The sequence below is a fragment of the Dipodomys merriami genome, unplaced genomic scaffold, assembly GCF_024711535.1.
Source record: "Dipodomys merriami isolate MVZ:Mamm:240054 unplaced genomic scaffold, mDipMer1.0.p SCAF_42, whole genome shotgun sequence".
NCBI lineage: Eukaryota > Metazoa > Chordata > Mammalia > Rodentia > Heteromyidae > Dipodomys > Dipodomys merriami.
The window spans coordinates 10672051-10743014 of record NW_027205826.1 but is presented as its reverse complement, the minus strand read 5'-3'; the positions used below and the strand labels follow the sequence as shown (position 1 = coordinate 10743014).

At 45.3% G+C, this 70964-nt stretch overlaps 1 protein-coding gene and 1 long non-coding RNA gene across 5 annotated transcripts; one reads left to right on the top strand and one right to left on the bottom strand.

Annotated features, from left to right (window-relative positions):
- Window positions 1-37627: 37627 nt before the first annotated feature.
- Window positions 37628-54236, bottom strand: LOC138807443 (uncharacterized). 2 transcript variants are annotated; one of them, XR_011366150.1, is made up of 3 exons: window positions 54036-54236; window positions 39573-39653; window positions 37628-38103 (listed from the first exon to the last, which is right to left on the bottom strand). It is a non-coding gene; the product is annotated as an uncharacterized lncRNA (long non-coding RNA). The 2 variants fall into 2 exon arrangements; XR_011366151.1 differs by having other exon boundaries at window positions 39573-39650.
- Dynll2 (dynein light chain LC8-type 2) lies at window positions 45404-65745 on the top strand. Of its 3 annotated transcripts, none has more exons than XM_069993220.1 (3): window positions 45404-45504; window positions 60382-60520; window positions 63686-65745. In XM_069993220.1, exons 2-3 carry the CDS (start codon window positions 60389-60391, stop codon window positions 63821-63823), a joined length of 270 nt encoding a protein of 89 aa, XP_069849321.1. In that variant the 5' UTR covers window positions 45404-45504; window positions 60382-60388; the 3' UTR covers window positions 63824-65745. The 3 variants fall into 3 exon arrangements, with proteins under 3 accessions (XP_069849321.1, XP_069849320.1, XP_069849319.1); XM_069993219.1 differs by lacking the exon at window positions 45404-45504 and adding an exon at window positions 54392-54477; XM_069993218.1 differs by lacking the exon at window positions 45404-45504 and adding an exon at window positions 56054-56308.
- Window positions 65746-70964: the final 5219 nt, after the last annotated feature.

Genomic DNA, 70964 nt, shown 5'->3' with positions numbered 1-70964 from the left:
CACTTGTATATCTGGTACTTTTATTTATTTATTTTTATTTTTTTGCCAGTCCTGGGGCTTAAACTCTGAACCTGGCTCTGTCCCTGAGCTTCTTTATGCTCAAGGCTAGTGCTCTACCACTTGAGCAACACAGCACCCTTCATCTCACGACTTTCCTGCCTGGGCTGGCTTTGACCTACAATCTTCAGATCTCAGCCTCCTGAGTAGCTAGGATTCCAGGTGTAAGCCACTGGTGCCTGGCACCTATCTGGTACTTTCAATCTACTATTCAGTGCCCTACTCATCTTTATGAGTGAAGCTAATGGCAATTAGACATTTAAGAAAAATGTCCAACAAGAGAGATACTGGAACAGGCCAAAAAACATATAATGGGGGAAGAGGTGAAAACTTCAAAGAAACTGTGACATTTTCAGAGAGAGAAAAGAATATGCATGCAGGAGTGTGTGTGTGTGTAAAATGAATAGGAAAGAACTATTTTTTTTCCTTTTTTTCCTAATGGTACTGGATTTCAACTCAGGGCCTTGTACTTGCTAGACAAATACTCTTCAGCGTGGGCCTCACCCCTAGCCTTTTGCTTCTTTAATTTATTTTTTTCAGCTATCACATGCACTTAGTTAAAAAAAAAAAAAAAGAAATCTCTTCCACTCTACATTCTATACTTAACACGAAGGCAGCATGACACTATCCTAAATATCTGTGCTCACCATGGAATGTTCTTCATCCTTGGCAAGGCTTCTCTGCAGCTTGTCTGTGCCCAGTGTCTGTGAAACAAAATGAATTGTGTTGCTGCCTGTATGGAGACAGAATGCTTTTGGATTTGAGTGACGGGGCTTAGGTAAGAGAAAAGGCAAATTAACTTGTCAAATCCTTCTCAGATAACACTAACACAATAGATTATTGCATAATGAAGGGTGTTTCCCAAGAGTGCTGCACATCCATTTTCTTGCTACTTGTAGCTCATACTAATTAGGGTGGTATTTGTAAAAGTTTTATCTTGGCAATTGAGGTATGGTTTGCAATATGAGGTATTTCCTATTGCTTTTAAATATATGTGTAGGTACCATGCCAGGTAAAGCATGATAAAGATTCTTTTGGGTTTTTTTCCCCTTTTTTTCCTTTTGTCAGTCATGGGGCTTGAACGCTGGGCCTGGGTGCTGTTTCTGAACTCTTCAGCTCAAGGTGAGCTCTCTACCACTTGAGCCACAGTGCCACTTCTGGTTTTCTGGTGGTTAATTGGAGATAAGAATCTCACACTTGGGGCTGGGAAGGTGGCTCAGTGGTAGAGCGCTTGCCCTGCAAGCCTGAGGCCCTGGGTTCAATTCCTCAGCACCATATAAGCAAGAAGAAAAAAGCCGGAAGTGGCGCTGTGGCTCAAGTGGTAGAGCACCAGCCTTGAGCTGAAGAGCTGAGGGACAGCGCCCAGGCCCAGAGTTCAGGCCCCACAACTGGACCCAAAAAAAAAAAAAAAAAAAAAGAATCTCACACTTTTCTGCCCAGGCTTGCTTCAAACCTGGATCCTAGATCTCAGCCTCTTGAGTAGCTAGGATTACAAGCACGAGCCACCAACACCCAGCTTTATCTTTTATCCAGTATTTTGTTATGACACCTCTAGTGGACTAAGACAAATTGTAAGTAACTTTTAAAAATAAAAATATTACCCAGGCACCAGTGGCTCACACCTAGCTACTCAGGTAGCTGAGTTCTGAGGATTTTAGTTCAAAGCCAGACCAAACATGAGTTCATGAGATTCTTACCTCCAATTAACCACCAGAAAACCGAAATGGAGCTGTAGCTCAAAGTGGTAGAGTGCTAACCTTGAGTGGAAAGGCTCAGGGACACAGCGTCAGGCCCTGAGTTTAAGGCCCATGATCAAGAAAAATAAATAAAATGCGATTTAATGATTTTATAATTTAATAATGATTTAATTACATATGAAAACAAAATTTTAATATTCTTTATTTTTATTTAAGATATATTTGTCAATTGTTAAATTTTATAAAATTAATTTTTAAACTAAAATTTGTAAAACATGAATATATATATTTTTTTTTTTTTTTTTTTTTTTTTTTTGTCGGTCGTGGGGCTTGAACTCTGGGCCTGGGCGCTGTCCCTCAGCTCTTCAGCTCAAGGCGAGCGCTCTACCACTTGAGCTACAGCGCCACTTCCGGTTTTCTGGTGGTTTATTGGAGATAGGAGTCTCACGGTCTCTCCTGCCCGGGCTGGCTTTGAACCGCGATCCTCAGATCTCAGCCTCCTGAGTAGCTAGGATTACAGGCGTGAGCCACCAGCGCCCGGCTATGAATATATTTTAATTTTCTCCTACTTGACATTTATTTTTTAATGCAGTTTTTTTAATATATAATTTTAGCAGGGCACTGGTGGCTCATGCCTGTCATCCTAGCTACTCAGGAGACTGAGATCTGAGGATCGCAGTTTGAAGCCAACCAGAGCAAGAAAGTCTGTAAGAATCTTATCTTCAATTAACCACCCAAATATTGGAAGTGGCTCAAAATGGTAGAGCATTAACCTTGAGTAGACAAGCTCAGGGACAGTACCCAGGCCCTGAATTCAAGCCTTATACCCCCCAAAATTTAAAACTAAAATCAAAATCTCTCTTTTTTTTCCCTCTCAACTTTAGGGAGGGAAAACTAGAAAAGAGCAAGGGAAGGGGTAATTGTCCAAAAAGAAATGTACTCTTTTTTTTTTTTTAGGTTGTGGGGCTTGAACTTTGGGCCTGGGCGCTGTCCCTGAGCTCTTCAGCTCAAGACTAGCGCTCTACTCCTTGAGCCACAAGTGTCACTTCCAGTTTTTTCTGTTTATGTGGTACTGAGGAATCGAACCCAGGGCCTCATGCATGCAAGGCAAGCACTCTACCATTGAGCCACCTTCCCAGCCCCCAGAAATGTACTCTTGACTTATGTACTGTAACCCCTCTGTATATCACCTTTATGATAACAATAAATTTAAATAAATATATATATATACACACACACACACACACACACACACACACACAATTTTATTTCTTTTGTGGTGCCAGGGATGGAACCCAGAGCCTTGTGTAAGGAGGTCATTGGGAGCATATCTTTGAAGGATATGTTTTGGCCATGGAAACAACATCATTCCTGATGTTGTCCTCTGCTTCCTGGGCCATGATTTGAATGGCTCTGATTTATCACACCCTTCTGCCATGATGTACCCTTACCCATTGACCCATAAATGTGGAACCAAGCCTATCATGGATGGAAGCTTCTGTGAGCCAAAATAAATCCTTCCTCTCTTAGGTAACTGTTTTCTCAAGTGTGTAATCACAGTGACAATAAGTTTGACTAAAACAATACCACCCTTAAAAGATACTGCAGTTTTTTTACCTCTGGTAGGACTGAACTTCCAGTCATTCTACGGATCAGAGTTTCCTCTCTCCACACAATGCCATGCACTTCAGACTTCCTCTTTCCCCTCATACTGCCTGCTGCTCACCCTTAATGTAACTTTCTAGATAGACAGACAGCCCTTGCTGATGTGCATTGACTGCTCTGAGAGCAGCTCCTAGGCTAGCTAGAAGCAGCTTTAGCCTGCCACCAGGGCTCTGCAAAGGTGGTTTCTGTGGGCCCTCCTCAAAGTCACTGCACAGCTTGAGCAAAAGCCTTGAGTGTTTGGCTGGCCCCACTCTCCCCTTTCTTCCTTTTTCTTATAAACCAGACCATTTCTCCCCTAGTTCTCTAAATGATTGACCTAAAGCTCTTTTGTCTTAATTTCAGATTCACACTTCAGTAAAATCTCAGCTTAACAAATGAAACGGTAAATATTAGTTCCTTCACAACTTTTTTTTTTTTTTTTTTTGGTCCAAGACAAGACTCCAACTCAGTATTCGTTGCTTTTGCTCATTGGCTAGAGCTCTACCATCTGATCCATGCCTCCAACCCATCTTCACAACTTTCTAAAACTTGACTGAGCAATATTTCCTTGGGCCTCCCATTCATCAAGATCTCTATTATTTTATCCTACTACTAGCTTAATGTTATTCCTTCACATTTCCTTTTTCTATAAAGAAGGTCCAAAAGTGAATGGAGCCTAGATCCTCTAAGGCCCTTCCAGTCCTTACATTTTACTTTCATTTGCTTTTAAGCCTTTCCTAAAGGCTACATAACAGATCACACCATACCCATATGATGCTTGCTTTTTTTTTTTTTTTTTTTTTTTTTTTTTTATAGCAATGGTACTGTGGGTGGAAGGTGCCTTGGAACTCTTTGAAAGCAAGATTAAGTAGAATGAGAATTAGAACCTGGGCCCCTAGATTCACTCTGTGCTTCCCCATTACCCATTCTCCCTGTGCCCCTCCAGTGCACAAAGCCATTGGTGTAGCTATTCACATCTTACTGTCAAGATGAATCACAGTGCCAACCATTGTACTCAGGATTTCATACAAATTATTTTGTTTAATTCTCATGATAACTCTGTCATCACTTCCATTTTATAGGTAATAAGCTGAGATGTAGAGAGGTTAAGTCTGTAGCCCAACATCATTCAGCTAGCATAACAGCTGTCTAGGGTTAGTAGCCAGGGTTGTTTAGTCCTTAATGCAGATGTTTTTGTTTCTGGAGCTGGAGGTATAGTTCAAGTAATTAGAGTGCCAGCTTTGCCAGATCAGGTCCCTGGCGTTCAAACCCCAGTATTCCCCAAAAACATTTGCATTTATGAGGATTCGTATCTATTCTTATAATCCATCTGAATGGGATTCCTAAATAAGCTTTTATGGAAGAGGAGAGTAGACACGTGATCTCCAGAGGGAGACTAAAACAGTACCAACAGTAGGTAAGCAAGCAGGCAATTTCAACATCATTTGAAGAGGTTCTTGGAATGTGGGAGTCCCCATGTAGCTTTTCCTGAGTGATGAAGTCTAGTTTGAGTTTTGAAACTATTGCAGTGAACCTGCTATTAATCTTCTCATCTAGCCCCAGATGAACCCAGACCTTTTGTGGCCAGTTAAAGCTCAGACAGAAGACTTTTTAAAAATTCTTTCAGCCATTTGAAACAGAACTTCAAGTTGTTGCCATAAAAACACAAATACTAAGACCCAGAAGATAAAGTGGGGGTGGGAGGAAAGACCAAGTGGTGAGATGTTCAGGAAAGAAAATATGCTTAAGGGGTAGAAGAAATGTGAGATTCTCTTGGGAATAGGAATTATCTGAAATAAAGATTTTCTTAAAAGTAAAGTTAATGGAGCTGGGTGCTGGTGGTTCACATCTGTAATCCTAACTCCTCTGGAGGCTGAGATCTGGAGGATCATGATTCAAAGCCACTCCATGGCAGAAAAGTCTATGAGACTCCATCTGTCAGGCTGGAGGCATTGATCAAGTGGTAGAGGGCCAGCCATGGGCAAGAAAGCTTTATGACCACAAGGCTCTGAATCGAAGTCTCAGTACTGTCCAAAACAAAAGAAAACCAAAAACAGGATTTATGGAAGAACCATAGAACTTTTGAGTTACAGGAAAACAAAACAAAAAACAGACTTGATAATCATCCATCTTAATAATTTTATGATGGAAAAAAGGAGAGCTAGAGTAGAGATCGAGGCTGTCCTGTGAAGGACACAGGTCAGAAGAGTGGCAGAGCCAAGCAGTTCCGGGTTTGGTTCACTACTGGCCTCTCTGACCCATGTGGCTGAGACTTCTGGAATTCTGTGTGCTGAGGGAGGGCAGAGGATAGGTAAGGAGGGAAGTCAGAAGCATCTTCATGGCCACCAAATAAGGAGAGTTATGAGGAAGAGAAGCAGAGGGAAGGTGGAACAGGTAGGTGGTGCGAGGCTTTCCCAGGGCTGGGTAGAGCTTGTAGGTAACAGGAAGAAGGTGAATTCAGAAATATTTATCAAATGATATTATGCAGGCTGTATTTGGGGGGACTTGTTTTGTGTGTATGCCAGTCCTGGGCTTGAACTTGGAGACTGGGCGCTGTCCTTGAGCTTTTGTGCTCAAGGCTAATGCCCTATTGCTTGAGTCACAGCTCCACTTCCATTTTTGGGGATAGTTAATTGGGAATGAGTCTCAAGGACATTGCTTCCAGGCTGGCTTCAAACCATGATCCTTAGAGCTCAGCCTCCAGAGTAGCTGGGATTACAGGCATGAGCCAGTAGCACCTGGCTTTCTTTAGTGCTTCATGAGTAATCAATGTTGCACAGCTGGGGAGGGATATTTTGAGTTAGGGAGGCCAGTGAGAACACTGTCGTGGTTGGAAAGAATATGCCTGAAATGCCTGACGTTTGTAGAATTTACTTCCTAATGCTGTATGCATGAGTTTGTGTAAATGGGGCAGGAGAAGTGGAGGGTAGGTCTCAGCCTGATGCTCAGCTTGAATTCAGACTTGCTGGGATATCTCATGAATACATTTGGGCTGCATTCCAAAAGCGTGACCTCTAAACTACCTTGAATAATTTCCACACTCTATTTCCATCCTCCTTTGCCCACCTGCATGCTTCAGTTGAAATGAGTTCACTGAGACTGAGCAGTCATATGTACAAAGAGGCCTGTTGATAGTCCTTTGTGAGCAAAGAAACAATTGATGCCAACTGCTCAGCCTAGGGTAGAATTGCTCCCATTTGGACAAATAGAGCAGAGTCTGGGCTCAGGGCTACTCTTACACCAAAGCTCAGCTGCATAATTCTCCATTTCTCCTGTGCAAAACAGCCTGGCAGCTTCAAATCTCAAGGGACAGTGTCCAAGCCTTAAATTCAAGCCCTGGTGGTATTGGGGATTGAACTTTTATTCTTGTTCTCACTAGGCATGCACTATTCCACTAAACGATACCTCCAGCCCTTTTTTTTCCTTTTTTTTTTTTTTTTTTTTTTTTGTCAGTTGTGGGGCTTGAACTCTGGGCCTGGGCGCTGTCCCTCAGCTCTTCAGCTCAAGGCAAGTACTCTACCACTTGAGCCACAATGCCACTTCCGGTTTTCTGAGTGGTTTATTGGAGATAAAATCTCACAGAAGCTGGGAGCTGGTGGCTTACACCTGTAATCCTAGCTACTCAGGAGGCTAAGATCTAAGGATCTCGGTTCAAAGTCAGCCCTGGCAGCAAAGGCTGTGAGACTCTTATCTCCAGTAAACCACTAGAAAAAAACTGGAAGTGGCGCTGTGGCTCAAGTGGTAGAGTGCTCGCCTTGAGCTGAAGAGTGCAGGGACAGTGCCCAAGCCCAGAGTTCAAGCCCCACAACCAACCAAAAAAAAAAAAAAGTCTCACAGACTTTTCTACTCGGGCTGGCTTTGAACTGTGAGCCTCAGATCTCAGCCTCCTGAGTAGCTAGGATTACACAGGTGAGCCACCAGTGCCTGGCTGTCCAGCCCTTTTATTACACATCTTTTTTGAGATAGGATCTTGCTTCATTGCCCCATTGCCTGGACCACAATCCTTTTGTGTGGGGGGGAGGGGGTAGGATTACTGGGGCTTGAACTCAGGACCTTGTGTTCTCACTTGACTTTTTCTCTCAAGGCTGGCACTTTACCACTTGAGCTACACCTCCATTTCTGACTTTTTGCTGGTTAACTGGAAGTGTCAGATTTTTCTGCTTGGGTCATCTTCAATCCTTGATCCTCAAAACAGCCTCCTGAGTTGCTAGGATTACAAACATGAGCCACTGTCTTGCAGATTTCTGGTCCTTACAAGGTTGGAGTTGGAAGAAGCAGGTAAATTTCCACTTGCTTTGTCATGGCAGTGGATCTGGCATTAAGGTCCCTGCATTTGGCAGGGGTTTATTGCTGACACTTTGGTGGATGTTTTATGTCTTCCCCCATCCCCCCACCCCCATCCCCACCCTCGCCTCCCACCAACCTCCCATGTTGGGATCTCTCAGCCCAGGTGAACCACTTTCTTCAGGCTCATTCTTTACCCCTTTCTCATCCCTAAGAATCTGGCCATACATTTAACTACTCTTAACTGAGAGCTCTTTGTCCCTCCAGGTTGTCCTTTTTGGATGAGACCTTTGGCTAGATATTTTGGTTTGAATATGAAATGTCTTCTACAGGTTAAATATATTAGAAGTTGGTTGCCAGCTTTTGGGAAGCAATTGGATCCTGAGGGATCTGATCTAATGAGCCTGATAGATTTATAATATGATGGCATTATTGAGAGGTGGTCCAAAACAGGAAGTGAGGCCTAGTTGGAAGAAGTAGGTCAATGGACTTATACCCTGGAAAAATAAATCTTATCCCCTGTTCCTTCCTCTCTCTCTGCTTCCTGCCATAAGGTGAGCTGGTTTGCTTTACCATATGATGTCACCATGATGCTCAGCCTCGCCTCAGGCTCAGAGCAATGGAGCTAGCCAAACATGCACTAAAACCTCTGAAATGACTCAATCTTGCCTCCCTTAGGTTGTTTTGCTCACATATGTTGTCACAGTGACAAAAAATTTACACACGTGGTTCTACCTTCTCTGTTACCCACAGCTCACACTTTTACCCCCAAAATTCTGTGAGAATAATTCCCACATGTAACCCTCTATTCTCTCTCGTGCCATTTTGGCTTTTCATGCTTCACTTCTCTCATTAAACCAGGACTGGGATTCAGAATTCTCTCTACAGAAGTTCTTTTTTCTTCTTTGCCAGTCCTGGAGCTTGAACTCAGGGCTTGGGTGCTGCCCCTAAGCTTCTTTTGCTCAAGGCTAGCACTCTACCACTTGAACCACAGCACCACTTTCGACTTTTTCTGAGTAGTTTATTGGAAATAAGAGTCTCATGGACTTTCCTGCCCTGGCTGGCTTTGAATGGCAAGGCTCAGATCTTAGCCTCACTTTCCTGCCTGGACTGGTTTTGAACTGTGATCCTCAGATCTTAACCTTCTGAGCAGAAAGAATTACAGGCATGAACCACCAATGTCCAGCTTTCCAATAAAATTCTTTTTTTAAATTTAATTTTATTGTAAAGATACTGTACAGAGAGGTTACAGTTTCCAAAGAAATCCTTATCTAAAATCTTCCCTGAATTCTTTTGTACCTTAATTATTCTTAGCTGTTTTGTAAATCCTGGGCTAGCACTTCATTTTGGTATCTATTTGTGATTCAGTTCAAAAAAAATTTTTTTTGGGTCCGGTCGTGGGGCCTGAACTCTGGGCTTGGGCACTGTCCCTCAGCTCTTCAGCTCAAGGCTAGTGCTCTACCACTTGAGCCACAGCACCACTTCTGGCTTTTTTCTTTTTTCTTATGTGGTGCTGAGGAATTGAACCCAGGGCCTCAGGCATGCAAGGCAAGCGCTCTACCACTGAGCCAACTTCCCAGCCCCTCAGTTAAAATTTCTATTTTAACAGCTGATTACATTTGATTTATGACACATAGTGAACTAAGACACTCCTATTATCTAAATCCTGAGTATTTACATAACATTTGCTTCTATTTTTCAAGTATAAGATACCATCTACCACTTGGATTTATTTCCTAGGCCAGGCATTTGTGAATCTAAACCTAGTTTCAAGAGAGAGAGGTTGTAAATAGGAGACAGAGCCTTGGATCCCTGAATGTTACTCTAACTTTGGCACTGGGGGGAAAGATGTTCTTCCTGTTTCCTAGCATCTCTAGGACCCTGTGAGATGGTGGAAGAATAACAAAGGATATCTTCCTCAAGAGCAGATTAGGATATTGTTGGGAGAGCTGAGAATGTGGCTCAAGTGGTAGAGCACCTGCTTGAGTTCAAACCTCAAAATTGCAAAAAAAAAATTTTTTTAAAGATATTTCTGGGGACTCCCTGAAGGAAGAAAAAGAAATAACGAAAGTATTTAAGGCTAGGTATCACCTTGAGAATATCACTTAACCCCTCCGATCTTAGGTTTCCACCAGTGCAGAATGAGAATAACAATCCCCATGTTCCTCATAGATGACATCTTGTAAAAATGTCTCTTTAGCTGAGAAGTAAATAAAAGTGTCAGGCTAAGGGCCTTGTGTAGATTTTTCTTAGCCTCTCAGACTGTGGACAACTTGAAGTCAGGATCCCACACTGGTTTTCTTCTTTCCCAGTAAGCACAGTGTTTTGGATGGAGTTGTGGCAATGTTGGCACATATCTGTTCCTCATGTGGATTATGGTGTGGATCTGCTCTGCAGAACTGCATGTTTACCCCAACTGTCCCTCTATCAGGCTGAATCTGGACAAAGTGAGTGAATGACTGGTACTACCTCAGCCCATTATGTTCCCTCCCCACCTGGAAATCAAGCTCAAACTCTTTTGATCATGTATATGAGTACTTAGCTTCATTTTGCAAAATATTTTTGAAATATTAAATCTAATTCTCTGCCTGGAAGTGGTAGTGGCTCAAATGATAGCATGCCAACCCTGAGCAAAAAAAAAAAAAAAATTGAAAAAAAAAATCTAAGCAAGAGTATGAGGCCTTGCCGGGTGCTGGTGGCTCACGCCTGTAATCCTAGCTACTCAGGAGGCTGAGATCGAGCATCCTGGTTCAAAACCAGCCCGGGCAGGAAAGCCCTTGAAACTCTAATCTCCAGTAAACCACCAGAAAACTGGAAGTAGTGCTGTAGCTCAAGTGGTAGAGCACTAGCCTTGAGCTGAAGAGCTGAGGGACAGTGCTCAGGCCCAGAGTTCAAGCCCCATGATCGACAAAAAAAAAAAAGACTATGAGGCCCTGAATTCAAGCCTTGTGTGAGGTAACAGAGATTAGAGCCAGGCACCAATAGCTCAAGTTGTAATCCTAGCTACTCAGGGCCTGGCTGAGATCTGAGGATTGAGGTTTGAAGCCAATCTGCACAGGAAAGTGAATAAGAATCACCTTCAATTAACCATCAAAAAGCCAGAAGTAAAGCTGTAGATTAAGTGGTTGAGGGTCAGCCTTGAGTGAAAAAACTAAGGGACAATACCCAGGTCCTGACTTCAAGCCCCAATACTGTCACACACACACACACACACACACACACACACACACACACACGCACACACACACACGCACACACACACACGCACACACACACACACACACGCACACAACACACACACACACAACACACACATGCTCCTCTTTGCTTTTCCTTTTGTTTTTGCTGTGACTCAAATTATTATATCTGAGTTTCTTGCTTTCCCCTGTGTTCTTTCAATCATGTATGTCATTTTCATCATTTGCCTCTGGTTTGTCCTATGAACATTCAGTTGCTAAATAGGGGTGTGAAGAAAGCAAATCATAGGCCAGGAAACCCCAGCAACCTCTAGCTAATGCACGGGAGCCTTAGCTTGGTGATTACTACAATTGTTGCTTAGTGGAACAGGGAGCCATTAGCTGAGTTCTCACCCCTCTATTAGTATTACCCTGTAATTTCATGACAATTAGATTCCCAGAAACATAGACATAGGAAACAAGTGGGCAAAGGAGGCAGATGGCAGAAGCAATAGCAGTCGGGGTATTTAATTCAAGGCACTGTTTCTAGAAGATACAAAGCTAAGAAAAAGCAGGGTTAGAGTTGGGAGCAAAGTAATCATGCAAATGATTAAGGGGATTTTGAGTTCATTTATTAGCATGGAGGTTAAGGTCTGCTGGATATTGGTCTCATGAGCTGAGCTGGGTTTGCTTGATAGCATTTAGGATGGATTGAAAGAAATATTGGGAAAGCCTCCATCTGCCCTTCCTTCACTTCTTCTCCTTGCAATCTGTGGGGAAGAGGCTCTCAGAAAGGGTTTTCAAAGGAGGTTCTTTGTATACATGATTTTCTTCTCTGGGTCCCAAAGAAGGCTATAGAGTATATATTGGAACCAATATCCTTCCTAAGGTTTACTCTAAGGAGCTCATGGGAGGATCAGAGGTAGTAAAGATGACATTTCAATTGAATGTTGTTGGAATGTTATACTGAATGTTCCCAACAAGCCAACAATTCATTGACCAAAGACTCAGATGTTGACAAATGAGTCCCAGTTAATAGTAGGACCTTGCCAGGCACCAGTGGCACATGCCTGTAATCCTAGCTACTCAGGCGGCTGAGAGTTGAGGATCACAGTTCAAAATCAGCCCAAGCAGGAAAATCTGTGAGACTCATATCTACAATAAACTACTCAGAAAAAGCCCAAAGTGGCGCTGTGGCTCAAGTGGTAGATCGCCAGCCTTGAGCACAGAGAAGCTCAGCCCAGCCCAGCCCAACTCAGTCTTTGGCCATAGTAAAACTGTTGAGGGCAACATTGGCTGTGAGCACTGTGGGGATGGGATGGAGAGGGGAGAGTTGGATGGAGAGAGGTTGCATCCAGGTCAGAGAAGCAAAAAGCGGGAGCCCAAGCAGCTGTAAGCAAAATTTGGAAACACTTTGGAGGCTTCTCATTTCCCCTTCCTCTCTACTTCTCTGCTTACCAATCAGGCTCCAGTCCTCCTAAGTATTAGCAGAGTTTGGTATCCCAAAAGGTTCTGGAAACTCAAGCCTCTTTCACTCAAATCAGAGGGCAAAAATGGCAGAGAAGTGAGGGCTTCTCCCTCCTTCAGATTCTCTTGGCATCAAATTCTCCACTTCTTGTGGTAACCGTGTGATCACAATTTGGGGACTTTCCAGGAGAGTTCCAGTTTAAAATATTTCATCCTATTGTCTTCACAAGAATTTGTGAGGCCATGTGCCCTGATTTTGTTGTGGAAAAAAACTGTACAATCCTAGCTCAGAGTACTTCCTGTCTGGCTGAGTCTACATAAATCTTGCTCTTCCTTGGCACCTAGGCAAAGTGGCATTTGGAAGATTTGCAGAAACCCTAGCTACAGAGAAATTGGTTTGCAGGTCAGCATCAGAGCAAAGGATGGTGACCTCCTCAATTTTCTGGGAATACCTTGATTCTAAAGCTCCCCCCCACCAAATATGCAAACACTGATACTTATCATGGAGCCACTCAAACTTATCTCCACCCTTAAACCTCTGGGTAGGTTTAGGAAAAATAAAAGCTTCCATCCAACTTTTCAGAATTCTCTCTTCTATGAATTACTTAATATAAAAATCTCTCCCATAGAAAACAGAAATCTTTTAGCTAGGCACTGATAGCTCACACCTATAATCCTAGCTATCAGGAGGCTGAGATCTGAAGATTGTGGTTCAAAGCTAGCCTGGGCAAGAAAGGCCATAAGACTTCTTTTTTTTTTTTTTTCCATCAGTTGTGGGGGCCTGAACTCTGGGCCTGGGTGCTGAACCTGAGCTCTTCAGCTCAAGGCTAGTGCTCTACCACTTGAGCCACAGCGCTACTTCTGGCTTTTTCTGTTTATGTGGTGCTGAGGAATCAAACCCAGGGCCTCATGCATGCAAGGCAAGCACTCTACCACTGAGCCACCTTCCCAGCCCCCATAAGACTTTTTTTTTTGGGGGGGGGGTCCGGTCGTGGGGCCTGAACTCTGGGCCTGGGCGCTGTCCCTCAATTCTTCAGCTCAAGGCTAGCGCTCTACCACTTGAGCCACAGCGCCACTTCTGGCTTTTTTCTTTTTTTGCTTATGTGATGCTAAGGAATAGAACCCAGGGCCTCAGGCATGCAAGGCAAGTGCTCTACCACTGAGCCACCTTCCCAGCCCCTGTAAGACTCTTATCTCCAATTAACCATTCAAAAAAATCTGGAGCTCTGGCTGCAAGTGGTAGAGTGCAGAAAAGCTCAGGGACAATGCCCAGGCCCTGAGTTCAAGCCCCAAGATTGACATGAGAGAAAGAAAAAGAGAAGGAAGGAAGGGAGCGAAGGAGGGATGGAAGGAAAGAAACGAAAGGGAGAGAGAGAGAGAGAGAGAGAGAGAGAGAGAGAGAGAGAGAGAGAGAGAAAGAGAGAAAGAAGAGAGATGAAAGCTAATTGGCCTCTTCTTCCTGGGGCACTTTTATTCAGGCTGACTTCAACTCACTGTTGGGTCATGAGTTCATTTTAGAGGGTTCTGAATCTTTGGCAAAATATTGACTGTTTTATATAAAGTATACTATAAACAGAATATCAAAATATGTCATATAAAAACTAGAATAGCTGGGCGTTGGTGGCTCATGCCTGTAATCCTAGCTACTCTGGAGGCTGAGATCTGAGGATCATAGTTCAAAGGCAGCCAAGCAGGAAAGTCCGTGAGACTCTCATCTTCAATAAACCACTAGAAAACCGGAAGTGGTGCCATGGCTCAAGTGGTAGAGCCCTAGCCTTGAGCTGAAGATCTGAGGGACAGTGCCCAAGCCCAGAGTTCAAGCCCCACAACTGACAAAAAAAACACCCCCAAACTAGTATATAAACTAGTAATTTAAGTAGAATGTTATGTATGTGATAGGAGAGAAAAGGAAAGAGAGAAGTGAGCATGACAACACACATTGCTCCTGGTTTGAATAGGCTCTGTTCCATGGAATTTGTTTCTGTTATATCTACAGATGCACATGGATAGGCTTTGTTCCATGGAATTTGTTTCTGTTTTATCTACAGATGTGCATGTTGTCAGTCACCATGTACAATGTTTTTTGTCTTGAGGGTCACAGTTTGAAAAGTTTGAGACTATTCTGCCAGGAAAGGTCACACAGTCAGATGTGGACCAGATGATTCCACAGGGAAAGGAGAAAAGAGAAGGCTGCAGAGCCCTTATATGAGTGAGAGAAATGGGGCCAATGGGGTGACAGTGCAGAAAGGGACTGCATGGAGCCAGAGTGGAAGCTGTGTTCCATCTTCTCCACCTAGTAGCCTCAGGGTCAAGAGTAAAGCCAGCACCCTGCCAAGTGTCCTAATGAGCTACCCTTTCAAGCCCCAGCACATCCATAAGGAAAATGAGTACTATTATTACTGCCCCCATTTCATAGACAAGGAAACTGAGGGTCACTTGCCTGAGGTCACATTGCTTGTAGTTGCAATCAAAACTTGGTCTCCAACCCAGGAGTGCCCATTTTCAGTCCATACACATCGTTCAAGCAATCACAGTAGACAGCTGTTCTTGACCTGTTAAAGGAACTTGGGGTTAGCCCAGGATCGGTGATCAAGGTCAGCTAGCCCTGGGTTCTTGCCTGTGGATACAAGGCAGGCAGGGGCCAGGAAATGGAGGAGCCCAGGTTTTGCAGCACTGGGACTTGGGGCTGGTGGCTGCGAGGGTGGCAGCCCTTCCCCAGCCCTGCTGCTGCTTGCAGCCTGCTTTGCCATCGCAGAATATGCTGCTAATTATAACCAAACACAATGAGCAATCACAGCCTGCTGGCGGAGGAGCTCTCCATAGAGGTCTGGCAGGCTTTTCTTTAGAACTTCCCAGCAGCCTGAAGGCAGTAGCAGAACTGTGAGCTCCAGCTCCTTCCTCCCCTTCTTGCTTCTTCTCCATGCCAGTTCTACTCAATGCAGTCAGTACAGTAACTCACTTAGCTCCTATGGTGCATGGGCTCAGTGTTCAGTGCCGCAGGATGAAGGAGAGCCAGGACTTTGTTCTTGCCTTCAATGAGCTAATCATCTTCCCAGCACTCTTTTGATTAGAATTAAAAAGCCTGGCTCAAACGAACTAGTGGTCAGGAGAGTTTTCACCAGCTCTGTATCCCTAACTGCTTTGTTCTCAGGTCCGTTCTTTGTTTTTTGGGGGTAGAGGGAGATTGGGAAAATTTATTTTCTGCCCACAAAAGTCTAACAATCTCTGATGGTGCTAGTGGTACTCAATTCTCAGATGTCCCAGGGAAAAAGAATTCTTTTCAAATCTTGGGCCAATACAAGATATGCATGAAGTCAGGGAATCCAGAGAAGGCATTTCTCAAAAGTCTGTTTTGAGGGTGCCAAGAACTAGATGGGTGAAGGGGAATGGAATAAACAGCCTTAGATGGGGTGATAGATGCACAGTTATTCATTCCTGGGATGAACCATGGACAGGCTCCATCTTTAGCCAAACTTCAAAGTGTATCAAATTTCTCTTCGGGGCCCCCTCATCCTTCTCTCCCCCTTTTCTGTCATCTAAATTCTTTCAGGGGACCATTCTGGCTGCCCATTAAACATTTTTTTGTTTGTTTTTAACCTAATGTCAACCAGTCACATTGTCTTGAATTGAGGGCCTTCTTTCTCGGCTTTTTTCTTTCAAGGTTAGTGTTCTACCCCTTGAGCCATAGCTGTACTTCTGGCTTTTTTTGCTGGGTAAGTGGAGATAAGAATCTTATGGACTTTTCTGCCCAGAACCGCCGCCATTCTCAAATCTCAGCCTTTAGTGTAGCAATATCTTTTTTTTTTTTTTTTTGGTCGGCCGTGGGGCTTCAACTCTGGGCCTGGGCGCTGCCCCTCAGCTCTTCAGCTCAAGGCGAGCGCTCTACCACTTGAGCTACAGCGCCACTTCCGGTTTTCTGGTGGTTTATTGGAGATGGGAGTCTCACGGTCTCTCCTGCCCGGGCTGGCTTTGAACCTCGATCCTCAGATCTCAGCCTCCTGAGTAGCTAGGATTACAGGCGTGAGCCACCAGCGCCCGGCTTAGCAATAACTTGTGACCAAATAATTCCATTTCTTGGAATATGATCTTAGGGAAACAGTCAGAGATGTGACTGAAGTCTGGGGTACTCAGGTGCTTTTTGCCCATAGCAATCTCATAATAAAGCCAAATTAGAGGCAACCTAAAATTTCTTCTTAAGAGGCCAGATATAAAAATTTAATTTCTCTCAACTTTTTTTTTCTCTTGACTTTTTAAGTGAAACAATTCTACTCTTCTTTTGGTTTTGCACTCCATGTCCAATTTATACCTTACAGCCTATGTTTTAGATTCAGATCATTCTTTCTCAAAGAGGAATTTTGCATTAGCTCTTTTTTTTGGGGGGGGGAGTGTCACTCTTAGCTTGCACAACTCACATAGTACACTGGCTATTCTGTGCTTTGGCATAACTTGGTCAGAGCAGTTTTGGTTTTCAATAACAGCAACTAACTCAAGTTATCTGATGGAGGAGGAGGTGCAAGTGAAGGAGGAGGAAAGAATGGCAGTAGACACTCTTAAATGTGGGGGCCTGAGGATTAAGCCTCAGAAAGGGTTTACCTAAAATAGTCCACTTTCTTTTTTCTTTTTGGTCAGTCATGGGGGCTGAACTCTGGGCCTAGGTGCTGTCCCTCAGCTCTTCAGGTCAAGGCTAGCACTCTACCACTTGAGCCACAGCGCCACTTCTGGCTTTTTTCTGCTTATGTGGTACTGAGGAATCCAACCCAGGGCCTCATGCATGGGAGGCAAGCTCTCTACCACTGAGCCAACTTCCCAGCCCCAGTCCAGTTTCTTTCTTTCATTGAACACAATTCTGAGCACATCTCTTAACTCTGGCACTTATTGGCTTTGTACCCTTAAGCAAATTACTTAACCTCTCTGTACCTTGGAGGCTCCATCTGTAACAACAGGACATTAATATTTTGTATACTATCGCACTTAGGCAAAGGGTGGTACAACAAAAAATATATTATTTCGATTTTGTCTCCAAAAGAACATAGAGCTCCTAGAACCCATGGGATTTTCAGAGTTATTACTAAAAAACCTTGAGTTTATGTTAATGAGTTTATATTAATGAGGTGACTACCAGTGCCCCTAGCCCTCCCTCTCCTGCATTCCTACACTTGCAGAAACTTTTCTTCTAGACACTGATCCTCCATGCTGTCACCTCCTTTCCTTCTCAGAGGCCATTTTCTATCGCTGTAAATGAGGTGTGCTAGCAAGACATGTACCTGAAATCTCAGCACTAGGTATGTTGGGGCAGGGAAGATTGAGTGTTTGAGACCAGCCTGGGCAACTTGCCAAGATACAAAACAAAAATAAAACCCAATACTAACTATGCCATTGGCCCTGTGGTAATATTAAAATAAGGCCAACAAGCCGGGCGCCGGTGGCTCACGCCTGTAATCCTAGCTACTCAGGAGGCTGAGATCTGAGGATCGAGGTTCAAAGCCAGCCCGGGCAGGAGAGACCGTGAGACTCCTATCTCCAATAAACCACTAGAAAACCAGAAGTGGCGCTGTAGCTCAAGTGGTAGAGCGCTCGCCTTGAGCTGAAGAGCTGAGGGACAAGCGCCCAGGCCCAGAGTTCAAGCCCCACAACCACCAAAAAAAAAAAAAAAAAAAAAAAGGCCAACAAGTTCTTTGAAATGTGTGTTAGTTGGTTTAGTTCACCATAAGAAAATGCCACAGATGGATGATTTAAACAACAAAAATTTGTTTTCTTACTGTTTTGAAGGAAATCCAAGACCAGAATTCTGGCTAGTTTAGTTTCTGGAAAGTACTCTCTGCTTGGCTTTTAGATGGCTACCTTCTTACTGTCTCTCTGTAGTCTCTCTGTATTCGTTCCTCAGCACCTGCCCATTGAGAACTATTAAGCTCTCTAGCATCTCATCCCGAAAGGACATGAACCCAAGAATACTGATAGCTCATGGTTGTAATACTAACTACTCAGGAGGCTGAGATCTAAGGATCACAGTTCAAAGCCAGCCTAAGCAGGAAAGTCTGTGAGACTCTTATCTCCAATTAACCACCAGAAAACTGAAAGTAGAGCTGTGGCTCAAGTAATAGAATACTAACCTTGAGCAAAAATAACTCAAGGACAGTGGCCAGGCCCTGAGTTCAAGCCCCACAACTGATTAAAAAAAAAAAAAGAATATCCTATCGCCTATACATCATAGCCATCTTAGTTTGTATGAACCCTGTCTCCACATAGAGCCTTTCAACAAATAAATCTGAGAGGGGGAAGACTGAATAGTCCATATTAACACTTCTTCCTTCAAAGGGTATGGACTGGATTTGGTAATTTGCTCGTAACAAATAAGATGTAGCAACAGCAACATAATGTGTCTTTGAGTCTAGGTCAAAAAAAGGGTATGATGTTCTTGAATTTTGGGTTACCAGCTCTGGGAGATGGCAGTGGTCAGGTTGTAAAGACACCCAAGCAGCCTGTGAAAAAGAACTGGAGAGGAAGTGACTCTTATCTAATCACCACCACCACCACCAAAACCAGCAACTACCTACCTGTCACCACTGCACCATCCTGCAGATCTAGCTCCAGACAAGCTTTCAGGTAACTGCAGGCCCAGCTAACATCTCCATCCTGTCCCCGCCCAGTCCAAAGGCTTCAACTCAGGGCCTGGGCACTGTCTTTGAGTTTCTTTTGCTCACGGCTAGCACTCTACCACTTGAGCCACAGTGCAATTTCTGTTTCTGTGGTACTGAGAAGTTGAACCCAAGGCTTCATGCGTGCTACGCAAACAGTCTACCACTAAGCCACATTCCCAGCCCAGGGCTGGGTTTGGTTCCTCAGTACCACATACACAGAAAAAGCTGGAAGTGGCACTATGGCTCAAGTGGTAGAGTGATAGCCTTGAGCAAAAGAAGTTCAGGGACAGTATCCAGGCCCTGAATTCAAGCCCCAGGACTGGCAAACAAACTAACACATTTCCAGCCCAGCCCCAGCTCACATGTTGACTGCAGTTTCTAGATACCAGGGTGCACGTACCCAGGCAAGCTGCTTCCAAATTCCAAACTCTGATTCACAGCATCTATGAGGTAATTCATGTTTATTGTTTGAAGACACTAAGTGTTTCAGCCATTTGTTTCACAGCCATAAGAGATAACTGATACAGCTTGCTTTGATAGTCTTCCTTCCAAACCATGGGTTTAACAAAACATCAACACTCGGTTCATATATCTATAATCCCATCACTCAGGAGGCTAAGGCAGGAAGATGGTGAATTTGAGGCCTGTCTGGGATATACAGTGAATTCCAAGCCAGCTGGGTTAGGTAGTAAGACCCTGGTGTTAGTCTCAAAAGAAAACAAAACCTTCCAGCACTGGCCATCTCTAACTTTCAGCTATTTTATACCTCCCTGCCAGTTGCTGAGTATAGTTAGCGAAAAAGAAAAAAAAAAAAAAAAAAAGACCACGCTGAAAGATTTCCCTTTCCACTCATGATGATTAATCAAAGGAAGGCCTCCTCACTGCCCACCTAGCCAACACTCTGTCTACTCTCCTTCCAATCACTACACTATATGGTATCTCCTGTCTTCTCAGGCCTTCTGAGAAGGCCTTCTTCTCGATTACAGCTGGTGGTGTCATTTCCTTCCCACTGAACAAAAAAGAATTCAGGGGGAAAAAAATCCCTCATCTTTCCGGCTCCAAAAATATCTCCTTTTAGTAGTCAGGCCTACATACACCGCCCTTCCTCCTCCTGCAGTGAGTAGACCATCCACTTGTCTATCTGAGGCCAGCCCCTCCCCTTACCCATAATCCCTTTCCTTCTTGCTTATGAAGGGCATCACTCTGGCAATTATCCGCTCATCCCTATCACCAAATGTTCCCTAGTGACTGGATCATTCTCCTCAGCATACTAATGGGATATAACAACTCTCACATCTGAATGAAAAATCCTTGACCCTACATCTCCCTCCATTTACTTCACTACTCGTCTGCTCACCGTTCATAGCAAAGTTAAAGGAATACCCACATTGTTCCTATTTCCTTGCTTCCCATTCACCATCTTTCTCACATACTTCAGTCAAGCTTTTCTCCCTACATGACACAAAGTCACATTTCTCAAGGTCACCGACAAATTCTGTGTGAACAAATTCAGTGGTTAATTCTGTTTGAGTCATCCATAGTGCTTTGTCATTTGACCACTCTTTTCTTCTAGCCTCTTCCTCTTCCTTTTTTTTTTTTTTTCCTCTCCTTTTTTCTTAAATTTTTAGGCAGGATTTTACCTTGAACCCTGTCTTCCAGCTTAGCTTCCTGAATGCTGCAATTATAGACATGTATACTCCTTTCTTTTTAAAATATTTCCTTTGGATATTCCCAGTACTCTACAGTCTTCCTTCTCACTGGCTGCTCGTTCTCCATTTCCTTCCTTCCTTCCTTTTCTTTCTTTCTTTCTTTCCCTCCTTTCTCTCTCTCTTTCTTCTTTCTTGCTCTTTCTTTCCTTCTTCCCTTACTTTTGTCAGTCCTGGGGCTTGAACTGAGAGCTTGAACACTGTCCCTGAGCTTTTTTTGCTCAAGGCTAGATAGAGCTCTCCCAGTCACCTGGTCTTTTGGCTGCTTCCTGCTGGCCTGGGGGCATCAAGGAGTCCCTGGAGCTAGGGTCTTTAGGGTCTGGGTCTGTGCTGGGCAAGGCAGGCAGTGTAAGTGAGGTCTCCAGTTGCCTGTAGTAACAAGATGGCCAGGACTTGTTCCCAGGTGGTGTGTTCTAGTTGGGGTGCGGGGGCCTGTTATCCTGTTAAAAGAAACTTTTGGAAAGGTCAGGCAAAAAGCTGACAAGGTGACAAGGACCACAATCCTCAGATCTCAACCTCCTTAGCAGTTTGGATTACAGGCGTGAGCCACTGGCGCCAGGTTCCATTTACGTTAGACTTACTTTTCCTCCTTTTAAAGGCTACAATAGTGGAATCTAGGAGTTTGCTCTCTGATATCCTCTGCTTCCCTGTCTTTCCCTTGCCCTCACTTCTCCCCTCCTTCTTTCTTGGTGACCTTTCCTTAAACACCGCTTTGTACTGCAACCCCCCTGCACATGTAGCTCTAGTCCAGAGCCCAGGATAAACAAAGGTCAAATTTGACTTTGGCTTCCTCCATTTTTTTCAGTGTTTTCGTTTTGCTTTGTTTGTCCTCCCTGGTACTGGGATATGAACTCAGGAACGAGTGCTCTATAACTTAAGCCTTGTTCTCCAGCTCCTTTGGCTTTAGTTATTTTTTAGGTAGTGTCTTAGAAGCTTTTCCGCTGGGTCAGCTTGACATTTCCATCTTCCTACCCATGCCAAGACATGAATCATCACTCCCAGCTTGTTTGTTGAGATGGAGTCTTGCTAACTTTTACCCCCTTTTTGGCCTGGCCTCCAACAGACCCTCCAATCTTCCCTTCTTAAGGAGCTGAGAGATTACAAGCACACACTACTGCATCCAGATCCAGATACTTTTCTTTTTTCCATTGATACTCACTTTATTCATACTCAAGGATAAATGTGGTAATAAAACATTTGCCTAGCTGGGCACTAGTGGCTCACACCTTTAATCCTAGCTACTCTAGAGGCTGAGATCAGAGGAATGCGGTTCAAAGCCAGCCTGGGCAGGAAAGTCCATGAAACGCTTATCTTCAATTAACCACCAGAAAACCAGAAGTGGAGCTGTGGCTCAAAGGGGAAGAGCACTAGCTTTGAGCAAAAGAGTTCAGAGGGAGTGCCTAGGACCTGAGTTCAAGCCCCACAACTGACAAAAAAAAACAAAAACAAAAAAAAACTAACAAACCCGAACCAAGAAACATTTACCTAGTGATTTGCGTATAATAGAAATATTAATCAAATGTAACAAAATTACGTTTTTCAGGGAATGATATTTGCATTTGGCTTAAAGGCAAAGTTAAGCTTCTACACTGGTGACATTTCCAATCTGGTCAATACATTTAATTCCAGTCAAGCCAGGAGGGATGAAATTGAGGGTAGTGGTAAAGATTTTGAGGTCAAAAGACTTTTCCAAAATTATTCTAATCATACCAATCATGGGCTCAGCATTTCTGTAAGATGTTCATTTTTTTTCCTATATCTGTTTGGATAAAACCAAATGCCAGAAACTTGCAAAACCCCACTCTGGATTTAAATGATTCCTACCTGGGTTTGGTAGTCCAGTGGTAACATCAATCTGATAGGGACAAAGGAATTCAAGGGATGCACTTTTCACAGAGAGACTGTTCCTTTTTTTCCCTCCAATTGAATTAAATGGCAGAGAGAGAGAGAGAGAGAGACCAGGGTTGGGGGTATTCCAATCTAAACATCCAACTTAAATCTTGTATTTGAAGCATTTTTGAAAATTCCCTATGTCAGAATCTCCATGAATGAATGTAATCCCCACTCCTATGACTACAATGATCAGATGTGCCCTAATGAGGTGACAAAGTGGGGGATGTCCTGGAGCACTGAAGCAGCATCCTCTCATTCGAGGAAGTGAGGGGAGGTGAGTGAAGGGAACACTGGTAGGTTTGAGGGAGCAACAAAGGGTGGGGAACCACCATGGGACCAGCAACAGAAGGGGCACACACTACCTCTGGGCTAAAGGGGAAGGCAAGGAGGATCCAGTGCCCAGATTCCAGGGACAGCTACAGCTATTGGAGAGGAGACAGCTTGGGCCAGAAGCCTTGACCACCTGCCCAGCAGGGTGAGGACTAGGAGAATAAAATCCTGTCTTTTCTTTCTCTTTCCCATTTCTTAACTATGGGCCCACTGGCCAAACCCAACCAGAAACCAGAGGGCAAGAGGTCATTGTAGTACAGATTCCACAGGATCTCAGAATGAGGTAGAGAAAGCTGGAGAGTGGAGTAGGAGGAGCCAATAGAGGATAACCTGCAGGATAACAGCTTATAGAAGGCAATCTTCTCAAGGCTCCTTGCCAACAAGAACAAGTTGATCTATAGTACTTCAAGATGAGGTATTAAGACAACCTGAATGTGTATGAAGTTGCAAGTCACAGTGAAGCAGGAACACGATTCATTGGCATGTGGCTATTCTAAGGAGAGCTCTAACTTAATACATCACATATTCTGTCTGGGATACAGAACCAGGAGAGAGAATGAAGAAAGAAGGAAAGAAAGAACCAGACACAAGAGCCCAGATCTCCCTCTATGATGACTGGACAAAGGGGAAAGCTTTTGGCATGGAATTGAACAACAGGGTTTGTTCAAAAAGATAAAGGATTGGGCTGGGAAGGTGGCTTAGTCGTAGAGTGCTTGCCTCACATGAATGAAGCCCTGGGTTCGATTCCTTAGTACCACAGAAAAAGCCAGAAGTAGTGCTATGGCTCAAGTTGGTAGAGTGCTAGCCTTGAGCAAAAGAAGCTCAAGGACAGTGCCCAGGACTGAGTTCAAGCCCTAGGACTGGCAAAAAAAAAAAAAAAAAAAAAAAGATAAAGGATTGAAATTCTATTTAAAGGTACTTTTAGTTACCAAACTACATTTGTTTGTTTGTTTTTTTAAGTGGCCTATATACTGGTGATTGAACCCAGGCTTCAGGCATGCTAGGCAAGCATTCTACCGCCTGAGCTATGCCTCCTAACCTTTTGCTTTTAGTTTGTTTTCAGATAGGGGTCCTTAGCCACCCTTGGACCTCAGTCCTGCTACCTCTGCCTCCCAAAAAACTGGGATTACATAGGCAGCCTACTACCCTAGCTCCCATGTTGTTTATAAAAGCATCCAAGCTGGATCTGAGCTACATAGGACTCCTCCCCTCTCCTCCCTCCCTCCCTCCCCCCCTCTCTCCCTCCCCCTCCCCCCCCCTCTCTCTTTTGTCGTGGGGCTTGAACTCTGGTCCTGGGCACTGTCCCTGAGCTTTTCAGCTCAAGGTGAGCACTCTACCACTTAAGTCACAGCACCACTTCTGGTTTTCAGGTGGTTCATTGGAGATAAGAGTCTCACAGGCTTTCCTGCCCAGGCTGGCTTTGAACCATGATCCTCAGATCTCAGCCTCCTGAGTAGCTAGTGCCACTGCTGTCTGGCTTTTTTTTTTTTTTTTTTTAAGACAGGATCTTCCTCTGTCATCTGGGCTTTCTCCAAACTACTGGGCTCGAGTGACTGTCCTATCTCAGCCTCTGGGTTGGCTAGGACTACAGGTAGTTACCACTTGTGCCTGCCTTACGGGATCCCCTACTCTTACTAGAATTATACTAAATGACCTTCTGAGTGGTTCTGGCAGCCAAAAACTGAGTGGTCTGGCAGTCAAAAACTGGCCATGCCTGTAATCCTAGCTACTCAGGAGGCTAAGATTGAGCATCACAGTTCAAAGCCAGCCCGGGCAGGAAAGTCTGTAAGACTCTTATCTCCAATAAAAACCACTATATACAGGTGGACCTGTTGCAACAATGAGAAGTACAAGTTGTCATGTCCAAAACGAGCTTTACAACGTCGGTGCGGGGGGGGGGGGGGGGGGGGGGGCGGGGAAGGAATAGGATTGGGATGGAAGGAATAGGAATAGGAATGGGATTAGGATGAGGCTGGGAAGGGATGTGAAGGGTAAACAAAGGAGGAGGCTGCAATGCTTGGTAAGAAATGTACGCATTATCCTGCCCATGTAATTGTTCACAAATAAAATTAAATTAAATTAAAAAAAAAAAAAAAAACACTAGAAAACCGGAAGTGGCGCTGTGGCTCAAGCAGTGGAGCTCTTGCCTTGAGCTGAAGAGCACAGGGACAGTGCCCAAGCCCAGAGTTCAAGCCGCATGACCAACCAAAAAAAGAGAAAAAAACAACTGGCCAGAGAAGTCACTCAATGTATCCTGCTATTCATTTTATAGAGGCTCAGAGGTACACAAGCCTGGAATCTTCTAATGAAGAGTTCTATATGGTTGTAACCTTACACAAGATGTTAGCAGGGGCTGGGAAGGTGGCTCAGTGGTAGAGTGCTTGCCTTGCATGCATGAGGCTCACCACATAAGCAGAAAAAGCCAGAAATGGGGCTGTGGCTCAAGTGGTAGAGCACTAGCCTTGAGCTGAAGAGCTGAGGGACAGTGCCCATGCCCACAGTTCAGGCCCCATGACTGATAAAAAATAATTAATAAAAATTAAAATTAAAAAAAAAAACAAGAAACAAGGTGTTAGCAAAATGAGCTTCCTTCCCATAGCTTAGTCTACTCCTTCCCTCTCCATAGGGTAGCATGCTCCCTTCCTAGGCCCTTGTAGTAAAGGCAGTAAATAATCAACTTCCAACCCCTTTATCTTGGGAAGGCAGTTCTTGGGGCAGCTACCACCATACCTGAATGACCTTCAGGTCTGGGCAGCTACAGGACCCATTATCTACTATTTGGATAGCAGCCACAAATCCTAGTCCACCACGATGAAGCCCTGGCTCACGCATCCGCACCTGGGTCTCTGCCTCCTAGCTCCTTCTAGCTCCTCCTAAGCCTCCTTCAGACAATAACCAGTGCTTCTTCTCGCTTCTCCCTTGTGAGAAGGAGTCTTGCTTGCCCCCTTTCCCGGCAATAAACCTTTCTTTGTTCTCTGTACCTGGATGTCTGTGTGGTTCTCTGGCAATAATAATCTTTCACAAGGATCACTGTAAAATGGAAGGGATGATGATCTTCCTGCTTCGGTACAGAAGCTACAGAAGATAAATGATACATTCATGGTCACTCAACAAAATTAAAGGAGAAAGATATAACCCAAGGTATCTGATGCTCTTAATGGCTTACCGTCTGCTCAACTAGCTACCTGCAGATTCCATTTTCTCCCCTTTCTAGAAAGTGGAAAGCCCTTTCTTGAGATGGCTCTAGTCTGCTTTAGCTCAGGTTTCTACCATGGACCAGTATGGGATAATATTAGAACCTATGCAGTTATAAAAACAACAAATTCTAAGCCGGGCGCTGGTGGCTCACGCCTGTAATCCTAGCTACTCAGGAGGCTGAGATCTGAGGATCGAGGTTCAAAGCCAGCCCGGGCAGGAGAGACCGTGAGACTCCTATCTCCAATAAACCACCAGAAAACCGGAAGTGGAGCTGTAGCTCAAGTGGTAGAGTGCTCGCCTTGAGCTGAAGAGCTGAGGGACAGCGCCCAGGCCCAGAGTTCAAGCCCCACAGCCGACAAAAAAAAAAAAAAAAAAAAATTCTGAATTTTCTAGCCACACAATGTATCTGTGTCAGAGATGGGCTCTGATTGAGATGGATGTTTTACAGTCTGGGGCAGTAAGGGCTAGGGAGACTGTGACTGAACGGTTCTGGAAAGAAGCTTCTACTTTCTTCCATAAGAACTCCTCTAAAAGCATCTTGTTCTCCCAAGAGTGAACAAAGGGGCAGGTAGCTTTGGTTGCTGCTGGCAACTGTATGACAACCTTGATGATTCAGAGTTTCAGGATGAAATTGACCCCATGGACAACAGAGTAAAGGGACAAAATGAATCAATGTGGAGCAGATGGTTTAGATGTTGCATAAGGCCATCATGTCTCAAAACTGTTTGACTGTCATGGACCAATTGGTTCTTTATTGTTTAAGTTGGTTGCCTTGTGCTTTCTGCTATTGCAATAAAAACCATCCATCCTTCCAATAACGCATGACAGTTCGGATTCACTGTGCTGTGGGCTGGGGAACAGGGAGGCACAGTCTGGTCTGAGACGATTCACTCACATCTGATGCAGATGGTGTGTCACTCTTTCTGGGGGAGGGAGGGAAGGTCAGGCAAGTTCATCTTGAAGCAAGGGCATAGCTGAAAGGATGCTTCTGGTATTGAATGCGATCCCCTGGGATCTTACAGAGCCTAGGCTGCCAGGTTTAGGCAGGGCAGCTTTTTTTTTTTTTTTTTTTTTTTTTTTTTGCTGGTCCTGGGGCTTGAACTCAGGGCTTTGGCACTGACTCTGAGCTTTTCCTCAATGCTAGTGCTCTACCACTTGAGCCACAGTGCCACTTCCAGCCTTTTCTGAGTAGTACATTGAAAATGAGAATCTCACAGACTTTTCTGCCTGGGCTGGCTTGGAAATGCAGTCCTTAGATCTCAGTCTAGCTAGGATTACAGGTGTGAGCCACTGGTGCCTGGTAGGGCCAGCATTCTTGACCTATGGGATCCATGGAAAGGTATCAGGAAGCTTGTGACACTCTGAAGCTAGATGTGTACATTTTCAGCAGGTGCTCAAAATGGAAGCATCATGGCTCTTTGTTTGAATGATATACAGCCTTCTAAACCTACCTGCCTCAGTTTCCTCTTGTCATGAAACAGAAATGACCTTTCCCCTTCATCCTTTTTTTTTCTTTTGGTCCGGTCGTGGGGTCTGAACTCTGGGCCTAGGCGCTGTTCCTCAGCTCTAGGCTAGCGCTCTACCACTTGAGCCACAGCACCACTTCCGGCTTTTTTCTTATGTGGTGCTGAGGAATAGAACCCAGGACCTCAGACATGCAAGGCAAGCGCTCTACCACTGAGCCACCTTCCCAGCCCCCCCTTCATCCTTTTATTCCCTACAAGAGATGACTGTATGAAAAGCCATATGACAAATATGCCAGATAGAAGAGTTCTGTTGAGCCAGGCGCTGGTGGCTCACGCCTGTAATCCTAGCTACTCAGGAGGCTGAGATCTAAGGATCGCGGTTCAAAGCCAGCCCGGGCAGGAGAGACGGTGAGACTCCTATCTCCAATAAACCACCAGAAAACCGGAAGTGGCGCTGTAGCTCAAGTGGTAGAGCACTCGCCTTGAGCTGAAGAGCTGAGGGACAGCGCCCAGGCCCAGAGTTCAAGCCCCACGACCGACAGAAAAAAAAAGAGTTCTGTTGAATGATCAAGGGCTGTGCCAAGTTTCTGGGAGAGGACATGTGGGAGCATGTCTTGGGGGAGTCCTAAAAGTCAAAGCGGCCAGAAGTGCAGGAGAGGAGAATGGTCAGGTCATACCTGCCCTGTTATAGGTATGTGAGTACATATGAACATGTATGGTATATGCTATATGCATGTAGGATAGCATGTAGAACCTGTACTGTCTGATAGTTTCTTTTCTTTTCTTTCTTTTCTTGGTGTGTATTGACACTGGGGGCTTGAACTCAGGGCTTTGAACTCTTGGTTTTTTTTTGTTTTTGTTTTGTTTTTGTCAGTTGTGTGGGGCTTGAACTCAGGGCCTGAGCACTGTCCCTGAACCTCTTTGTGCTCAAGGCTAGGGTTCTACCACTTGAGCCACAGTGCCACTTCCAGTTTTGAATAGTGACTTTTCTGCCCAGGCTGGCTTCAAACTGCTATCCACAGATCTCAGCTTCCTGAGTAGCTAGGATTACAGGTATGAGCCACAGGTGCCCAGCTGGAACCACTGTTTTATAGAAACAGTATGGTGTGGGCATGCATGCTTTTGTGTTATTATCCTCCCTCAGGCAGGCCTATCAACCTAGCTAAGATGTCTAGAATATCTTTTTCTTTTCTTTTAGGGCTCTGTGTTCGGTCATCTCTAATGCCTTGTAGTTCTTCTGATCATCCCACCTAAGACGGGAACTGGAGGGCTTTGGGAGTCAGCCTTTTTGAGGAGTTGGTACATTGTCACAGTAGATACTCGGATGGGCAATCCTTTAAGCTCAAAAGTAGTAAAATTTAGTCTGATGGTGGATTTTTCAGACTTTGAGACAGGCAAATGGATGCAGGTGATGTTTGGGGGAGGGAGGCGTCTTATCACAGTGTATGGTGGTTATACATTTGCTGTGATAGGTCTCCACAGCAGAATTTTTCATGTGTGTGTCACCAGCTATGCCTACAAATTCTCCGAATGAAGAGCAAATAGATATAACCACCATGTGGATTTTTAAAGCGTGCAACCTTTTCTTTTTTTTAAGGAAAAATATGGGAGGAAAAAAAAAAAAAGAAAGCATTTTCAGTGTCAACTCTTAAGGCATGCTGTTCAAGCTGGAAGAGAGACGTTGGGAAATACAATTTTGTCATGGAAACGCTGACAGGGCTTCATCTGAGGGACTGCTCACAGGTGCAACCCAGAATGGCACCGTCTCTCAAGGCTTATTTACATCCCAGCCTGCTGAATGAGTTCTCCTTTTGTTGTTGTTCTTGCCTAGCCCCTGGAAAGTCTGCAAGCTTTTTGGGGATGGGGAAGGCAGGGTGTCTTTTACTCAGCAAGGTAGAGGTAAAAGAAGGGTGAAAGGAAGGAGAGACAGAAAGTAAATGTACTGATTTTAAATGCCAAGCACAACTCCATGAGTATGCAAGCATCATTTTTCATGTGTTTGTCTCCATAGTCCGTAGCCCAGTAGGGTACCCAAGGTCTTATATGTTACAGAGAAGGAAATTAGCTGACAACACCGGGCTGAGAGCTTAGGACCACATTCTTGGATCCCTGATTCCACCACTGTTGGCTGACACTAACACCCTGGGGCAGGAGAGCATATCTACTGAGAGGAGCTGTGCAGTGACCACCCTTAGTCTTTATTAAGGGATAGATATCAACTGCAGACTGGGCTTTGGGCAGGCTTTGCTCAAGAGTGGGCACTAGATCCTGAAGATATAAGTTCTCTGTTCTTCCCATGTCCCAAGAGTCCTAACAGACAGCAAAGGGCTCCAGATGCTTTATGGAGCCAAGGAACTGGACCTCAATAGCTAGACAGGAAAAGATTGCTTGTCTGTGGGATGTTTCCATTTGGTGTGGAAAGTGTGGTCCCTTAGGGGCTCCCACTCCAAACTGCTAGGGGAAACAAGGACTCCAAACACAAGAGTCCAGGAAAGATGAAGGAAAAAGTCACAGACCATACATTCCCGAGCTCACAAGTCTGAACAGGAAAAACCTGTTTTGTTTTGTTTGCTAGCCAGGGTCCAAAGCCCTGAGCAACCAACCGACTTTGGGATTGAAGACATCCATGTCCCTTGGACTATGTGAAGAATTGGGGTGAGACAGATGTCTAGCCCTGTCCTGCATCCAAAGGGCCCCAGCATCTTCCTCCTTCATTTTCTATCCCGAGCCACCTCTGCTGTGTGTGTTGAGGGGTGGAGAATGAGGCTCTGCTGGGGAGCTGTTGGAGCCTAGGCTGCTCTGATCAGATTCATTCCTCAGCTCCATGTGTTCTCAGCAATACAGATCCCACCTTCCCCATCCACGATCTTTGGGAGTTTGGGAGACATTCCAGTGCTGGCTCTGACACGAATTTACAGCTCGGTGCGCCAGGCGATCAGAACTGACTCCTCTCCTTCTCCCTCAGAGGTGTTGATAGTAACAGCAGCTATGAGCTGCCAAGTTGGCAGGAGAACAGAGCAGGCTGTGCACTGCGGATGGGGGGGGGGGGCGGAGGCCAGGGAGCAGAGAGCTGGCAGAGGGCTGGGCCAGAACAACTGTTTTGTTTATCCTGAAATTGAAAGGGTCCCTCCTGTCCTGCAGCAGGCTCAGGGATGGGACCAGGGACTGCAGTGTAGGAAGTGAAGGACCCCGGGGCTGGAGATGAAGCTAATCACCTCACCCGCCATGCCCTGAGAGACTCTTGATTCTAGGTGTGGCTAGAGGCAGTGGAAAGGATTCTGGCTAGTGTTCTTTTCATCTCTAGTCAGCTTGGCCCCAGGAGGCAAGCCAGGCCTCCTAAGCAGTCCAGAGATCTACCTAGGATTCTGCTTTGGGTGGAGAGGCTCTGGTAAGAGCTGGAATGGAACCCCAGGGTGGGGTGGGGCAGCTAACCTTCTCAGAAGCTGCTTCCTCCTAAAGATAAGAGATCACAAGGAAAACTTGGGAAGGCACTCAAGCACTTTCAAACAGACCCGAGGAACTTTGGCCAGACATTGGGCTTCTCTACCCTCAGCAATTAATATTTACTTCAGAGTTTTAGGTGATGATTTAACAACATAGGAATAACCAAATCTTGTCTATGGCTTACTTCATGGTAGACACTATGCTTTATGTTATGAATGCACTTGATGTTTACATTTTACCAGATGGGTCCTATTAGTATTTTGTTTATTTATTGCCAGTACTGGGATGTGAACTTAGGGCCTTTAAGGTCTGCACAGGGACACCTCCCTTTCTCTTGGCTAAATTTCTGCCCAGTATCTGTTACCTAGGTAACTGGCAGACCCGGAAGCAGTCACCTTCCCCTCCAGCTAGGTCACATCCTAGGCCACCTCTGGTCACAGGCCTCCCACCTGACTTTAGGAGAGTCCCAGACCCAGAGGTCACATCTGGATCCAGTGTGGCCACACCTTTCCCCCACCTAGCCACACCTCTTCCTGTCCCTAGTCAAGATAAGTCCTGGCCCAGGGGTGGATCCCCTCTTCCTTTTCAACCATGCCTCTACACCATGCACGTGGTGGGGGGGGGCGGCAAGCAGTTTGAAAAATAAATTTCTTTTCCTGCCTGAATAGCGTGTGGTGTTCTCTACATCGCTACCTAATGAAACCTACCTATTTAATATATCTTACAGGGCCTACGTACTATCCCTAGCTTTTTTTGCTCAACACTGGTGCTCTACCACTTGAGCCACAACCCACTTCTGGTTTTGTTGGTGGTTATTTGGAGGTAAGAATCCCATGGACTTTGTGCCCTGGCTAGCTTTGAATTGTTGTCCTTACACCTCAGCCTCCTGAGTAGCTAGGATGCCAGGTGTGAGTCACTGGTACCTGATAAATTCCCATTTCATTAGTGGGGAACAGAGATGTCAACTGACTGATTCAGGGTCACAGAGTTCTACTACTGACTTACATCTGTAATGACAAAGTCAGAGACTTGAACTCAGGCTATATTGCTTAAACCATTGTTCTCAGTCCCTACACAATCTGCCTTCATAGTGCAACTGCATTCCAGACATGGTGACTAGCACAGAGAAAATGTTTAATAAGTGCCAACTACCTATGATGTCTCTGGACGATTTCAGATGAGACCCAAACTCTTGGCATCTACCCTAGACTCTCCATGAGGCTTTAGGTGTCCTCCCATCTTTGGCCTACACTCCTGTCCTTTCTCATCTTAAGAGTTGGAAGAATGCCTCCTTTAGAGAGCTGCTGGCCCTCCCTCTTCCCTGTTCCTCTCCCCTCCTCCTCAAGACACAGCAGAGGAATTCTCAGCTTCCTCTAGTTACCCTCAGCTTGCAAAGAAAACATAGTCTGCTGTGCCTGCTGCCAGTTCTTCCCTGGTGACAGACGTAACCCATGTGCTCAGTGCCAGCCCAGTCTGTGCTATGGAGAGAGCCAGGAGCCTGAGGATAGATCTGACTGCCCTCTAGAAGAGCCTGGGTAAAGCCCTTTCAGTTTGGGCCTTTCCCTTAGAGCACTCTACCCCCAAATAAAATGTCTTGGCTTTTCTGACTGTAAGAGCTGTGACTGAAGATTTCTTTCTTTCTTTCTTTCTTTCTTTTTTTTTGGGTCCAGTCGTGGGGCCTGAACTCTGGGCCTGGGCACTGCCCCTCAGCTCTTCAGCTCAAGGCTAGCGCTCTACCACTTGAGCTTTTTTGTTTTTTTTTTCTTTTTTGGTCAGTCGTGGGGCTTGAACTCTGGGCTTGGGCGCTGTCCCTGCGATCTTCAGCTCAAGGCTAGTGCTCTACTGCTTGAGCCACAGCACCACTTCCGGTTTTTTGGTGGTTAATTGGAGACAAGTGACTCATGGACTTTCCTGCCTGGGCTGGAAATTATCAACCTTTGAATTATCAACCTCAGATCTCAGACTCTTGAGTAGCGAGGATTACTATAGTCATAAGCCATTGGCACCCAGCCCATAGACTTTTTTTTTTTTTAATACAGTATATGCAGTCCTGAGATGGAACCCAGGGATTTATGCATGCTAGTGTTATAGTACTAAGCTACATTGCCCTGGTGTTGGATTTTTGAGGGTTTTACTATGTATCTCACACTAGTCTTGAACTTGTTATATAGCCTAAGCTGACCTCAAACCTGCCGTTCTGCCTCAGCCTCCTGAATGCTGGGACTGCAGCTGTGTGCCACCATGCCTGGCTCTCACAGATTCATGCTAGAGAAGGAAATCCATTGTATTGATATTCCTAAACTGAGGGATCCATTTGTAAACAGCAGCTTTCTAGGTCACTAAAGTACGCCACAGGCCACCTTTGCCTCCTTCTCTCTCTCTTTCTTTCTCTTTCTCTCTTTCTTTTTTTTTTTTTTGTCGGTCATGGGGCTTGAACTCTGGGCCTGGGCGCTGTCCCTCAGCTCTTCAGCTCAAGGCGAGCACTCTACCACTTGAGCTACAGCGCCACTTCCGGTTTTCTGGTGGTTTATTGGAGATAGGAGTCTCACCATCTCTCCTGCCCGGGCTGGCTTTGAACCGCGATCCTCAGATCTCAGCCTCCTGAGTAGCTAGGATTACAGGTGTGAGCCACCAGCGCCCGGCTCTTTCTCTCTTTCTTTTCCTTCCCTTCCTTCCTTCCTTTCCTTCTTGTTGTGGGGCTTGAACTCAAAAGCAGGGCGCTGTCCCTGAACTTTTCTGCTCAAGGCTAGAGGTCTACCACTTTGAGCCACAGCTCCATTTCCAGTTTTTTGGTGGTTAATTGGTTTTTGATTTCTTTTCTTTTCTTTTTTGTTGGTTGTGGGGCTTGAACTCTGGGCTTGGGTACTGTCCTGCACTCTTCAGCGCTAGGCGAGTGCTCTACCGCTTGAGCCACAGCGCCACTTCTGGTTTTCCAGTGGTTTATTGGAGATAAAAGAGTTTTTGGGGCTGGGAAGGTGGCTTAGTGGTAGAGCGCTTGCCTTGCATGCCTGAGGCCCTGGGTTCGATTCCTCAGCACCACATAAGCAAAAAGAAAAAAGTCAGAAGTGGCGCTGTGGCTCAAGTGGTAGAGCGCTAGCCTTGAGCTGAAGAGCTGAGGGACAGCACCCAGGCCCAGAGTTCAGGCCCCACGACTGGACCGCCCCCCCCCCCCAAAAAAAAGAGTCTCATGGACTTTCGTGCCCGGGCTGGCTTTGAACTGCGATCCTCAGATCTCAGCCTCCTGAGCAGCTAGGATTACAGGCATGAGCCACCGGCGCCAGGCTTTGGTAGTTAATTGGAGATAAGAGTCTCACAGATTTTCCTGCCTGAACTGGCTTTGAACCCCAATCCTCAGACCCCAGCCTCTTGAGTAGCTAGGATTAAAGACGTGAGCTACTAGTGCCCGTCTAATTATTTCACTTTCTATGGTGCCAGAACTATCTCCTGTCAGCTGGGAAATGGCCAAACTAGAAGCAGGTGTCTGGATTACTAGTTCTAAGACTGAACTCTACCTGAGACAACCTCCATGATGAGCACCAGGGAAAGGAACTACAGTGTAGCTATCCCCTAAACAACCCTGTTCATTTATGTTGCTGGTGGAGGCACTGGCTACAGATGCACTGGACAAGTGAGAAGACAGCTGACCCTGGTCAGTGAGACAGGAGGCGGGCCATGGGCTGAAAAGCCTTGCCATGGCTAACTCAGAAGGAAATGAGAGTCTTAATAGTACACTTAAAAAGAACAGAGAAAGGAGGGATATAGTATTTTCTAGTCAGAAACTTTTTTTGTGTGTATAAATACCATACAGAGGGGTTACAATTACATGGGCAAGGTAATGAGTACATTTCTTATCAAGCATTGTTGCCTCCTCCTTTGTTTCCCCTTCCCATCTCCCACCCCCATCCACACCCCCCAGAAACTTTTTTATCTGTGGGGGCTAGTACTGGGACTTGAACTCAAGGCCTGGGTGCTTTTTTGATCAAGGCTAGCCCTCTACCACTTTGAGTCACAGCTTCACTTCTGGTTTTTGAGTGGTTAATTAGAGATGAGTCTCATAAACTTTCCTGCCCAGGCAGGCTTTGAACCTTAATCCTCAGATCTCAGCTTCCTAACTAGCTAGGATTATAGGCATGAGTCTATGGTGCCCAGCCACTTCCAGCTTTTTGCTGGTTAATTGGAGATATGTCTGCCCAGGATGGCTTTGAACTAAGATCTTCAGATCTCAACCTCTTGGATAGCTTGAATTACTGGCATGACCTATCAGTGCCTGGTAGAAGCTTTATTAAATTAAAAAACATTTAATTGAAAAGGTGATGTTCAGTCTTCAGGGAACATCTGGAACATAGTGATCAATAATTGTGAACAAGAGCTGGATGTGTTGGCACATACCTGTAATCCCAGCTACTCAGAAGGTAAAGAAGATACAAGTTCAAGGCTACCTCTCACAAAAAGTTCACAAAACTTGAGCCAGGCACCAGTGGCTCACACCTGTAATCCAGGCTACTCAGGCTAAGATCTGAGGATTGAGGTTCAAAGCCAGCAGGAAAGTCTGTGAGACTTTTTTTTTTGGGGGGGGGGTCTGGTCGTGGAGTCTGAACTCTGGGCCTGGGCGCTGTCCCTCAGCTCTTCAGCTCAAGGCTAGCGCTCTACCACTTGAGCCACAGCGCCACTTCCGGCTTTTTTCTTTTTGCTTATGTGGTGCTGAGGAATCGAACCCAGGGCCTCAGGCATGCAAGGCAAGCCCTCTACCACTGAGCCATCTTCCCAGCCCTCCCTCCTTGAGACTTTTTATCTCCAATCAACCACCAGAAAATCAGAAGTGGCGCTGTGGCTCAAGTGGTAGAGCACTAGCCTTGAGCAAAAGAACTCAGGGACAGTGCCCAGACCAGAGTTCAAGCCCCACAACTGACAAAAATACAAACAACTTGAAGGCTGGGAATGTGACTTAGTGGTAGAGTGCTTGCTTAGCATGCATGAAGCCTTGGGTTCAATTCCTCAGTGCCACATACACAGAAAAAGCCAAAAGTATTGTTGCAGCTCAAGTGGTACAGTGCTAGCCTTGAGCAAAAGCTTAGGGACAGTTCCCAGGCTCTGAGTTCAAGCTCCAGGACTGGCAAGAAAGAAAGAAAGAAAGAAAGAAAGAAAGAAAGAAAGAAAGAAAGAAAGAAAGAAAGAAAGAAAGAAAGAAAGAAAGAAAGGAAGGAAGGAAGGAAGGAAGGAAGGAAGGAAGGAAGAAAGGAAGGAAGGAAGAAAGAGAGAGAGAGAAAGTTGAGGGCTGGGAAGTGGTAGAATGCTTGCCTTGCATGCATGAGGCCCTGGGTTTGATTCCTCAGCACCACATAAGCAGAAAAAGTGGTGCTGTGGCTCAAGTGGTAGAGCGCTAGCCTTGAGCTGAAGAGCTGAGGCCAGTGCCCAGGCCCTGAGTTCAGGCCCCATGACCGACCAAAAAAAAAAAAGGGAAGAAACAAGTTGAGCTGGGTGCTAATGGTTCAGACCTGTAATCCTAGCTACTCAGGAGGCTGAGATATGAGGATCTGGTTGGAACCCAGCTCAGGCAGAAAAGTCTGTAAGATTCTTATCTCCAATTAAATACTAAAAAGCCAGAAGTAAAGCTGTGGCAAGTAGTAGAGCATTAGTCTTGAGCATAAAAGTTCAGGGACAGTGCCCAGACCCTGAGTTCAAGCCCCAGGACTGACACACTGACACACACATACACACACACACACACACACACACACACACACACACACACACATGCACGCACAAAGTTGTATGTAGTGTTTTTTGTTTTTTTGGTTTGTCGTGGGGCTTGAACTCTGGGCTTGGGTGCTGTCCCTGTGCTCTTCAGCTCAAGGTAAGTGCTCTACCGCTTGAGCCACAGCACCACTTCCAGTTTTTTTCTAGTGGTTTATTGGAGATAAGAGTCTCACGGCCTTTGCTGCCCAGGCTGGCCTTGAACCACCATCCTCAGATCTCAGCCTCCTGAGTAGCTAGGATTACAGGCATGAGCCACCAGCGCCTGGCTGGATGTAGTGTTCACAGCAGTCATCCCAGTTATGGGAAGGCTAAAGGTAAAATCATCACAGTCGTGGATGTCTCTGGACAAAAAAAAAAAAGTATATATAAGATATAATTTGAAAAATAACTAAAGCAAAAAGGGCCAGAAGTGTGGCTCAAATGGTAGAGCACCTAATAAGTGGAAGGCCCCGAGTAAAAACCCAAACAAAACCCCTACCAAAAAAATGGAGGGGGTTCAAACAGGGCTATCACAATCCAAACAAATCCTTTCTCTATACTTACTACTCAAGAAGTTCTAACACCAAAGAGCTGAAGGGGAAACTGAGGCATTAGAGCAGTGGAGAGGTCTGAGGTGTGTTAAGCAATACCCAGAAGAAGGCTGCTGCCTATCATCACACAAGGCTGACTTCCACCATGGTGTGGCTCAGCGAGGAGGGGTGGGGGGTGTCCAAAATACTCAACTTGGCTTGTTAAAGATTTCTTTTCAAGTGCTGTTACAGAAGTGGAGAGTGGAAGTGTCCCGACCCGCAAGACGTCAAAGAGGGCAGTGAACCTAAGCAAGAAGGAATGAAGAGACAAGAGACACGAAGAATGACAGCAAGACAGGGATTCTGATCAAGCTGCTAAATTTTATTTTTCACCCAGCTGTATTTATATGCTTGGAATAAGGACGCTTTTTCATTGGCCGTTAAGGAAGCTTTTTCATTGGCCGAAGAAGCTGTAGGATGTTTGCTTAGAGCAAGGTGAAAAGGTGGTCGGTCTTTAGCAGCTGCAGGGTGTTTACTTAGGGCGTGGTGAAAAGGTGGTCTTTAGCAGCTGCAGGGTGTTTACTTAGGGCGTGGTGAAAAGGTGGGATTCTGTAAACTCAGCCTCAAGATGTTCCAGTGAGATAGTCAAGCCTATTATGTTGAGAGACTCAACTTTTGGCTCCCAACATGGAAGGAAATGTCTTCCAGTCAACTGACTAACCGGTAGCTTGCTGCTCTTCCGTGAAATAAATTCCGAGGGTTTTTGTCTCTCACACACAGAAATGCATTTTCTTGGTCAGAGCTTGAAAGGCTCATTTATGATGAATGACAAGGCACCTGAAAAGATTAGACAGGGCAGGTTCCAGGGGTGCAGAACAACTAATGGCCTTCCTCTTGCCACTCATCCTGTGCGGCACCCAGCCAAAATCAGAAGAAAGACAAAATCTGAAGGTAAGAAGCAAAGGACTGGAACCGAAGGGAGAGGCCCGAGTATACCAGGAGTGAGAGCTAAAGGGAGGACCTGATGAAGGATGGATGCCACTACTTGTGGGAGCACCCAGGGGACTGGGAAAAGGGTTATTCCAGACAAGAAGAGTCTGCCGGTAGGTGTTGGAGAAGGGCACACACTCGTCTTTGGCCCCCTTGCATGTAGATGGGATCTGGAGGTCAGCATAGAGGGCCAGGGGCTGCTTGAGATGACCTGTCAGAGCTCCTTCCCTCTGGAGGCCTCTGAAGGAAACGAGAATGGGAGGACAGAAGTGGGTCGAGGTTCGATTTTCCCGAAGAAGCCCTGAGCTGGAGACAGGATGCGTTGACTCTTTACTTATTTATGAGGCTATCGATTATAATGCAGCTTTTCCACAGGATCCTGAGGTAGCTCAAGTTGGGAGAAGAGAAGAAGTCCCTTTGCTCTGCAGACATCAGGAACTCAGAGAGGCCACACCACTGGCCTCCTCACCTCCCCATTCTCTCTCCTCTTCCATCCTATTTGCAGCCTTCACCTTATCTGTGGGATGTATGTAACCCCTCTCTTCCCTCCTCCCCCCAACCCGGTCTCAGTTTTCCTATTCTGGATACCTTCCAATAAGTAGGGCATATGCCATCCCTCCAAATCCTGAAGGTCTAGATATCAGAATTCAGAGCTATAAAAGACCCCTGAGGGGTCCTATCAAAATCATTTTGTTTTATTGAAAAGGAAGAGGCCCAGGGGAAATCATAGAAAGTGAGAGGCATAAATTGGACAGGAGTAGAGGCCTTCTGACTCCTCCAAGTGATAACTCATTCCTATCTGGCTCCTCTTTACTTGAAATAATCCCTCAGATCTTTTTTTTTTTTTTGGGTCCGGTCGTGGAGCCTGAACTCTGGGCCTGGGCGCTGTCCCTCAGCTCTTCAGCTCAAGGCTAGCGCTCTACCACTTGAGCCACAGCGCCACTTCCGGCTTTTTTCTTTTTGCTTATGTGGTGCTGAGGAATCGAACCCAGGGCCTCGAGCATGCAAGGCAAGCGCTCTACCACTGAGCCACCTTCCCAGCCCAATCCCTCAGATCTTGAATGACCCCCACAATCTCTCCTCCTCTTCGGTTCAGGAATGGGGGAGGCTGCTGAGCCGGGTATCCTGTACTGGAACCCTGTTCTCTTTTGCATTCTCCCAATAGGGCCTCTGCTCAGATCATTTGTGTTTGATGAAGTCTTTGCACTCAATTTTCACTCTTTCCAAGTAAGATTGAGGGGGGTCTGCCTAACCCCAGAAGGAAACTGAAGCTAGTGACAATGACCATGAGTCTAATCAGCTTGGCCCAGCCTTACCCTACAGCTTCAGATGGACAGAACTGTCAGGTGCGAGGAAATGGCTGTTTTCTTTTGGCGTTGGTGCCAGGGTTCAGTCTACTGGAAGAAAAAAGAATAGAAGCTGGTCACTGATGCCTAATGCCTGTGATCCTAGAGACTGGAATCAGAAGTTTACAGTTTGAAGTCAGCCCAGAGAGAAAAAATACATTCCAAGAGATTCTATCCCCATAGAAAGGAAGCTAGACACTCCTGTGATCTCAGATTGTATGGGAACTCTAATAGTAGGCAAAGATGGATTTTGGCTCAAAAACATAGTGGGAAGTGAGACATTATTTTTTTTATGGCGGGGGGGGGGGTCTGGTTGTGGGGCCTGAATTCTGAGCCTGGGCGCTGTGTCCCTCAGCTCTTCAGCTCAAGGTTAGTGCTCTACCACTTGAGCCACAGCACCACTTCTGGCTTTTTTTTTCTGTTTATGTGGTGCTGAGGAATTGAACCCAGGGCCTCATGCATGCAAGGCAACCACTCTACCACTGAGCCACCTTCCCAGCTCAACATTTGTAAGTTCAAGCCCCATGATGGAAAAAAAAAAAAAAAAAAGGATATTGCTTGGGTGCTCTGCCCTATCATGATTGTTCATTTTGGCATTCAATATTCCAAAATTTAACCCTAACTCAGTTTCCTAGCCTTATCTCTTCTTTCTTCTCATCTCAGAGGCTGTGCAGTAGACAAAAGGAATTCCATAGAAACGCTACATTTTTCTCCTTTGCCCCATTTTACAAAATGTCGATCTTCTTCCTCACAAATAGAACACTCATGTTATATGCTATCTTCCCTCATATAGCAGCTGGCATTTATTGAGTTATTGAAAGACCCTAGTCCCCTAGGATACTTTCGTCAATGGGAGGGCGCCCCAGAAAACTCAGACTCCAGGCCGGGAGATGCAATAAGCAAGAGGAGTTTATTTGACGTTTGCGCAAACGGACTCTCTGTCCCGAGCAGACAGGGAGCCCCGAGCAGCGGCTACAAGCCTTTTTAAAGGCAAAAACCACAAGATTAACGCATAACACAAAGCATCCCATGATTGGTCCATTTAAAGGTCACCATATACACCAACAACACTCTTTGTAAAATGACTGGCCCATGGTTGGTTTAAGGGGGGGTTTACATGGTTACAGGCCCATGATTGGTTGACACTTGGCTCAGCTTGTGGTCTTGCCAGGTGGTCGTTGTCAAGGTTTGTCCCAGGGATTGCTTAATTAATCTGGAACTGAAGAACATGTACTATCTATAACCGCTGTCCTTGTCCTGGGTGGGCTGATATCCGGACATCTGGGCTGGCCAATATCCTTGAGTCACTGCCCAGTTTTATCTCCCAGGGAAGGGGGTCTGAATGCAAGCATATTTATAGAAGCAAAATCAGCAGTATGCAAGTTAGTAATGGTAATGGTAAAGTGAGGTTTTTAATTTTTAACCCTTCACTATGATCTGCCAGACATTGAGCTTTAATCTCCCAATAAGCACCATATTCTTCTCATTTCTTCTTAGAGTTAGTTACACAGCTAATAAATGGCAAAGTCGGGATTTGAACCCAGCCTTGTGATCTTCAGGGCTTATTTTTTCAGCCACTATATTACAGTGCCCAAGAGGTTAGTTACCCTTATCAACATTATCTTTCTCTGCCTAGGATTTGAGCCACACTTTCCTTATCACACATCACCTTTTAGTTTTCACTGTAACTATCCTCTAAGCTCCTTTACTAACTACACTGTGACTCTTCAAAAATAGGGGCAGTGTCCTCAACACTTGGCCCAGGGCTAGCACAGGCAGGGATCCTTTACTGTGTTTTGAATGAAGGAATGAGCTCATGAATGAATGGATCTGAATCATAGCAAGGCCTAAAGCCTGCCCACCATGGAACTGGGAGTCAGAACTTGCTTTTCTGAAAGGCTCAGCCTTCCATTTCCTTTTCAAAGGCACTCTGGGAAAGGAAGGGAATGGAGTGCAAAGCTGCCTGTGTGTAATTACAGAGCCTCTTGTGCTGGCTGCTGCCAACAGCTGCTGTGGTTGCTGTTGCCCGCTCTCCAGGTTGGGAATTGCAGGGACTACTGATTGCTTTGTGTGATCTGACAGGACATGAAAGGAAGGAGAGAAAAGGATAACGAAGCCTCTTCATATTGCAAGGCCTCGCCTAAGAGCAAGGGCTTTCTGTGTGTATCTCATCAAGATCCACTTTGGGGGAGGTGGGTGTAGCTCAGTGGAAGAATGTGTGCTTAGCACATGCAAAACCCTGAGTTTTATTCCCAGTACCAAGAAAAAAAAATTTTTTTTAAGGCTCAGTTTTGGTAGGGCAGGTGGGAATCTAGTCATGTTTTCTGTGCTGGGGTCTCCCATTTCTACGGATTAAAGATTAAAGACAGGTAAATTTAATGAGCTCCCCTGAAAATTGGGAAAGGATAATGGATACGCTAAGGGGCAAGGTATTGGGCAGAAGGCCTGAAGTATGCCCACCTAAAGGCATAGATTTTGTTCAAAAATGCTCTTCTGAGCTGGGCATCGGTGACTTATGCCTGGAATCCTAAGCTACTAAGGAAAATGAGATGTGAGGATCATGATTCAAGGGCAGCTTGGGCAGGAAGGTCCATGAAATTCTTACTTCCACTTAACCAGCAAGAAGCTGGAAGTGGAGAACTGGTAGAGCCCTAGTCTTGAATGAAAAAGCCAAGGAATAGTGTCCAAATCTTGAGTTCAAGTACCAGCAAAAAAAAAAAAAGCTTTTGGTCCATAATTCCAAAAAGCAGATCAGGCTTTTGGGTTAGGACTAGAAGGATGGTTTCTGGGTCTGCTTTGCTGTGAACCTGTCTTGGTTGAAGGAATGTACGTCCATGGCTAGGCACTGGTGGCTCACGGCTGTAATCCTAGCTACTCAAGAGGCTGAGATCTGAGGATTGCAATTCAAAGCCAGCTGGAGCAGCAAAGTCCATGAGACTCTTATCTCTAATCACCTCCAGGAAACCGGAAATGGTGCTATGGCTCAAATGGTTGAGTGTTGGCCTTGAGCTGAAGAGCTGAGGGACAGTACTCAGGCCCAGAGTTCAAGCCCCACGACCGACCAAAAAAACAAACAAAGAGTGTGGGTCCATACCCTCTCTCCTTTCTACAACTGTATGTTTATCTCCAACCAACCAAGACAACAGCCTAATAATATTTGCCTTCGAAGGTAATTTTATTCTTACTTTTTCAGTTCTGAATTCCTACTTCCTGTTTCTTGAAGGAAATCTTCACAGCAAGGTTCATTATCATTAATAACATGATTAATTTTCCTAGTGCTGAAAAATTAGCAGTTCAAAACTGGTTTCCTTCTTTTTGAAAAATTTAAATTTTTTTTATTGTAAAGATACTGTTACAGTTACATGAGCAAGGTAATGAGTCCATTTCCTATGGAGCATTGTTACCCCCTCCTTTGTATTTCCCCTACCATCCCTTTCCTCCCCACCTCCCCAACTCCTCCCTCCCCCTTACTCTGTCTTCTTCGCCTTCTCCTTCTACTCCCATTGCTTCCAATCTAGGAAGAAGCTCATCTTCAGTAAGAATCCTCGATCAAAACCAGGTGCAGTGGCTCTGTAATCCTAGGTTCTAGGCTAAGCTAGGCAAAATTGTTCCCAACCAATAAAAAAATGTGCATGGTGGTACATGACGGTCATCTCAGCTATGTGGGAATGCAAAAATAGAATCACCACCTATTTCTGAGATCTCAAAAATAATCCACACAAAAAAAAATTGAGGGTATGCTTCAGGTGGTAGTGCACTTGCCTAGCAAGTTCAAGGCCTCTCAGAGATGAGACATATCTAAAGTGGCAAGTGAGCCAAGCACTAAACAGGCCAGAAGGGAAGAGGGTTCTAGAGACAGGTACCAGAATGTCTAAACACACATGACATGGTGAAGTACCTGAAAAAGTACACCAGGGCTGGAATGTAATAGGGTAGAAAGAGGAAGAAACTGGTAAGATAGGAGGATCTTGGAGGTTAAAAGCTATATTGAGCAAAATGAACTTTAACCTAAGATATTGTGAGCCGCGTCTTATTTTTGCTTTTTTGAGATTGAATCTTACTATGTTGTCCATGCTGACCTCAAACTCTCCAACCTCCTGCCTTAGCTTCTCAAGGGCTGAGATTACAGGCATGAATCACTATACTTGAATGGAAAGGTTTAAAGAAGATAGAGGACATGCTCAGATTTGTTTAAGACTTTTTTCTCCAGGGGAAGGTGGCTCAGTGGTAGAGCGCTTGCCTTGCATGCCTGAGGCCCTGGGTTCGATTCCTCAGCACCACATAAGCAAAAAAGAAAAAAGCCGGAAGTGGCGCTGTGGCTCAAGTGGTAAAGCGCTAGCCTTGAATTGAAGAGCTGAGGGACAGTGCCCAGGCCCAAAGTTCAGGCCCCATGACCGGACCCCCCCCAAAAAAAATTTTTTTTTCTCCTGTAATCCTAGCTAACAGGAGGCTGAGACTGGAAGATCTCAATTCAAAGACAGCCCTGCCAGAAAAGTCCAGGAAACTCTATCTCCAAAGAGTCAACAACTAGTTGGAAGTGGAGGTGTAGTTCTAATGGTAAAGCATCAGTCTTGAGTGAAAAAGCTCAGAGTGCAAGGCCTGAATTCAAACTTTAGTACCAGCACAACTCCTCCCCCACCCCTCCCTGGCTCAAGTAGGAAATACTCCAGTACAAGCCCTCTCCTATATATGTGTGTGTATATACAAACAGTGTTGTGTACACACACACATATGAATATGCATATAGACTTTTTTATTGTGTAGAATTGTGCTGTCTTTAGAAATATGAGAGCTATGTGGGAACTACTTATATAAAATAAAAATTTCTACTAGCCACATTAAAAATAGAAGAATCAGAATTTAATTTAAAATAACATATTTTATTCAACCCAATACTTTAAAATATTGTCATTTTAATGTATAATCAATACAAAGACATTAATAAGGTCTTTATATGAGTCATTCAAAATCTGGTATTTAAAATACATTTCAGCTGGGTGTCAATGGCTCATGCCTGTAATCTTAATAACTCAGGAAGCTGAGATCTAAGAATCCTGGTTTGAAGCTAGCCTGGGCAGAAAAGTCCTTGAGACTCTTATTTCTGATTAACTACCAAAAAGCCAGAAAGGGAGCTATTCTCAAGGCTAGAGTGTTAGCCTTGAGCAAAAAAGCTCAGGAACAGCTCCTAGGCCCTGAGTTTGATGTACTAATGGTTTGGCTATGTATTATGTGTATTTTCTATTTTTTCTCCTTTCCATATGACTGTCACATGGCCACTCAGAACAAAGAACATTATTTAATCTCCTCTGTAGCCTTGGTTGATTTTCTAACTAAGCTCTGGCCAGTTGGACATAAGCACATATGGTATGACTTATGGAAAGTCAAAGACAAAGGATGCTGGAATCTGAGTAGCTATTCTAGACCAGGAGAGAAAAGCATGAGGATGGCAGGAAAACAAAAGTTTTGAGAGTCTGATGCTGTGGAATCAACATACCAGGCCTATATTAATATTTCTAGACAACTTTGATCTAAAACACAAATATATGTTTACCTTATTGGAACTATTTTATATGACATTTTCCTTTAATCACAGCTAGATCTAATTATAATGAGGACAGAGAAGTCCAAAAGGCAGTTGGGTCCAATGGGTCTAAAGATCTAAAAGAGCAAGGTCTGCACAGACCATCTATATGTTTGGGAATTACTATTCCATGGTTGGCCATCGAAGCCATGGCAACATTTGCCATCAACAAGGAAGAAGAGAAAAGAATCTACAACAGAACCCTGAGGAACATCAAATTTGAAGAATGCGCAGAGGAAAAGTAGCCTTCAGAAGAGTCTGAAAGGAAGAGTGAGAGAGGTAGAAAGGAAGCCAGGGAAGCGCTGTGCTACAGAAGCTTCGGTGAGTCCCCAGCAGTGAGCGTTGGGTGTTGAAAAAGGCAGTCATGTCTGCTGGCTTCTACAAGAGTGGAGCCTGAAAGACCCAGTTTAGAGTTCTGTTGCTATCCCAAATCCTGTGTTGTTCACTAGGTTTCTGTCACTGTGATAGAATAACAGTGGTAACCAGCTTACAAGAAGGAAATGTTCATTTTAGTTAATGAGCACTTCTTTTTGATAAGGTTGTCAAGACAATTTCAGTGGTGAATGTCTTTTCCACCTATGGCATAAAATAGGATATCCACATGAAAAATTATGTTGGAGCCTTTTGCATACTACACTAAAAAATTTACTTAGATTGTGTGTGTGTGTGTGTGTGTGTGTGTGTGTGTGTGTGTGTGTGTGTGTGTGTGTGTGTGTGTGTGTGTGTGTGTGTGTGTGTGTGTGTGTGTGTGTGTGTGTTTTGTCAGTCATGGGGCTTGAACTCTGGGCCTGGGTGCTGTCTCTCAGCTCTTTAGCTCAAGGTGAGCTCTCTACCATCTGAGCCACTGTGCCACTTCTGGTTTTCTAGTGGCTTATTCGAGTCGCACAGACTTTCCTGCCTGGGCTGGCTTTGAACTGTGATCCTCAGATCTCAGCCTTTTGAGTAGCTAGGATTACAGGTGTGAGCCACCAGCGCCTGGTTTAACTTAGATTGTTGACTTACATGGAAGAGTTAAAACTCAGGAAAAAAACAAGGGAGTAAATCTTTGTTTATTTATTTAATTTATTCTCAAATACATCTTAAAAATAACATGTAGACATAGGTTCACAAATACACACAAAACAGTATAGGTTGATTATTTCATGAAGGGGTTTCCTTTGATTCCTTAAGTTGCTTTGCATAAAATTCAAAGCTTTCAGGGGGTAAATCTTTGTAAATGAGAGCCAAGTAATGGTTTGTTAGGCATGACATAAAAAGCACAAATAGTGACATAAGAAAGAATAGACAAAATTTAGTGCTTCCAAGGACACAAAAAATTACAAATACAATCATAGGAGAAAATAACTGCAAGCCACATCTCTGATGAGGGGCTAGTAGCCAGAATATATAAAGAACACATATAAAAAAAAAATGAGTCAGGGCTGGGAAGGTGGCTTCATGGTAGAGTGCCTGCCTAGTATGCATGAAGCCCTGGGTTTGATTCCTCAGTACCACATAAACAGAAAAGCCAGAAAGTGGTGCTGTGGCTCAAGTGGTAGAGTGCTAGCTTTGAGCAAAAGAAGCTCAGGGACAGTGCCTAGGCCCTGAGTTCAAGTCCCAGGACTAGCAAAAAAAGAAAGAAAAGAAAAAAGAAGTTAATTTAAAAACAGGCTAAGAATTTGAATAGACATTTCTCCAAATGAGCTATACAAATGTTCAATAAACACATGATGAGGAAAGTTGATCCACATATTTAGTCATCAAAGAAATGCAAATGAAAAACTCTTAACTTCTAGAATCCCTATAATTAAAAAGGCACAGGAATGGAGGGATAAAGGGTGAACAAATGTATATACTATGTAAAAAAAATTATGCGGGGGCTGGGAAGGTGGCTCAGTGGTAGAGCCTTTGCCTTGCATACCTGAGGCCCTGGGTTCAATTCCTCAGCACCACATAAGAAAAAAAAAAAAAAAGCCAGAAGTGGCGCTGGGCTCAAGTGGTAGAGCGCTAGCCTTGAGCTGAAGAGCTGAGGGACAGTGCCCAGGCCCAGAGTTCAAGCCCCACGACCGGACCAAAAAAAAAAAAAATTATGCAACTAGTAGGAAGGGATAGGAGGGGAGAAATGGGGGAAAGTGAAGGAAGGGGTGATATTGTTCAAGGAACATTCTTCTCATTACCTGACTTATGGATTGTAACCCCTTTGTACAACTACTTAATAATAATTTTTAAGGGGCTGGGAAGGTGGCTCAGTGGTAGAGTGCTTGCCTTGCATGCATGAGGCCCTGGGTTCGATTCCTCAGCACCACATAAGCAGAAAAAGCTGGAAGTGGTGCTGTGGCTCAAGTGGTAGAGCACTAGCCTTGAGCTGAAGCATGAGGGACAGCGCCCAGGCCCAGAGTTCAGGCACCATGACTGGCAAAAAAAAAAAATAATAATAATAATGATAATTTTTAAAAAGTCAGGTAAGTGTTATTAGAGTTACAGAGAAATTGAAACCCTCACATACTGCTCATGGAAATGTAAAATGGTTCAGTTGATTTGGAAAACAATCTATTCCTCAAAAGGTTATCAAAGAGTTAGGGATACATAAACCCCACGGATTCCTCACGTAGGCATATACACAAGAAAAATGAAAGCTTATATTCACACATTGGGAGAATACAAGGATGAACACAGGGATATCCCAACTCTTAAAAAAATTACCTGCAGTGGGGGGCAACTAGGAATGTAGCTTAGTGGTAGAGTGTTTGCCTAACATGCATGAAGCCCTGAGTTCAATTCCTCAGTACCACATAATCAGAAAAGGCTGGAAGTGGTGCTGGGGCCCAAGCAGTAGAGTAAGCAAAAAAGAAGCTCAAGGACAGTGCCCAGACTCTGAGTTCAAGCCCTAGGACTTGGGGGGAAAAGGAAAAGAAATTCACTTGGTATATATTCTGAGTGGACCACAAAACAAGATTATTTAATTTAGTATAAATAGAGGTAAAATCTCCCTTATGGGTTCTCTAGCCCACAAGGAAAGTACCTTTCATGATAAGTATCAAAATCAGATGATCATAGATTCTGGGGCTGTCTCTTGATGATCTGTCCTATATTTTCTTGAAGAAACACAAGATTCTGAAAAGCAAAATGATTAGCAACCAAACTAGGCGTGGGACTTCTTTCCTGATTCCTACTCTAGTGCTTATCTTCCTCATTTGCAGTCACTAAGTTGACTTTTGGCTGACCCCTCCAGGTCTCAAGGAATTTGTAGAGGAGGTAGGGGCAATATTTGGGGCTTGGTTAATAGTTGCCTAGGGAAATGTATCTTGCAAAGCCATGGAAGAACTAGAGCAGATCCTGGCAATTCTAGTGATGTTGCTTACTTCCTTAGGCTTTTCCATTGGGGATTTGTTTGGAGGCTGGTGTCAAGAATTGCAGTGGGATGGGGATGTCTTTGTGTGCATTTCCCACCCTTCTCCAATTTCCTGGAGCTTTTGAAACAGGTCATTTGGCCTGTCACCTCCATTGTATCTTTCCTCTAGGTGTCCCAGTAAATTGGAGTTGGCTTATATTTACCTATAGAGTTCAGCTAAATACCCAGTGAGTGTGATAAGGAAGTCAATTCAGGAAACAAGACTGGACTTTTCCCATGACTTATCTTAGCTGGCAATTTGTTCTGGGCAGGGAGGGCCCAATGTTAAAAATATATTACTAGTTCTGGGGAAAGAAACAGAAGCACCTGGACACCATTCTTGAATAGAGAAAGAGAAGGAATGAACTGGGTGCCAGTCACTCACACTGTAATCCTAGCTCCTCAGGAGGCTAAGATCTGAGGATCGCAGTTCAAAGCCAGCCCGGTCAGGAAAGTCTGTGAGACTTTTTTTTTTTTTTTTTTAAATAAGTCATGGGGCTTGAACTCTGGGCTTGGGCGCTATCCCTGAACTCTTCAGCTCAAGGTAAGCGCTCTACCGCTTGAGCCACAGCTCCGCTTCCAGTTTTCTGGTGATTAATTGGAGATAAGAGTCTCACGGACTTTTCTGTCTGGGCTGGCTTTGAACCATGATCCTCAGATCTCAGCCTCTCGAGTAGCTAGGATTACAGGCGTGAGCCACGGGTGCCCAGCCTGAAAGACTCTTATTGCCAATTAACCTGCCAGAAAACTGGAAGTGGCTCTGTGGCTCAAGTGGTAGAGCACTAGCCTTGAGCACAAAGTCTCTCATGGACAGTGCCCAGGCTGAGTTCAAGCCCCATGACTGACAAAAAAGGAGGAGGAGGAGGAGGAGGAGGAGGAAGGGGAAGGAAGAGGAGGAAGAGAAATAATAATGCTCTACTTGTGCTTTTCAGCTACTGACAGGCAGGACCAGATTAACCCATACTTAAAGAACTGGCTGTGTGTTAGAAATGGTGCTAAATCCTGCAGCCCACACAGTAATAAGATGTAATCCATGCATTCAAGGAACTATATAGACAAATATAAGACTTTAATCTTCAAAATTAATAGGAAGTGGTCAGTGACAAGCTCTAGAAGTTACAAACTGGTATGCAATCTTCCTCCCCCACAGTCACCTGGGATTCTGCACAAATGACACCCAAACAAAGGAGTAAGCCAGGAAAGCAAGCTATAAGCTCAGGGCAAAGGGAACACTTGAACAAAGATGCAGAATCTGCCTGTGGGAAACTCATGCAGCTGATGGTATTACTGAAGCAGGATGAGTGAAATGGGAAGTGTGAGGAGACAAAACAAAGAAGCAGGTGTGTAGCAGGTGTGTATGTGGGGTAAAGGAAGGTAGTAAGTTATGGGAAAGAATATAGTCTTCATTCTGAACAGGGAAGTGGAAAGTTCTAGAAGAAGAGATTTGCATTTTTCTCTCTCTTTTTTTTTTTTTTTTTGCCATTCATGGGGCCTGAACTCTGGGCCTGGGCGCTGCCCCTCAGCTCTTCAGCTCAAGGCTAGCATTCTACCACTTGAGCCACAGTGCCACTTCTGGCTTTTTATGCTTATGTGGTGCTAAGGAATCTTACCCAGGGCCTCATGCAAGGCAAGCACTCTTCCACTGAGCCACCTTGCCCAAGAGATTTGCATTTTTCTTGGACCACACAGAGTCTTGAAGTCTGGCCTCATGCGTTCCCTTAGCTTGATCACTCAAAGTCTGGTGCTCTACCATGTGAGCCACACTTCCACTTCTGGCTTTTTGCTGGTTGGTTGAAGATGAGTCATTCAGATTTGTCTCCCTGGACTGGCTTTGAATGGGGATCCTCAGATATCAGCCTTCTGAGTAGCTAGGAGTGAGGTCCAGTTTTTTTTTGTTTTGTTTTGTTTTTTATTGTGAAAATACCATACAGAGAGGTTACAATTACATGGGCAAGGTAATGAGTGCATTTCTTATCAAGTATTGTTGCTTCCTCCTTTGTTTCCCCTTCCCATCCCTTCCCATCTCCCCCCCCTTCACTCCCCCCCAAACAGTTTTGATAGACTGTTACATTGTAGGTTTGGGGTAGAAGAGCCTAGAATGGAGGCAGGGAAACAACTGAAAGAGGTGGTAAATGTCTGATGTAGGGCTTTCTTACAATGAGAAGGAAAGGCAAGAGTTAAAAAAACAGCCAAGCTGTGGCTCAAGTGGTAGAGTGCTAGCCTTGAGCTGAAGAGCTGAGGGACAGTGCCCAGGCCCTGAGTTCAGGCCCCATGACCGGACCCCCCCCAAAAAAAACAAAAACAGCCAAGTGGTGATCAGTGATGGAGATGTGGTAGGTAAGAGTAGGGTACAAATCTGGGGATGCTCCTAGGTCTCTGACTGGTACATAGGTGAATCGTGGGGCCATGAATGAATGCAAGAGCTACAGGGAAAGGAAACAAGTATAGGAGTTGGGTGTTGATGATAGCAATTGTTTATTCAACATCTATACGGACCAGGCACTGGGCCAAGAGTTCTCATGCATGTTTCCTCAACTCTAAAAAGTAGATATTATTGGCGTCAATTTGTAAGATTAGGAAAATGAAACTTTGAGATGATAAATAGCTTGAACAAATCTGCACAGTTGTGAGTGATGGAAAGAGGTTAGAATCAAGGCCTCCTCATTCCAGAACAATCCTGTGTGGTTTATGTGAAGTGTCTGGAGAGGCTGAGAGGCACCCACAGTGCATAGGTCTAAGCATAGCAAAAACCATGCATGTGGATCAAACTTCTAAACTGAGCAGTGACCATACCTTGGCGACCCCTGAAATTAAAGTAGGCTAAGGAACCCCCTTATGGCTACAATACTCATCTTTCATTTTTAAATTGATAAGACATGATTGCTATCTGCGCAACAGAAGCCTGGGCAATTTTGAAAAGTAGTGTCAGAAAGAAATATCCACCAAGTTAAGTAGATATGTTAATTATTATAGTTAAACCATTGCACAGTAATTATCCCAGACAGTAAGCATTTTACATAAATAGCAATAATTTGTAGAGCACAAGTGTCCTAAACGGTGTCTGAGTAGTTCCTGAGGATGTTAATAAATGTTTGGATAAAGAGCCTGGTGCCTGTGACTCACCTGTAATTCTAGCTACTCAAGAGGCTAAGATCTGAGAATCATTGTTGGAGCCAGCGGGGACAGGAAAATCTGTGAGACACTATTTTTGTCCGTCATGGGGCTTGAACTCTGGGCATGGACAGTCCCTCAGCTCTACAGCTCAAGGCCAGCACTCTACCACTTGAGCCACAGCGTCACTTCCAGTTTTCTGAGTGGTTTATTGGAGATAAGAGTCTCACGGAGTTTCTTGCCAGGGCTAGCTTAGAACTGTGATCCTCATATCTCAGTCTCCTGAGTAGCTAGGATTACAGGCTTGAGCTACCAGTACCCTGCTGTGAGACTCTTATCTCCAATTAACCACCAAAGAGTCAGAAATGGAGGTGTGACTCACGTGATTGAGGCACAAGCCTCAAATGAAAAATCTAAAAGAGAGTATCCAGGCCTTGAGTTCAAGCCTCAGTGTATACACGCACGCACACACACACACATGCACGCATGCACACACACACACACACACACACACACACGCACGCACACACACACACACACAGAGGCTGGAGTCTTTGGAAATGCTAGCATGATGTAGACAGAGCTAAAGTCCTGTTTTATGCTATGTTTCTTGATTAAGAAGTATAGTATAATAGCTAAGATTGTAACAGAAATAGGCAGCATGGGCTTCAATTCTTCCTCTTGACAATCTAGATAATCTTGGGCAAAGTATTGAACTGCTCTAACCTGACAAGTGCTCAACCAAAAGAAGGATAGAATAGACTTGCTTCAAGAGACAATGTGGGAGTAGGTACCATGGCTCATGTCTATAATCCTAGCTACTCAGGAGGCTGAGATCTGAAGATCAAGGTTCAAAGCCATCTTGGGCAGAAAAGTCCCCATGAGACTCTTATCTCCAAATAACCACTCAAAAACTGTAAGTGGGACTGTGGCTCAAAGTGGTAGAGCACTAGCCTTGAGCAAAAAGAGCTCAAGGACAGTGCCCAGGCCCTGAGTTCAAACCTCACAAGACAAAGTGGGGGTTGAAAAACTTGCCTCTCCCCTTTCAGCCCAATCTTTTTATGTATCTAAAGATGGAATATGAAGGATTGATTCCTATTCCCCCACGTCAAGCAAGACACCAGGTGCACATGAACAGCCTTGATTACATGCCTGGCCACAGGCAGGTTATGCCAACCTAGGCCAACCTAGGCCTGGCTTGAAAGTCCTCTCACCTCAGGTGGGTGGGACATTCCACTCTGGGCCAGTATCCTTGGCCTTCAGGAGACTGTAGCCCATTTTTATTTTCTGCTTCCTTGTTAAGACCCATATAAGCCCACCCCCAAATCCAGTCCCTTGCACAACCTCCAAACCCATGGGAAAGTCTGTGCCCCTCACTGTCAATAAACAGTCCTAGCCTGTTGATGATCCAGTCTGGCCTATTCCTTTTCTGTTCTTCATTTTCCTAAAGGGGTTGAATAGAATGCATTACATTTGAAACACGTAGAGCATGGCACAGAGTAAAGGCACCATAAAGATAAATTATTACCTACAAACTGTACTTTATTTTTGCCAGTCCTGGGGCTTGAACTCAGGGCTTGTGCTGTCCCTGAGACTCTTTGTGCTCAAGACTAGTGTTCTACCACTTGAGCCACAGTACCACTTTTGGCTTTTTCTGAGTAGTTAATTGAAGATAAAAAGTCTCATGAGGGCTGGGAAGGTGGTTCAGTGGTAGAGCCCTTGCCTTGCATGCCTGAGGCTCTGGGTTCGATTTCTCAGCACCACATAAGCAAAAAGAAAAAAAAGCTGGAAGTGGAGCTGTGGCTCAAGTGGTAGAGCGCTAGCCTTGAGTTGAAGAGCTGAGGGACAGTGTCCAGGCCCAGAGTTCAGGCACCATGACCAGACCGCCCCCCCCCCCCCAAAAAAAAAGTCTCATGAACTTTCCTGCCTGGACTGACTTTGAACAGCCATCCTCAGATCTTCGCCTCCTGAGTAGCTAGGATTACAGGTGTGAGCCATCGGCACCCCGCTCCACATATACTATTAATTTACTATTTGGTGTTGAAAATTAAACTCAGGATCTTGAGCCTGATAGGCAAGTGTACTACCACTAAGTTAAATTCCCAACCCCAAACTACACATTCTTCAGTTTAGTTTCCCCCTCCCCCCCCCACATACACACCACTACCCACATTTCTTAAAAATCAAAAGTCTTGGCTCTGACTCCTGTTAGTTGAAGTTCTTAGACCCTATTTTCACCTCGCTACAGCCCACGCTGCAGATCTGCTCAAGCTATTCATCTCAAAATTTCATTTTCTGACTCTTACAAATTACAACAGGCAGGCAAGGAGGGAATATGGCCTTTGAAGGGTCACTGCTAACTCATAATCACCTTTGTGCACACTTAGAAGTGGTCATCTGATCATCCATCTGTAACATAAACAAGTGGAGTACAGGCTCCATTTCAGCTCTTACAAGCTCCTTCCCTTGGATGCGCAAAGATACACAGCAGTTCTGACCTTCAGGACTTGAAATGAGCTACAGCTAATGGCTGTTGGTAAAAGAGCTCTCTTTCCCCAAGCAGTCCCTAAGACTTGCTCTGCAAAAGCCACAGTGGACAAACCAACCTCCCTCCTCCCTTTCCTTCCCACCTTTGCCCCGCCCCCCATTCATGAACTGGGAGGCTGAAGTCAGAATACCCATTGTGAAGGGCCTTGCCTCTGGAGTCTCTTGTAGTGGATGGAAAAAGACAGAGCTGTGGAGAGCAGAAGCCAGCCTGGATGGTTTTCCGAGACATGAACTGAACACTGTTATGATGCTCCCAATCAGAGCAGGTCAGGCCCAGAACAAGTCTGACTTTCTGATCATGACTGAGGGCAGGGAAGGGAAAAAATGGAATAGGAATAGGAAATGGAATAGGAAAGATGGACAAGATTACTACCGATGAAGACTTACTCCTTTAGGTAGACACTTGGTAAATGACACAATATGGGAAGAAAAACCTTTTTCTTAGGTGTCTTTAGGGGATGAGTGAGGAGCATACAGGACAATGTGTGTGTGTGTGTATGCACACACACACACATATACATATGGTGCTCTGTATGCACCACTTTTCAGTCTACTAGCCAAGTCTAGCCCAACCTGAGCTGATCTGGCAAAGGCTCTAATCTCTCTGGAGTTTGTTTGTCTATAAACTAAGGGATATGGAGGAATGCTTTGTGTGTGTGTGTGTGTGTGTGTGTGCTGGTACTGGGGCTTGAACTCAGTGCCTGAGCACTCTGCCTGAGTTATTGTGCTCAAGGCTAGTGCTCTACCATTTAAGCCACAGCTCCATTTCCAGATTTTTTATGGTTAATTGGAGATAAGTGTCTCAGGACTGGATTTGAACTACTATCCTCAGATCTTTGCCTCCTAAGTAGCTAGAATTACAGGCCTGAGCCACCAGTGCCAGCCATAGGGAGCAATTTTTAAGGCTTTGGTTTGTATATTAGGAGTTCTGTTCATTCCACTCCGGTCCTAACTGGACAGATAACAGAATGTCATCTCCCTCCAACACAGGACCTGCAAACACAGTAGAGGTCTGGGGTTTTTGTCTTTTTGTTTTAATTTTTTTTTTTTTAAAAAGCTCCCCACTCATTGTGACTGAGGCTCAAGACCGACTAGGGCCCCAACTGGAAGTTAGGTGGAGAGGCCTTCAGATTCAGGAACAAAGACTGAACTGGGAGGAGGGAAAGGACCGTCCTAGAGTGGGAGGCGAGGGGGGCACTGGGGCTGGTTATGCCTGTCTCACCCGAGGGATGGTTGAACCACTCCTTCCCACAGACCTGGGGGGCTAGGGGTGTCTTGTCTGTTCATCCCGGGCTGGTGGCTTCATCATCCCTCCAGTTTCTCCTCAGAGGTTGGTATCTGAATCCTTTCCTCATCTGTTCCCTGGGTCTGAAATCTCCAGTCCCTCCACTCTTCCTTTTTTATTTCTTCCTGGGAATTGGGGGGGGGGTCTCCAGTGTCCCCCCTGCCCCTCCCTCTATCCCCTTGCAGGGTCTCCTTGGCCTCCTTATTGCTTTTCAAGCCTGGCCCCGCCAGCCCTGAGCGCAGGGGTCTTCATTCTTCTTTTCTCCTCTTCCTCAGGCGACAGCTCTCTTCCCGTCCTCCCTCCCTCCCCGCCCCCCCCACCTTCGCGGGCCCTCCTCCCCACCCCCTCCCTCCGCCCCGAGGCATTGTGGGAGGAAACAAGATGTGGGGCGAGAGCGGCGCGGGGAGAAGCCCGCAGTGCGGGGCCGGCCGGGCGCAGCCAATGGCGAGCGCGGACGGCGGCGCGCGCGGCGGGGGGGAGGCGGGGGCGGGGCGCTATTTCAGGCGGGGGGGCCGCGCGTCGGCCGCGTTCGGCGGCGGAGCAGCGCGCAGCGGCGAGACGCCAACGAGGAGCGAGGCGGGCGGGCCGGCCGGCGTCGTGAGGCGGAGCGCGGGTGGCCGGGGGGCGGAAAAAGAAGCTCGGAGGGCGGGCGGCGGCGGCGCGAACGTTCGGCCGGGGCTGCGGGGACGCGGGACACCGCGGCGGCGGCGGCGGCTGCAGGAGGACAAGCCCAGGGGACACCGCCCCTGCCCGCGCTCTGCCTCAGCCCATCGCGGCTCCCCCGGGGCCCGTGAGGACTCGACTCGGTGAAGGTGAGCGGGGTGGGTGCGGACGTTCCCCGGGCCGCACCCGTGGCGCCCCTGCGGCCCCGTCGCCTCACGCGAGGCCGGGGGGGGGCGGTCCTCGAGGCCTGGGGGCCTAGGCTTGGCCAGCCGGCGCCCCTCCCTTCCCGGCCGGCCTGTCGCGCCACCCGGTGACCCGGCGACCCTCGTGGCGCCGCGGGAGGCCCGGGACCGCCACCCTCTCCCGCTCCGGGAGCGTCGGCGCGCTGCGTGGAGGCCGCGGCTCGTCTGGGTTTGAGGGAAGAAGGGGTGGAGAGGGCTCGGGCGTGACGCGGCTCCTCCCGCCGCCGCCGCCGCCACCCTCCGGGGTGTCCTTTCCGCCGCCGAGGACGCCCGGTCACCCCGGCGCGGCCTCAGGCCTGGCGGGGGAGAGCGGCTGACGGGCCGCGGCCTGCGGACCCGGCCGGGGCGGCGAGGGGGGGAGGCGGGGAGGCGACTGCTTTCCCTCCTTCCTCCCCGCCCTCCCCCTCCCCCTTCCACCGGTGCTGCCCTGCGGGGCCGCGGCCCTCGGGAGGACGGGGTGGAGGAGGGCACGGCCCCCTGGGAGGCCCGGAGGGACGAACTAGGTACGTGGGTTGTGTGTTGGCTGAGAGAAGGGCGGTCCGTGTCATCCCGAGGTTTTTTTTTTTTTCCTTTTTAAATCGCAAGCCTGGGGATTGAAGCTGGGAGCTGCCCTCGAGTGCCTCATTGCTTTTCAAAGGAGCCTCTGGCTCGTGACTGAGGCGGCTGGCTTGGGGCCCTCTGGCCACCCGTCTATCTGGAGGCCCTGATCCCTTGCTTCCCCGCCCCCCACCCTCAGGAGGAGGAGCCAGACCGGGCATCTCCCCATCTTTTTCTCTCTGGCACCTTGCATCTCCCTATTCTTTTTATTCCTGGCACCTTGGATCAGGGGTAGTTCGGGCTAGACCTTAACCTCTAATCAGACTCCAGAGGGGCCAAGGATGTAGAATCGGGGCATTGTAGTCATAAGACCAGCATTATGTAACTACAAGCTCACTCCTGGAGAGTTAAGATGGCTTTTAATTATTGTGACAAAGTTCTTCCTTTGGACTTTGGAGATGAGGCAGTGGAGCCAAGTGAGCTTCCTGGCAAGATGGTGCCAAGATCATATTTGCACTTCATCATCTCTAACCAGGCCCCACCCCCCTACCTCTGGATTTGTAAACAGTGCCCTCTTCTGAGTGGTAACCTGGAATAGACCACCAGGTGACACTATATACTACTTCACTTATAAAAAGCCACATCAGATGCCACGATTGTATTTTGTTCAAAATTCGTTGAGGTTGCCCCCATTTATTTTCATTTCAACCTTTGGTTTGGAAAAATGAAGATGTTTGTTTGCTCAAGGTCACATAGACAGGCTTTAAAATGGATTCTATGACCTTTCCTCAGGCAGTCCAGTGTTCATTCTTTTGGAGGCACTAACTTCTCCACTGGGGTGTAGGGGTAGGTGTAGGTTGCCTGCTGAAGTGACCTAGCTAAGTTTGGCAGTGCCAGACCGGGATGTGGTCAAGGACTGGGAGTTTGTGTGCATGCATTCTGTGGTTTTAATGCAGGTTGAAATAATGGTCATGAGTTCTTTTTCAGTTCACCCAGTGGAGAGGCTAGTGTGGACTGAGTGGTTGAAAGAATTCTAGGGACCTCTCCTTGAGCAGGCTGGCATCTGTGTAGTCTGTCAAAAAAGCATGAACTGTCAGCATCTTTTGTTCATTGGACTGGCCACAGAGTGGTATTTTGGGGAATAGGTTGAGGGGAATTGTTTCCACTCTGATGGCACTATGGTCAAGGACGAAGGACAGGATTTGGTTGGTCATTGCCTCTGTTCCTGCAAAGTGCCTCACATGTTGTAGACAGCCAGGCAGCACTGGCTGGTCTTGAGATTCCTCTTTAAGAATACTGTGATCTGTGGAAGTAGCAGACATAGGAACATGGCAGTAAAAATAACAATCTTTCACCACTCTGGTACTTTTTAAAGAAAAGCTGTCTTCATTTTACCTTCAGTCCCAACATTTTTTGTTGTTGTTGTTTTTGGTCGTGGGGCTTGAACTCTGGGCTTCGGCGTTATCCCTGCACTCTTCGCTCAAGGCAAGCACTCTACCACTTGAACCACAGCGCCACTTCTGGTTTTCTAGTGGTTAATTGGAGATGAGTCTCACTGACTTTTCTGCCCAGGTTAGCTTTGAACCGTTATCCTCAGATCTCAGCCTCCTGAGTAGCTAGGATTACAGGCTTGAGCCCAGCTCAACATTTTTGTAAGGATAAGAATGATAACTTGTCTCTATCCTCAGGTGTTATTTTTTGAGTGAATAAATTTTACATGAGGAAGCAAAAATTCAGGGAAATGACAAGTCATTGGTTAGAGCTTTCCAGAATCTAGAGCTTTAAAAAATATTGATTGATTTTTGAGTTGTAAACATTTTAGTGAGGAAAGTGGGGAGGCAGAGTGAAGGATGGGATAAGATGGCATCACTTCCAGCTTCTCCATCTCATAAGAACATATTAGCTCTTGGTACTTTAGAGAAAGTTATCTACCTACCCTACCAGACATTGGTGGCTCAGAGTGTATGACCTTTTTTGGTTTGTATAGGACAGGGCTCCATGGAATGTACTCACAACTGCTGGGAAGGTGGCTCAGTGGTAGAGTGCTTGCCTTGCATGCATTAGGCCCTGGGTTCAGTTCCACAGCACCACATAAGCAGAAAAAGCCAGAAGTGGCGCTGTGGCTCAAGTGATAGAGCACTAGCCTTGAGCTGAAGAGCTGAGGGACAGCACCCAGGCTCAGAGTTTGGGCCCCACGACCGACCAAAACACAAACAAAACTCTGACAACTACTCAACTCTGCCATTATAACATACTCATATAAAGTTATATTTTACAAAAATAGTGGTGGCTGAATTTGGCTTATAACCCCTGGTATAGACTTCTTGTTTGCAGCTGCTCTTATATAACTTTAGTTAATTCTTTTAAATAACCCCTAATAGAGAGCTGCCCTCATTGTTAAAATGAGAGTAATTTATAACAAAGAAAGTCCAGATTACTTAAGGCACAAAGATCAGAAATTCAAGAATGAGGGGCTGGGAAGGTGACTCAGTGGTAGAGTGCTTGCCTTGCATGCATGAGGCCCTGGGTTCGATTCCTCAGCCCCACATAAGCAAAAAGAAAAAAGCCGGAAGTGGCGCTGTGGCTCAAGTGGTAGAGCGCTAGCCTTGAGCTAAAGAGCTGAGGGACAGCGCCCAGGCCCAGAGTTCAGGCCCATGACCAGACCCTCCCCCCCCCCCAAAAAAAAAAAAAAGATATTCAAGAATGACTTCCTAATTCTGCTTTGATCCCAATGATGTACTAATAAGGGATAGTCTGTTTAGGTGTTATGCCAGTAGTATTAGTTTAAGGATAAATCTTGTAGTCCCTGTTTTCTAGTTAATAATGAAAATACAAAAGTTGAGTTACTTAGGTGGGCACCAGTGGCCCACACCCACAATCCTAGCTCCTCAGGAGGCTGAGATCTGACGTTCACTATTCAAGCCAGCTGAGACTGGAAAGTCTGTGAGACTTGTCTCCAATTAGTCACAGAAAAAAGCCTGAAGTGGAGCTGTGGCTCAAGTGGTAGAGTGCTACCCTTGAGCAAAAAGCTCAGGAACAGTGCCCAGGCCCAGAGTTCAAGCCCCAGAACAGGCAAAAAAAAAAAAAAAAAAAAAAAAAAGTTGAGTAACTTGCCTAAAGATGCAGCTAGGTTATAGGTTACAATATTTTGGATATCAGTGCTGTTTAGAGTATTAGAAGCTGATAGCTATAAGAGTTAGAAAAAAAAAAAACCCTCACTTTATACATGATAAAAACTTGTGGCAGATTGTTTTTTTCCTGTTTCTAACACTTCCAAGGAAAATGTTTTCCACTAAAAAACTTAGGAACTTCCTTTCATAATGCCTTATGTCTGTGTTTTCCTTAAACTTACCCTCTGTCCCATTGAGGCCTCACACCCAGGAGGTCATGTTTATTGCCTAGAGCATGGCATTGTCAACCTCACCTCTCTTATCTTATTGCAGTGTCACCATGTCTGACCGGAAGGCAGTGATCAAGAACGCAGACATGTCTGAGGACATGCAACAGGATGCTGTTGACTGTGCCACGCAGGCCATGGAGAAGTACAACATAGAGAAGGACATTGCTGCCTATATCAAGAAGGTATGCTGAGAGAGCTGTAGCTTGTGGCAAAGGTAGGGATTGGCAAGTGAGTTGTAATTCAGGGAGGATTGGAGCAGAGGATGTAAGTAAGAGAGGTGTATCCCATGCAAACATGCAACCAAATCCTGCAGAATTTACCAAGTAGATAAATTAGGGAGTGATTCTGAATCACCAATTATATTTATTAGGAAAAAACATATATACGTACACACATACCTTTAAGTAGTTGTACAAATGAGTTTCAACATGTTAACTTATGTGTATAGTACTGCATGATCATCTTGATCATTGTCATTCCCTTCCTGTCCCATCTCTCTCAATTCTTAGTAGACATGCTGGAGACATGTTATTTTACAGATAATTTAGTGATTACAAAGCATTGGGGAAGGGAATCACTATGTAGCAAAGGTTCAGAATAAAATATTACTGGCCCAGATCAGAAGTATTTGGAATTAACATTAGGATAGTATAATTTTTCAGGAAACTGCACCACTTAAAAGTAGGATATCCTTATAGTAATCATCATGAGGGTAGGGAGTTTGCTGCAAAAGGAATAAGGTACTGTGGCATCCTCTTCTCCCTATAGTCTTAAGGAAAGAATGGACTTGAATATATGCTCTTGGTTTCTATGGGGGATTTGGAACCAGGATACACCCTTCCTCCCTGTACCTATATGAAATGATGTTCCTCATAAAATGATGAATTATTTGCACATAACTTATGCATACTTTTTTTGGGGAGGGGGGCAATCCTGGAGCTTGAACTAAGGGTCTGAGCACTGTCCTTGAATTTCTTTTGTTCAAGGCTAGCACTCTACCACTTGTCACAGTGCCACTTCTGGCTTTTTCTGTTTATGTGGTATTGAGGAATAGAACCCAGGTCTTCCTGCATGCTAGACAAGCACTCTGCCACTAAGCCACCTTCCCAGCCTGTTATGCATACTTTTAATCATCGCTACATATAATACCTAATACAGTGCAAATGCTATGTAGTTATACTGAATTGTTTAAGGAATGACAGGAAAGACTACATATTCAATACAGATGGAACTTTTTTCTGAATATTTCAGTATATGGTTTGTTGAATCCATAGATGTAGAACCCACAGATACTGTATAATTTAAGAAAAATTAATACTAGAATAAGCTTTTAGTTCCTGAAAAACTCTTTAGTGAATGTGTGAATGTACATGGATGAACATGGTTAACACTGGGCTGGGAATGTTGGCTCAGCTGATTTGAGCAGGAAGAAAGAAATGGTTATCTGGGCCACCTGACTCCTAGCCACAACCCTTGTCCACTACAGGCATAGACCCAGTTTTTTTTTTTTTTTTTTTTTTTTATTTTGTTTTGGGTCTGGTCATGGGGCTTGAACTCTGGGCCTGGGCGCTGTCCCTCAGCTCTTCAGCTCAAGGCTAGCGCTGTACCACTTGAGCTACAGGGCCACTCCTGGCTTTTTTCTTTTTGCTTATGTGGTGCTGAGGACTCGAACCCAGGGCCTCATGCAAGCAAGGCAAGGAAGGGCTCTACCACTGAGCCAGCGCTAGACCCAGTTTTTGTGTTTTGTTTTTTGGTGAGTTGGTCATGGCGCTTGAACTCTGGGCCTGGGTGCTGTCTCTCAGCTCAAGGCTAGTGCTCTACCACTTGAGCTATAGTACCATTTCTGGTTTTCTGGTGTTTTATTAGAGATAAAGAGTATCATGGTCTTTCCTACTTGGGCTGGCTTTGCACGTGTATCCTCAGATCTTAGCCTCCTGAGTAGCTAGGATTAGAGGTGTGTGCCACCGGCGCCTGGCTAGGCCCGGTTTTTTTTTTTTTTGGTCGGCTGTGGGGCTTGAACTCTGGGCCTGGGCGCTGTCCCTCATCTCTTCAGCTCAAGGCGAGCGCTCTACCACTTGAGCTACAGCGCCACTTTCGGTTTTCTGGTGGTTTATTGGAGATAGGAGTCTCACGGTCTCTCCTGCCCGGGCTGGCTTTGAACCGCGATCCTCAGATCTCAGCCTCCTGAGTAGCTAGGATTACAGGCGTGAGCCACCAGCGCCCGGCTTAGGCCCAGTTTTTGATCATTTCAAAAAAGATGGTCCATGCCAGTAAGATATGGTAGGTAGAATAGGTAGAATCTACTTGAGTTTTACAGGGAGGAAACTGGAGTCCTAAGAAAGAAACTGTGCGTGCGTGCGTGTGTGTGTGTGTGTGTGTGTGTGTTAGAGAGAGACCATAGAGGGTACAGCAGAGATGGCAGCTTCATGCCAAGTGATGGCCTTACCATCACTTTAGGGGGAAGTGACTGTTATATTCTGACAGTCTAGATTCAAGATGAGCATTGGATTTGATTTCCTCTATTTCTTACTATCTCTTGGGATTATGTGATGATAGGGGTTATTAGGAAGCTAAACATTGTATGTGGGACACCATGTGAAACAGCCTCAAGATTGACAGCATTGATGGGTCCATGGTGGAGAGTTGCTGCACTTTCATAGCCACAGCAGGATGCATCTAGAACTGAGGTTACTCGCAGACTCTGTCAGGCTCTATGTGATTAGCTCACAGGGATCTCCTAGGTGGTTTTGGGCCCTTGCTACAAGTGAGAGAATTGGTGGGGAGGGGAGGTCCTTGTTCTGATATTGAGTGCCTTCATGGTGCTTGGCATATGTGATTGCCTTTAATGCTGGCTTAATAGAACTATTTCCCTGTACTCTCCATAGTTGGTCCTCAATTGCTTCAGTGTCTTGGCTTTTGACATTTACAAGTGCTAGTTTAGTACCATGTGAGGCAGTGGGCGACCAGTTCCATGCTATATGGAAATGCAGTCATCCTTCTTTCCACTGGCTCATCCCATTGCATTGCTGAAGACTCACTTGAGTGTGCTTGTGGTGGTGTGAGGGGGTGGAATAGCTAGAGGAAGAAGAGATGATCAGGGTGTAGAATGCTAGAGAGTTGGCACACAGGAATAATGGAGCCTTTGTGGTATTCCATTATTGATAAGGGGAGGAGTGTCCTAGCCAACCTTAGAACCTGAGCTCCTGGGGTTTGGTAGCTGAGGCCCTGGGTTGGGGTAGGATAGTAACAACTGAATGTGGGTGCTGGAGTTTCAGAGAGGGAGAGACTCCAATTCTGATTTCGTAAGCTCCTCTAATCACCTTTCTTCTCCCCCTTTTATTCTTCAGGAATTTGACAAGAAATATAATCCTACCTGGCATTGTATTGTGGGCCGAAATTTTGGCAGCTACGTCACACATGAGACAAAGCACTTCATCTATTTTTACTTGGGTCAAGTTGCAATCCTCCTCTTCAAGTCAGGCTAGGTGGCCATGATGAAGGTGTCAGTGGCGGCGGCAGCGATGGCAAGCAGGCGGCGTTGCTGGGACTGTTTTGCACTGGGGCCAGCATCAGGATGTCCTCTCCAATGGCTGTGCTACTGCATGGACTGTATACTCGATTTCATGTGTATGTCGCAGTAAACAAAACCAAACTTCTTTCTGTTTAGTTGCCTGGGGAAGAAGGCTGCTTTATGTTTATTTTTCGAGATTTAAAAAAAAATTTTTTTTGTTTTCTTGGTTTTTTTTTGGTTGTATTGCACTAGGAATCTCTCCCGCCCCCTCCTTTTTCTCTTTCTCTCCCGATACAAAATAAAATTTCCTCAACAAAGTCTCAAAGACTAGGAAGGCTGAGGAAAAGAAACATATCTGGAGGTAAAAGTAACTGCAGTTGCCTCTCCTGGTGGTGGATGCTGTTTTAGGAGGGCCAGGGAGGCTGCTGGAAGACTGCATTAGGATTGATCAGGAGAGAGTGGTAGGAAGGAGGATGGGGGGAATTTATCTAGTACCAGGGAAAATATTCCACTGAACTGTGATTTTACGGCTTAGGGCAGGGTGTGGGGTGGGGGTGGTTTCTTTTAAGGGGCCCTGCAATGTGTTCCTCTGTGGTGTGTGGGAGTGGGGAGCAGACTTGTCTTGCTGTCTTTGTCAGGATTTCTAAGTAAGGGCTGTGTCTTCGTGGATTACCTTTTCTTCCTGCCAGAGATCACACTAGGAAGATGTTGGGGATAGATTTAGCTTGATTAGTTTTCTTTATTCTCTTTTGTCTGCTCTCTGCTTAACCCTTGGTTTTCTCATTCCTCTGGAGTTCTCTTAAAGCAGCCCCTGTTGTTAGTTGGCTGGCAAGGGAATTTCTGATGACTGTAGTTCCTTAGTTAGGTCTTAGCAGTCAAACCAAATCAATGTTTCCCTTCTTTATGTCTCTGCGTGTATGTGTGTATGTATGTATCTGTATCTGTGTATGTGTGTATGTGGGTCTGGGGTAGAGGGGAGGGAGGGGGCAGAACAGGTGGAATCTCTAGGGTGTATAGGTAGGTAGGGGACACGGTTAGTTATAAGTGAGCCTTTTGGTATGTCTGTTGTGGGATGAAGACAAGTGTTACCAGTTACTATCTACCACCCCCCACCCCCACACACCCTCCCAGTCATCTAGATCAGATTTGCTGCCCTATTTGGTTGCCTGCTCCCTGAGAAAGCTTTGGGACAAGATGGCCATGCTGCCATCTGCCCTAGAGCTGGGTCTCAGTGGAGGGGAAAATGACTTTGTGGATGGTTACAGTCTCTTATGGGGAAGTAGATGGAAGTAATAAAAGGCAGAGAAGAGCTTCGGTGGAACTTCAGAGGAGGTGAGTCTTGAAGTGATGAAGTCCGACATATTAGAAGATAGTGAAGCTGAGTGGGAGGAGATTCCAGGGAGGATGCAAAGGATGACCTGGGAATGGGATAGGGTTGTCATTGCTGATTGAGCTGCTGATTCTGATGAATCACATTCAAAACTCATCTGTAGGTTTGACATTGGGGGGTTGGGGTTGGGGTATCTAGCTCATTTTTTTTCCAGTCCATTCTTGGGGTTAGGAGGAGGCAGAAGAATGTCCTCTCCCCAAGTTCTTTAGTGTATGCTGAGCCTTCTTTTTAATGCTATCAGGAGCAGGTGGGAACTAGGGCGGTGACTGAGTTCCCTATTCAAGCCCTTGAGTGGGTACAAGAGTGTTTGATTTTAGGTTTTATTTTTTTATGAATGTCCAAATCTGTTTCTCCCTGCCCTCCCAAACTTTGTGTGGCCAGTTGGAAGTGTCTGGTTTGTGTTCATTTCTCCATTTCTGGAGCAGGGACTGAGACCCTGCTACATCTCCTATGCTCTGCATCCACGCCTCTTTTGGACATTAAAGGTCGATTGATGCACCTCTGAACTGTTTGGGTTTCTTTGGAGGGTGGATGGTTGGCTGAATAGCATTGATGCTATATACACTGAGGGGGTGGAGTGTATGTGAAGAGTACCTAGGGTAGACTAGAATAGTAATGTGTTAGGGAATAAAATGGCCAGTGAACTGTTAGAGGAACATAGCGATAGTTCCTACCACTAGTTATGGCTGGATCTTAAAAAAAAAAGGAGACTACCTCTGTGATAGTAAGGTCCCAAGGAATTGAGATAAGTGACTGGGATGTGGTGTGGTGGTACACATCTGTAATGCCAGAACTTGGGAGGATGAGACAGGAGGGTTAAGAGTTTCAGGCTAGTCTATGCAATGAGTCCTTGTTTCAGAAAGCAAGACGGGTACAAGGTCTTGTTCAATCCCCAGTACTGTCCAAACAAAATGGACTATAGAACCTAAACTTTGCCTTTGCTGGTATAATCGAACTGGTGATAATGATAACAGCTGCAGTTTTGTGGGTGAGGGACAATATATTATAGTTGGATTTTATCTGTGATGATGGGTATCTCTAGGGCCAGAACTCATCTTCTGCCTGCTCTAATGGAAGAAGTAATCCAGATGTCATCTGTGGACAACTATAGGGCTTCCTGGAGAGCAGCATCTACCCTATGGGCCCTGGAAGGGGAAGCTGTGAATGGGTCACAGAAGGGCCTGTGGAGTATAGAAAGGACTTGTGGAATTATAGCATTCAGTTACAACTGAGGCTTGACAAAGGAGATGTCCAAGTGTCAATAGCCAAGTCTTACCTCAATCTCTAGTCTTCTGGGACCTCCATTTAGCTGAGCCCAACCAGAAAGCAGATGACAAGGATGACCCCATGCTTGTCTTCATGGGTCATCGTCCTTCCCCACCCTTCCCAGGGAACAACAAGGAAGAGGAGGATGGGAATGAATCTGAAAAAGATTCAAATGGGATCTATCAGAGAACTGTCTTTGAACTTGATATCTGAACCAATGTGCATGAATACCCATCCATAGATGGCTACAATGTCCATATGGAGAGGTTTATAAGAAGAAACCCCCAGGTTCCTGCTGTTGATACTCCCTTTGTCTAGCCAAAGATTTTCAGTCAGAAGTGGAGTTGTGGCTCAAGTGGTAGAGCTCTAACCTTGAGCACAAAAGCTCAATGAAGTTGGGCACTGGTGGCGCCTGCTTATAATCCTAGCTTCTCAAGAGGCTGAGGACTGAGGATCATGATTCAAAGCCAGCCTAGCAGTAAAGTCCACGAGATTAATCTCCAATTAACCACCAGAAAAAACAAAGTGGTGCTGTGACTCGCACTGTCCCTGAGCTTCTCTTGCTCAAGGCTAGCACCACTTACAGCCTTTTCTGTTTATGTGGTACTGAGGAATCAAACCCAGGGCTTCATGCATGCTAGGCAAGCACTCTACCACTGAGCCACATTCCTAGCCTTTTGCTAGGTTCTGAGTTCTCTGCTGAACTCTGGAGGGCCCCCTACTTGGTAGGGCATACAGTTTATTAGGTTTTTATATATATATATATATATATATATACACACACATAAGCATGTGCAACCAGGGCCACTTTTTTCATCACTCCTTGACACCCTGTACATAATATAGCCCTCATATTCCCCTCCCCTTCTTGGTAGTACTGGAGATTGAATTCCACTAGGCTAGCACTCTACCACTTGATCTATAACACTATACCCCACCACTCCCCCACCAACACATCCCATTTGGGGTGGGAATCTTGGTATCTTCGCTTGGGCTAACCTTAAACTTGTGATCCTCCAACTCTGCCTCCTGAGTAGCTGGGATTATAGCCATGCCAGGCTCTACGTTTTTTTTTTTTTTTTTTGGGTGAACTCTGGGCCTGGGCGCTGTCCCTCAGCTCTTCAGCTCAAGGCTAGCACTTTACCACTTGAGCCACAGCACCACTTCCGGCTTTTTTCTTTTTGCTTATGTAGTGCTGAGGAATCGAACCCAGGGCCTCAGTAATGCAAGGCAAGCGCTCTACCACTGAGCCACCTTGCCAGCCCAAGACTCTACTTTTCTGTTTATCAAAAGCTAGACTGAATTGACTTTGGTTTTTCTTTTTTTCTTTTTTTTAACTAAAAGGTCAAATAGTGAATATTGTTAGCTTGTGGGCCATATCATATGTCTTATGTAGTTATCCTGACTGCTGAACTGCCACTCTAGCCAAAAAGCAGCTATAGACAATATGTAAACAAATGAGCATGTTGTGTCCCAATAAACAGGCAAAGATTTGACCGTGGAGCATAGTATGTCCATCCCTAATCTTGACAATACAGTCACATTCAATGTTTTTGAAGGTACAAAAGATGAATTTTCCCTCCTGCCACTGTCATATAGCACTTAGTGTCAGGCTGGAGAGTTACTCTTGATTCAGGTCAGTGACAGCTGAGAACAAACTGCTCCTGGGGTCTTTACTAGCAAGGACTGATGGAAAAAAAAAACAACAAAAACATACCAAAAGCTAGGTGCAGATGCTAGGGAATGTGTTGACAAGGACAAGGACTTATTTCAGGAAAGCCCTAGAAGCTTCCAGGTCATTTATGCATTTTGGGCCAGGAATATAAAGCCCTGAGATACCCTTTTCTTTCCTCTCCTCTAGAGCAGTTGTTTGCCCTCCTGAATTGAGTAGTGGCTAGGGGCTATGGCTGCTGATAGTGCCCACAAGCTGAATGAAAAAAAGGCAGACATAAAGGACACAGAAAATCTGTGTGATGAATGTTTGTTGCTTTAAGCCACTAAATTTTGAGGTCATTTATTATGTAGCAATAGATAATCCATTGAATCTAAGATTTGTATGAATGGGAAATATATGTGAAACATACAGCTATAATAGTAGGACACTATAATAAATGGTAAAAAAAAAAAAAAAAAAAAAAGCCCCCCTCACAACCATACAAGTTCCTCTTAGTATTGGCACACTTGTCTTGTTCATTTTCATACATCTAACAGTGCCCTGCATATTGTAGGTTTGAAGTGTTTATCTGTGAAAAGAGCAAATAATGTGGGAAGCAGCTATTAAACTTAAAAACACGCCCTAGCTTGCTTCTAGAAATCTATCCTAAAAAGCAGGGTGGGGTGAAAGCCACATCTCAAAGGCCATGTAACGTTGCTGAGAATAGCCAGGAAAGAAACTTTGGAGACAGCAGGATGGCCATCATTAGGGGAATATGTGAATGAATTGTGATATATCCATCCTCTGAAATAGTATGCAGCTCTTTGTAAAGGATGAGTTCAGGATGGGCATCAGTGGCTCATACCTGTAATCCTAGCTGCTCAGGAGGCTGAGATCTAAGGATTATATTTCAAAGCCAGCCAAGGAAGGAAAGTCCGTAAGACTCATCTCCAATTAACCACCCCAAAGCTGCAAGTTGGGCTTAAGTAAAAAAGCTAAAGGACAGTATACTGGCCCTGAGTTGTAATCACAGTACTCAGGAAGCTGAAGCAGGAGGATCATGAGTTGAAGGCCAACCTGAACTACTTAGTGTGATCCATTAAAAGTAAGAAATCCCAGGAACTCCTGGTGCTAATAAGATGATTTTGTTATAATATTACTTAAGGTGCGTAAGAACGACACAGGATAAAAAAAATGCGTAAAGCTCTCATGACAAATTTACAAATTAAATATCAAAAGGATTGCAAAACTAAAATTCAAGTGAATGACACCAGTTAATTTTTCTGTGCTCTGATTCTAAGTCATGTCTCCTACCAGAAACAAGGGCCTGCTGCCAGCCATGACCCAGATTCTTCTCCTGTACCTATCCTGTTTGTGTGCCTGGTCATCATTTATTTCCCTCCCACTTTCCTGTAGCTTGAGTCCCTAAAGCCTTCCCTTGTAAGGATACATCAGAGGCCATTTCGTCTTGCAACTTGAGAGCATCATTAGATATCAGGTCTATCTCCAAAGCTTTCCCCACTCCCCACTGAATAATTGAAGTAGTCAAAGCTACCAGCAACCACAAACAGGGACACTGAAATGGGGAGGCAGCTCTTAGTTTTAGGATGGTCACCTGAATTCATTAAAAAAAAATTATTAAAATGAAAACACAAAGTACAAAGTAAAAAGTTATGTTAGAGATTCTTGTACCCCACAAGCACATCTGAATTAAAAGTACAGAGGGTTTCAAGGCTGCTGTGGCCCTCATCTTTTTCTTCTGCCCCTTGGCAGTCATGAAGATTGAAGTGAATTGAGTGTATCAAAACACACTGGATGAACCATCAAAGCAAGAGAAGTGCAAACTACGACTCTACCACTTGAGTGACAGCCGCCATTTCTTGCTTTTTCTGAGTAGTTTATTGGAGATCAGAATGTCACAAACTTTCCTGCCAGAGCTTGCTTCAAATAGGGATCCTCAGATCTCAGCCTCTTGAGTAGCTAGGATTATAGGTGTGAGCCACCAGTGCTGGCTCTTGGCTTTTTTGCTCCACTGGTGCTCTACCACTTAAGTCACAGCTCCATTTCTGGCCTTTTGGTGAATAGATATAAGAATCTCATGGACTTTCCTGCCCAGGCTGGTTTTGAATGATGATCCTCAGATCTCAGCCTCTTGAGTAGTTAGGATTACAAAGGTGTAAACCTCAGGTGCCTGACTTGGAAAGAAATACTATAAAGCAGCTAGCATAGTGCTTTTGAGCACTTTTTCCTTCCAGGAAAGCCTCATTTCTATTCTATTTTCATATGTTCATTTGTGACTTCAGCGCAAGGTTCTGGAAAACAAAGTCCTTACTATATAATCTGCTTTGTATTTGTTGTCTGGTGCTAAGAGACAACTTTTTGGACACAGAAGGCGCTCAAATTTGAAATGGACATAGTTGAACGGGCACAGAGAAGCACCGCCATCTCCTGTCCTAGATGGGTAATGACACACAGAATGAAAAGGCTCTGGGAGAGGATAGGAAAGCAGAGGGTGTGTGTGTGTGTGTGTGTGTGTGTGTGTGTGTGTGTGTGTGTGTGCGCGTGCGTGCGTGCGTGCGTGTGTGTGTGTGTGTGTGCGTGTGTGTGTGTGTGTGTGTGTGTGTGTGTATAGAATGTACTTTTCTGATTTTTTTTTTCATCTCCCATTATTAAGAGTTTCTGGGAGAGGATAGGAAAGCAGAGTGTGTGTGTGTGCGTGTGCGTGTGCGTGTGTGTGTGTGTGTGTGTGTGTAGAATGTACTTTTCTGATTTTTTTTTCATCTCCCATTATTAAGAGTTTCTGGG

Coding starts and splice junctions, on each gene's coding strand:
- Dynll2 (XM_069993220.1), top strand. CDS start 60,389: ATGTCTGACCGGAAGGCAGTGATCAAGAACGCAGACATGTCTGAGGAC. Junction 60,521..63,685: donor TTGCTGCCTATATCAAGAAG/GTATGCTGAGAG, acceptor TTTATTCTTCAG/GAATTTGACAAGAAATATAA.